The 62,907-nt window shown below is 53.4% G+C and overlaps 3 protein-coding genes across 4 annotated transcripts in view; 1 reads left to right on the top strand and 2 right to left on the bottom strand.

The window, feature by feature from the left end:
* The first annotated feature begins 2,196 nt into the window (after positions 1-2,196).
* EPHB4 (EPH receptor B4) lies at positions 2,197-18,596 on the top strand. The gene is made up of 17 exons (XM_036410088.2): positions 2,197-2,729; positions 5,430-5,500; positions 5,736-6,023; positions 6,685-7,081; positions 8,065-8,220; positions 8,387-8,719; positions 9,031-9,155; positions 9,520-9,685; positions 10,772-10,874; positions 11,065-11,129; positions 11,242-11,355; positions 11,457-11,704; positions 14,754-14,969; positions 15,256-15,405; positions 15,780-15,973; positions 16,179-16,334; positions 17,545-18,596. Exons 1-17 carry the CDS (start codon positions 2,678-2,680, stop codon positions 17,672-17,674), a joined length of 2,964 nt encoding a protein of 987 aa, XP_036265981.1. The 5' UTR covers positions 2,197-2,677; the 3' UTR covers positions 17,675-18,596.
* Positions 18,032-49,248, bottom strand: ZAN (zonadhesin). The gene is made up of 39 exons (XM_045571722.1): positions 49,172-49,248; positions 47,968-48,020; positions 47,336-47,482; positions 46,898-47,169; positions 46,627-46,714; positions 44,937-45,656; positions 43,492-43,676; positions 41,390-41,531; positions 41,111-41,227; positions 39,547-39,671; positions 39,147-39,292; positions 38,011-38,154; positions 37,073-37,177; positions 36,790-36,959; positions 35,891-36,093; positions 34,115-34,256; positions 33,585-33,832; positions 33,165-33,345; positions 32,770-32,884; positions 32,312-32,406; positions 31,822-31,998; positions 30,492-30,700; positions 30,118-30,259; positions 29,452-29,699; positions 29,174-29,338; positions 28,850-28,974; positions 28,200-28,510; positions 26,628-26,839; positions 25,962-26,103; positions 25,388-25,635; positions 24,786-24,915; positions 24,437-24,608; positions 24,012-24,182; positions 23,598-23,737; positions 22,981-23,180; positions 22,747-22,885; positions 22,162-22,302; positions 20,935-21,037; positions 18,032-18,053 (listed from the first exon to the last, which is right to left on the bottom strand). The coding sequence occupies exons 1-39, from the start codon at positions 49,246-49,248 to the stop codon at positions 18,032-18,034; spliced, it is 6,672 nt and encodes a 2,223-aa protein (XP_045427678.1).
* Positions 49,249-58,932: 9,684 nt separating this feature from the next.
* The window catches only part of EPO (erythropoietin), a 5,742-nt gene continuing 1,767 nt past the window's right edge, over positions 58,933-62,907 (bottom strand). Inside the window, exons 1-5 of one of the 2 annotated variants that reach the window (XM_036411283.2) lie at positions 61,222-61,386; positions 60,534-60,676; positions 60,259-60,345; positions 59,811-59,990; positions 58,933-59,647 (exon numbers count right to left, since the gene is read on the bottom strand). In XM_036411283.2, the coding sequence (XP_036267176.1) occupies positions 59,489-59,647; positions 59,811-59,990; positions 60,259-60,345; positions 60,534-60,676; positions 61,222-61,234 (582 nt within the window). In that variant the 5' untranslated portion in view covers positions 61,235-61,386 and the 3' untranslated portion in view covers positions 58,933-59,488. Of the gene's footprint in view, positions 59,648-59,810; positions 59,991-60,258; positions 60,346-60,533; positions 60,677-61,221; positions 61,387-62,907 lie in introns of those variants that run through there. The other variant, XM_045571139.1, reaches the window with a different exon arrangement.

Below are 62,907 nucleotides of genomic sequence, written 5' to 3'. Positions count from 1 at the left end.
CATCTCCAGAAAAAGGGGAAGTAATAGGATCTCTGCCAGATTATAAGATCTTTGTGACCAGAAACCATGTTTCACAAATCTTGCAAATCGCCTGTCACATAGTAGATGCTCCATAAGTTTCATTTTATTCATTCTTTTATTGGTGTATAATCTAAGAACTGGATTACGTGCTGGGGCTTGGGAGCTGAGGACCCAACGATATGGGATCTACTGGGTATTTTCTTTTTAAAAATATATATTTTATTGATTTTGTACAGAGAGGAAGGGAGAGAGATAGAGAGTTAGAAACATTGATGAGAGAGTCATCAATCAGCTGCCTCTTGCACACCCTCTACTGATGCCCGCAACCAAGGTACATGCCCTTGACAGGAATCAAACCCGGGACCTTTCAGTCCCCAAGCCGATGCTCTATCCATTGAGCCAAACCGGTTTCGGCTACTGAGTATTTTCTTACTTTAGATGCTCTCTTCTCTCTAGTTGAGGGGGGGAGGGGTCTGGTACTCAGGGGTCAGAAATACAGGGTTCAGGTCTACAGTGAGGGTGAGCTATTACACGATTTCACATCCCCCCCCCCCCTCTGTCTTATCAGCTCTTCACCCTCCCTCATTTCTCTGTGTATCTTGGTCCCTACGATTTAAGCCACACACACCTCCACCCCATCATGATGAATCTGAATCATCCATAATGGTGTACCACCCCCACCTCCACCTCCATCACCAAATGAGAAAAACCAAGCAGAGCCCAGGAGGAGACATAACTTTTAGAGGAGAGAATCTGAGTGCAGAGAAAAAGCAGGGAAAAGCCATGGAAGGGGCGAGTGTAACCTGGAGGAGGAGCCAGCTTAGATCAGGGAGGGAGGAGGGTGGTATTCCCAGTCCCCGCCTGGGCTGCCTGACTCCAGCCAAGCCGGCTGTTTCCTGCCCTTTGTGACCCTCCCACTCCGGAGCAGGACCCAGGCTGGGCAACGAGGAAGGGCAAGGGTGTGGGGAGCACCACTTGTGGCAGGAAGATAAGTGAGCTGGGACAAGAGGTCACTGGAGGCCCGGCTGTCCTCTGGGGTGTAAAGAGGCACTTGGCAGGCCCCCAGGCATCCGTGGCTCCTCCTTCCCTCTCTCGGCTCCGCAGCTCCTCCAGACCCTGTCCCCCTTAAACATTTTCTGAGTGTAAGCCCTTCCCTTCTAGTTCTTCCACTGGAAGACTTCTGCAGCACCCCCACCCACCCCTTGACTCACACTAGATGCCCTGATGCAGAAGGGGGTTGGTGGGAAGTTCACTGCTTTCCTAGACCCTCCCCTCTAACTGATGGTATGGGGGCAGGGTGATGGCAATGAGAGGAAGAGCCCTCCCAGCCATCCCGAGGCCCCCAGGAGCCAGACAGGAAACAGCTTCAGGAAAGACAGCCGCAGCCGCGGCCCCAGCCCCAAGGGTCAGGGCTGCGGGTGGCGCGGAGCCGTCCCAAACTCGACAGTGAGAGTGAGGACGGTGAGCTGGGAATCCATCAGGACCCCTTACCCGCTCAGACCCACCTACCTTTTATCTACCCTGGCTTCCTAGGCTTTTCTGTGTTCCTCCCCATCTCAACCTAGTTGCCTCACTTCCTCCCCGCACTTGTCAGTGCTAGGCTGAGTGCATAGTAAGTCCCCAGTTTGTTGAATGATTGTGTGAACGTCCACTCCAGGGTTATCTTAGATGAGATCTAAGCTGAGATCACAGCCTCCAGGCTCCCAGGGCCACCCTCCATCCTCAAAAGCTTCCCTCGAACACAGTCCCTGGCGCCAACTAGGGGGCAGCGGGCTAATCCAGAAGAATCCAAAGTCCGCAAGAAAAGAATGCGCACCTGGGGGCGGGGGGCCCTCTCCGGGCCGCAGGGTGTGCTGCTCCGCTCCCGGGTCCGCCGGGTTGGGGCCTGTCCTCGGGGTCCCTGGGCCCCCAATCGGACGCGCGAGCTCAGGGTTGGAGCGCACCCAGCCCAGCGCACTGCGGGGCGGTCCCGGCTCCGCGCCCTCCGCCCCTCCCCCTTCTCCAAACTTTCTCCCAACTTTCCGAGCCGCCGCGCTGCGCCCCGCTCCGCTCCCCTCATGAATTATTCAGCAGCGCGCCATCCAATCAGCGCGCCCCGGCCCCCCAGGCCGAGCCCGGGCTGGGGGCGGCTCCCCAGCTCCCGCGCGCCCCTCCCTCCTGCCTCCGCCAGTCCCGGCCCCGGCCCCGGCCCCGGCAGCCCAGCCCGCGGTCCTGCCCCGTCCGCAGCCTCCCTCCCTCCCTCCCTCCCGCTCCGCTGCCACCCGCCCCGCCGGCGCGCCGCGCAGTCGGCCCCGCAGCGCGAGCAGAGCCACTCCAGGGAGGGGGCTAGGGAGCGCGAGACAGGCCCACCCCCAGCCGGGTGGGGCGGAACCCCGAGGCCCCGGAGGGACCCCGACTCCAGCCACGTCTCTTCTCCGCTCCCGCCCGGCGCGTCCCCTGCGAGGACGCCCCCCGCCAGCCCGCGCGGTGGGGACGCGGGGCCGCACCTGGGCGCCGCCGCCCGGTGCCCGGCGCGCCCGCATGGGCCTGCGCTGAGGCCCCGGCCGAGAGTCCCGCGCGGGGAGTCGGCCTCTACCCGCTCCGAGGGAGGGCTCAGAACTGGGGGGGCTAGCGCCCCCCACACTCAGATCGGATCCGACCGGAGTGAGGCGGCGCCATGGAGCTCCGGGCTCTGCTCTGCTGGGCTTCCCTCGCTGCCGCTTTGGAAGGTGAGTTTCCTTAGCGGCATCCCGCCGCTCCCGGGGCCCCCAAAGTTGGGCCTCGGAGTGGAGGGGCCGACCTCTCCCTACCCCTTCCCGGCACCTCAACCCCAACACTTCGGACCAATGGTACTAGCCCGGGCGGGGGGCGGGGAGGAGGCGGCCCAGCGGGGAGTGGAGTTTTCTTTTGTTTGGAAAAGAGATGGAGTCGGGCTCCGTCCTGGGACGTCCCCCCTGCCCGGGCTCCCCGAACTCTCACTTCTGACTTCAGGCGCCTTGGGCGGCCTTTCCTTTTCTCCCTACGCCAACCTTCAAAACTCTCTTCAAAGTTTCTGATCCACTTCTCGCCTCGGCAAAAAAAAAAAAAAAAAAAAAAAAAAAAAAAAAAAAAAAAAAAAAAAAAAAAAAAGGAAGGTTTCAGGAGAAACAACTGCAGACAAGGCAGAATTCTGTGCTAGGCCAGAGACCGCCCCCACCCCTCATTCCTTGGCATTTACACCTTGAGCCTACAATTTCACACGCCTCTGTCGGGATGGCCACCTTCTGCACTCACTGAACAAATCTCCCAAAGCCACGACCCCAGCCACAGAGAGGCCCCCTGCCTGGTTCCCCCGGCTTGCACCCCCCAGTCCTTTAAATTCTCTCTAGCCCCCAGCCCTGCCCAAGTCCTAGACAAGCTGGCTTCCCTCCAACCCTGCAGGCCAGCAGAAACTGCCCTGTGCAGCCCCTCTCGTCCTGACTCTGCCTGATGACCACCTACCTCCTCGTCTCTCTGAATTCCTCATTTTTCTATATTCTCCCCCAAACTTTCCTCATCCATGAGCCTCTCCCCTTCCTTCACCTCCTAGAGGGGAACCAAGAGCCCTATAAACCCTCCTAATCTCCTTTCAATGAGCTGCACACCCCCCCCCCCCCTTTTTCACTGGAATCAAAGGGGTGTTTGGGGAGGGGGTTTTAGGGAGGCTGCTGAGGAGGAGGAATCAAAGGCAGTTGGAAACCCCTCTCCCTCAGGCTGGGCAGTGCTGCTCGGAGCTGGGGATCAAAGGCTGGGAATGGGGAGAGGGAAGCCTGGCCCGGGCCTCTCAAAGAAAGAAGGGGCAAGCCTGGGAGAGAAAGGAAAGCAGAGAGGAGAGGAAACCCGCCCGGGTGAAGTGGAGGGAGAGGAAAAGAAAAATGCAGAGAGGAAAAGGGAGTCACTTCTGATTGCTGTTGTGAAGTGCTTGCGAGGCCCTAGGCCCACGCTGAGGGCTTTATGTTTTCATGGTTCCCTCAGCCTTGAGGGTGGGAGGGGTTGTTCTCCCATTTTACAGAAGACGAGCCTGAGGCTTAGAGTTCACTGATGTATCCTAGCCTAGGCTGGGTGGAAAGTGGGAGCCGGAAGAGGAGAGAGATGGCTAGAGAAATGGCTAGAGAAATGGAGATGGACAGAGAGCTGGGGAGAGGTGAGAGGCAAAAGAACTAACAGATCCAAAGAGAGCTCCAGGGGGAGGCCAAACCAGAGAAAGTGAGCCACTCAGAGCACAGGGACAGCCCTGAAACAGGCAGCGTGTAAATTGGAGACAGGAAAACACTATCCAGGCTGGAACAATGGAGGGTGGAGACGGCAGCCTCTATCCACCCCTTTCCCAGAACTCTGGCATCCTGTCCCCTGCATGCTGGACTGTCTCTCTCCCTCGGGGGGCCTGGGCCTCACCTGGCTGGCCAGTCCCACCTCACCGCTTGCCTGGGTGGTATCACTTGGTCACCCTGGAAGAGGTTGCCTCACCCACTTGCCCTCCCTTCTCTCCAGCAACCCCCGAGTTGGGAAGTGGGGACCTGGTCCCAGGTGTGCTGCTGGCTGCCCTAGGGGCCGTCTGTCCACCTTGCCTTGGCCTCCGAGGGGATTCCCCTACCTTCCCTCCACCCTCAGCTGCCAGGGCCTGTGCAGTTTCCCCTAATCCACAGCTTCCGCCAGAGGCCCACCCCTCTCTGGAGTCCCTCCCCCAGGCTGAGCTGAGCCAGGTGTGTTCACCACCCCGCAGACACACACACCCCTACAGTCTCCTCCCCTTTTCCTCCCCATAACCAAATCCAGATGTGAGGCCTCTGCAGGCTGGGGCCAGGGCGGGAACCCAAGCATCCCAGCCTCCAGCACTTCCTCCTCTGACACCAGTGAGCTGAAGGGAGGGGAGGGAGTCGGGGTTCTGGCTGGGCCTCTGAGCCCCACCTTCCTGGATCTGAGTGTTGGGTCTCAAAAGGGGTGGGAACATGGAAGAGGTGTAGAGCTGGGGGCAGGGAGGCAGCACCTTGGGGACTGAGGCATTGACCCTGGAGGCCCCGGCCCTGGAAGGGTGTCCCCATGCCAGCAGCCCTTTGCTCACCACGAGGTCAAGGCCAGGGCGGGCTCTAGTTTGATCCTTTTTGACCCGTTTGCTCTTCTCCCTCTTCCAGTGGTTGCACTTTCCCCTATCTTCCAGGGAACTGCCATACTAGGTCTGGGAGTCCTAAGAGGGCAGCCAACCTACCAGCTGTTAGGTGTGGGCTAAACCTTCAGAAAAAGAGGCAAGAAATGGGAGGGCAAGGCTCACTCCCCTCCTCGTCTCTTGTCTCAGCCTGCCTGACTCCTCCAGCTTGGAGCTGCTAGGAGGACCCCCACTATCTCCGTTCCCAGGCATCTGGTCTCCCCTGGGTGTCCCCTAAGCCCTGACTGGCTCTGTCTGTCTGTCTTAGAGACTCTACTGAACACAAAACTGGAAACGGCCGATCTGAAGTGGGTGACGTTTCCTCAGGTGGACGGGCAGGTAAGAGCTGGGCCCAGGAGCTGGGGTTCAGAAGGGAAACGGAAGGACGAGCAGCACCGGTGCTGGCCTGCCCCCCAGGCCACTGCCCCCCAGGCCACAGCAGCAGGAACTAGTGTCCTCTGCACTCTTGCTCTCAAAGGTCCCCTTCCCTCGCCATTCCCGCTCGATGACGAACACCCTCCCCCTGACCTTTTAGCCATTCAGCAGCCCCTCTGCTGACCCCTTCTGCCCACAGTGGGAGGAGCTGAGCGGCCTGGATGAGGAGCAGCACAGCGTCAGGACCTATGAGGTGTGCGATGTGCAGCGCGCCCCGGGCCTGGCCTACTGGCTGCGCACAGGCTGGGTCCCCCGGCGAGGCGCTGTCCACGTGTACGCCACGCTGCGCTTCACCATGCTCGAGTGCCTGTCCCTGCCCCGCGCGGGGCGCTCCTGCAAGGAGACCTTTACAGTCTTCTACTTCGAGAGTGACGCCAACACGGCCACCGCCCACACGCCAGCCTGGATGGAGAACCCTTACATCAAGGTACCCGCTCGGGGCACGGCCAGGGGCCGGGGTGGGGCAGGCCTGTGGTCTAGGGGCGGTGGAAGTGAACTTCCAAGGCCCTTGGGTGGGGTCCTGGGAGCAGGAGCCTCAGGTCTGGAAGGGAAGAAGGTGTTCTGCTCCGTGGAGCCGCAGCATGCAGCTGGGCTGCCGGCCTGGCCGCCAGAGGAGGTTCTCTCTCTCCATTCCCAGGCACCTGGTCTCTACTCTACGGTACTTAGGCCACCCTGCACTCCCCCTTTATTTCCCTACCCCTCACCCTGGAATGGCTTCTCTCTGCCTCTTCTTCCCACCTACGATGTCTTCTGAGTCCCAGCTCCTTTGGGTACCTTTGCTGAGGTGCCCCGCTGTGGGGTCCCACCTGTCATAGCCCTCCTCATACTGTACAACCACATACCCATGTTTCCTTCATTTCCGTTTCCTCCGCGCTGAGTTCAGGACCCGGCATAGGGTAGACTCATGTTGCGTGGTGACAAGTTTTTGTAGGGGAGTGAGTGAGTGAACAGAAAGGGGGAGAGCCGGACAGAGTGTGGACACATCCTAGGAGCTCAGCAAGTGTCTGCGGAAGGATAAGCTAGGAAGAGGAAGACGGTCCTTGGGAGTGGAGCACAGCAGCAGTTGAGTCTCTTCTCGGACCCGGCAGGTAGACACGGTGGCTGCTGAGCATCTGACCCGGAAGCGTCCTGGGGCCGAGGCAACTGGCAAAGTGAACGTCAAGACGCTGCGTCTGGGCCCGCTCACCAAAGCCGGCTTCTACCTGGCTTTCCAGGACCAGGGCGCCTGCATGGCCCTGCTGTCCCTGCACCTGTTCTACAAGAAGTGTGCCCAGCTGACTGTCAACCTCACCCGCTTCCCAGAGACAGTGCCCCGGGAGCTTGTGGTGCCAGTGGCAGGAAGCTGTGTGGCTGATGCCGTCCCCGCCTCTGGCCCCAGTCCCAGCCTCTACTGCCGGGAGGATGGCCAGTGGGCTGAGCAGCCGGTCACGGGCTGCAGCTGTGCCCCGGGGTTCGAGGCCACCGAGGGGAATACCCGGTGCCGAGGTGAGGGCTGGCATGTCCCTGAGAGGGTGTTGCCAATCCTTGTGGGGAAGGTCCTGCACCCTGGTCTTGGGCCACTTTTTGAATTTTCACTTGGAACATTCTTTGCTCTCCTAGCCACTCAGTTTCTGGAGGGCCTCTCTCCCTCCCCTGCCCATTCCCAGCATAGCTCTGAGCCTTCCTCACGTCCACATTCCTCCTGTGTCCACTCTGTTCTGGACCAGGGAGGATGTCCAGGGATGCAGGACCTTCCTGGGCTCAGAGGACCAAGGTGTCATGGTCTCTGCCCTTGTCCATTATGGTTCCTGGCTATTTTCACAACCCATCTTGACAGATGGTGCAAGAATGTCAAATGCTGTGTGTGCTCCTCACCACTTCAGTACGACAGTGGCTGTTAGATCGGCTACTCTATCTTGCTAAGAAAGAAGCATACACATTGCTGTGTCACAAACTTTTCTTCATATTATGATCATTGTATTTCCACTTGATTTACTTTGTAATCCGGCGTGTTTTGGCAGTGTGCATTTAAAATTGTTGTTCTGAGCCTTGGTCTCTGGGTTGTGGGTATCAGGGTTAATCCCTGGTCTGCAGGTTTCCCTCTCTTAGATGTGAGATTTCCGAGCTCCTGCCCTGTTTTCCCTCTTTGCACTTCATGCAGACTTAAAAGCAGCTGCGTGTTTTTTTGTTGTCACTAATCCTCACCTGAGGATATTTTTCCTTTTTTTTTTTTTTTTGAGTGTATGGAAGAGAGGGAGGCAGGAGGAGGGTGAGGAGAAAAACATTGATGTGAGAGAGAGACATCCACTGGTTGCCTCCCACATGTGCCCCTACCAGGGCCAGGGAATGTATAGGCACGTGCTCTTGATGGGGAATCGAACCTGAGACCCTTTGGTCCCTGGGCCAATGTTCTAAACACTTAGCAACACTAGCCAGGGTAAACTGCATGCTTTTTAATGCATGGTTATTGAATGCTTGCTTTCTTTCAGCCTGTGCCCAGGGCACCTTCAAGCCTCTGCCTGGGGAGGGGTCCTGCCAGCCATGCCCAGCCAACAGCCATTCCAACACCATTGGCTCGTCCACCTGCCAGTGCCGCGTAGGGTACTTTCGGGCCAGCACAGACCCTCAGGGTGCACCCTGTACCAGTAAGTGGCCAGTGATCCCTGGGGAGGACCCCCATTCCAGCCTCCACCTTCCCAGGCCTTCCCCTTCTTGACCCTGGCTTGCTGGTGCCCAGCTAAATCGGCGTCTGTCCCACTAGCCACCCCTTCCATTTGCTCAGCCTCTGACTGACTTCCTGGTTTGCTGCAGCCCCTCCTTCGGCTCCAAGAAGCGTGGTTTCCCGCCTAAATGGCTCCTCCCTGCGCCTGGAGTGGAGTGCCCCCCTAGAGTCAGGTGGCCGGGAGGACCTCACCTACGCGCTCCGCTGCCGCGAGTGCCGCCCCGGGGGGTCCTGCACGCCCTGTGGAGGAGACCTGACCTTCGACCCTGGCCCCCGGGATCTGGTGGAGCCCTGGGTCACCATTCGAGGGCTGCGGCCTGACTTCACCTACACCTTTGAGGTCACTGCCTTGAACGGGGTGTCTTCCATAGCCACCGTACCCGTGCCGTTTGAGGCTGTGAATGTCACCACTGACCGTGAGGGTGAGCCTGGGGCCCGGGGGCAGCCTGTGGTCAGATGGGAGAGATGGTGGTGGGTAGAAGCAGCCAGCGAGGTCTGAAGTGGGGAAAGGCAGAGGCTATGGAGTGGGATCAGGAAGTATGGAGCGTCATGGCTCTGGGCGCAAGAGGCAGAAAGAGAGTGAAAAAAAGAGAGTGAGAATTGAGGATAGAAGTCGGAAGGGATTCTTGGGACATCTGGAGGATCAGGACAGGTGTAGCCAGCAGAAGCATCGGGAAAGGTAAGGGACCAACATGCTGAGTGGAAGAGCCCCAACATGCCTTGTCTCTCACAGTGCCACCCCCAGTGTCCGACATCCGGGTGACTCGGTCCTCACCCAGCAGCTTGAGCCTGGCCTGGGCTGCCCCCCGGGCACCCAGCGGAGCGGTGCTGGACTATGAGGTCAAGTACCACGAGAAGGTGAGACCAGGCATCAACCCTGGGGGTGGGGGTGGGAGGGCAGTGTGACGTGCTCTAGGCATGGAGCGCTGGATTGCAGACACTTGGATTCCAGCTCCGTGATCCCTTGGGCCAGCCCCTGGGCCTTTCTGAGCTCAGCGTCCCCATCCGTAATAGAGTTGCCTTGTCACGTGACTATTAAATGAGACAGTGAATGCAAACGCTCAGCACAGTGCACATAAGTCAGCACAGAGGCCTGGCCTGCCGTTACGTTACGTTACAAGACCAGGATGCTCATTGTGGGGGTGCAGGGCAGGGGGAGGTCGGAAGAGCAGCGGAAACTGAGGGCCTGTGCTTATGGCCAACCCCTCCTCCTCCTGGGCAGGGTGCAGAGGGCCCCAGCAGCGTCCGGTTCCTGAAGACATCAGACAACCGGGCGGAGCTGCATGGCTTGAAGCGGGGAGCCAGCTACCTGATCCAGGTGCGGGCCCGCTCCGAGGCTGGCTATGGACCCTTCGGCCAGGAGCACCATAGCCAGACCCAGCTGGATGGTAAGCCTGGGACCAGGCATGGGAGGGGGTGCTGTTCCTGAAGGGCCCCCAAAGCCACATTCCCATGCTCTTTCTCTGAACTGAGGTGTTTGGCCTGGTGAAGAGAGCAGAGGGTCAGAAACCCAAACCAACAGTGGAGTGTGAAGAGCTGTTAGCAGCCTTCCCACCACTGTGTGACCATTAGCAAAAACTTAATCCCTGAGTTTCAGCTCTCTCATCCCCCAAAAATGGAAATGTGAGGCCTCTCTCACAGGGCTCCTCTCTCACAGGGCTCCAGGGAATAAATAAGATGACAGCTGTTAGTTATAATATGCTGGCCCAGGGTTTTAATTTTTTAAACAGTTTTATTGAGAGATGATTCACAAACCAGACACGTCACCCATCTAGGGTATAATTCGTTGACTTTTAGTAGGCCCACAGAGTTGTGCAACCGTCACAATTTTAGAACATTTCGGCACCCCAAAAAAAGACCCTATTCTCCTTTCATCTCCCCCTCTCCCCCCCAGGCCTTGGCAAATACGAATCTACTTTCTGATTTGCCTGTTCTGGGCATTTCATACAAATGGAATCATACAATATATGTTTTTTTGTGACTGGTTTCCTTCGCTTATAATGTTTTCAAGATTTCATCCATATTTTAGCATGTATCAGGGATTCATTTCCTTTATGGCTGAGAAATATTGCACTGCGTGGCTGTGGCACATTTTATTTATTCCTTCACCCATCGATGGACATTTGGGTTATTTCCACTTTGGGGGTATAAACCCTTTCGTTTTTATTTAGCCTTTGGAACCTTTCATTCACATGGAACTTTCTTTGGTCCACCGGTATTTATAACAGAACAAGATCAAACCCACCCCTGGCAGTAACGAGGCTGAAAGCCCCCTCCCTTGCCCTGAGGGGCTCTGAAGGGCCCGATTCACAGCCCATGAGCAGCAGTTGGAAATCCCACTGTTTCCCCCATCCTGCCTCTCCTTCACCCTCCCCGTCCCGCCACGCTGTTCTCAGCGGAGCCACAGCTCATTCAGTTGGTGCAGGGCCCTCGGTGGTCATCGGGTCTGCCTGATCACGTTTTTTCTCCCCCAGAGAAGGAGAGCTGGCGGGAGCAGCTGGCCCTGATCGCAGGCACTGCGGTGGTGGGTGTGGTGCTGGTTCTGGTGGTTATTGTCATCGCAGTCCTTTGCCTCAGGTGAGCGCCCTGGGCGCCAGAGAGGCCCCTGTGAAACCTGCCCTCTTGCTCCGGGGCAAGCCTCCTTGGATGCCCCCAGAGCCCATCTCCACTTGGAATCTTTTTCGATCCCCCTCCTCTCTTCCCATCCTGTCCCTCTGGAAGCATAGATACGTGACTCAGTTTACTTTTTCGTTCCCGTTGGCTCTAGGAAGCAGAGCAGTGGGAGAGAAGCTGAATACTCAGATAAACACGGGCAGTACCTCATCGGCCACGGTAAGTAGGCCTACCCTGAAGGAAACAGGGCTGGGGCAAGGCTGTGAGCCAAGAACGAGGGCATCTGAGTGCAAGAAGTTTCTTGGCTGACGGGCCCCGCACGATTCCCCAGGTACTAAGGTCTACATCGATCCCTTCACGTACGAAGACCCTAATGAAGCTGTGAGGGAATTTGCCAAGGAGATCGATGTCTCCTATGTCAAGATTGAGGAGGTGATTGGTGCAGGTGAGAGGCAAGAGGACTGGACGCTCAGGGGGGAAATGGGGTGGGGAGGGAAGGCAGGGCCAGACCAGGAGGAGAGCTGACTCTTGGCGTCCTTCCTGAAGGGGAGTTTGGGGAGGTGTGCCGGGGGCGACTGAAGGCCCCAGGGAAGAAGGAGAGCTGCGTGGCCATCAAGACCCTGAAGGGTGGCTACACAGAGCGGCAGCGGCGGGAGTTCCTGAGCGAGGCCTCCATCATGGGCCAGTTCGAGCACCCCAACATCATCCGTCTGGAGGGCGTGGTTACCAACAGCATGCCAGTCATGATTCTTACTGAGTTTATGGAGAACGGCGCCCTGGACTCCTTCCTGCGGGTGAGTTCCCTGCCTCCAGCCTCCCAAGTCCACCTACGCTCCCCCAAAGCAGCCACGGGGCTCAGAACCAGGACAGCTGGTGGGTTCCACATCACTCCCCCTTCACCCTTCCTTCTCCTTTAGGAAGGGTTGAGTTCCTTAGGCCTCAGGTGGAACTGGCCTCTCTGTGGAGCCTCTGGCCCTGGGCTATTAAGGGGTCATCATCCTTTTTTATTTATTTATTATTATTAAATATATTTATTTATTTTTTACAGAGAGGAAGGGAGAAGGATAGAGAGTTAGAAACATTGATGAGAGAGAAACATTGATCAGCTGCCTCCTACACACCCTCTCCTGGGGATGTGCCCACAACCAAGATACCTACCCTTGACCGGCATTGAATCTGAGACCCTTCACTCCATAAGCCGACGCCCTATCCACTGAGCCAAACCAGTTAGGGCTCATCCATCCTTTTGACAAATATTCTCTGAGCACTTCCTTGTGCTCCAGCTACTGTCCTAGGCCCGGGAATAAAGCCATGAATAGCTCTGCTCTTGGGGAAGTGTAACGGGGAAGACTGAAAATTAATGAGTAAACCAGCTTTTATAAAAAGTAATCAAGTAGTTTCAGATGTGAAAACAATTAAGAACATGGAAAAGTGGCTTGAGATGAGGGGGAAGAGTTATTTTTGTCACTTTAACAGATTTTACTGAATTTTATTATTTTGTTAATTTTATGTTGCTTGAAAAAAGAAATCAAAACGTTTTCCTACATAGCAAAATAACATTACATCTAGCCCTGGCTGGTGTGGCTCAGTTGGTGGAAGAGTCATCCTGTACACAGAAAGGTGGCAGGTTGGATTCCTGGTCAGGGCACATGGCCAGGTTGTGGGTTCAATCCCTGGCAGGGTCTCGTAAGGGAGGCAACCGATTAATGTTTCTCACATCAATACTCCCTCTCCTCTCCCTTCCTCTCTCTAAAATCAATAAAACTACCCTCAATGAGAATTTAGAAAAGTAATAACACTACATTTAAACAAATTACAATTTCCTGGTGACTTCTAAAACACAGTCGATATCCACATTTCCCCAGTTGTTTCCAAAATGTCCCTTATTATTGGCTTATTCAAACTAGCATGCAGTTCAGGAGCAAGCATTATACCTGACGGTTCTCATTTTTGAGCCTGGCATGCTGAAGAACTGGGCTACTTGTCCCCTTGAATGTCTCACCTTGTAGATTTATCAGGTTCTTCCCTGTGGGGTCATTTAGCTTGTTTATCCATATTTCCCGTAAGAGAAGCTACGTCTAATATTTTGAATGTTCAAAATTAAACATTGGTGGCCAGCCTATATTGGGGGTGCTGTGAATGTCACATGACACCCCATCAGGATACACGGGCCACCTGGCTCCCCCATGAGTGATGATGAGGTTGACCTGGAGTGGTGTGATCATGGCTTGACTCTCCCTGTGGACACAGGAGTCTATTTCATTGGTGCCTGAGAGAGATCCTGTTGCAGGGAGGGGAAGAGGGTCTGTTTTAGAAGAGATGACATTTGGGTCAATGGGAAAGAGCCAGCCTTGAGAAGATGGGGAAGAATCGTGTTGGGGGCAGAGAGCAGAGACCAGAGTGGTCAACAAGAAGCAGCAAGGCAGGCGAGGCTGAACCTGGGGAGCAGAGGAACCTTGGTGGGCCTTAATGCAGGTGGTGGCCCTGCCACATGGACCTCTTGGCCTTGGTCAGGAATTTGGATTTGATTAGTTCAAGGGCCAGTCTCCGGAGGAGTTTCCGTAGGAGATCCCTTTGGTGGGTGCTGGGGAACAAGAGTGGAAGGAAGCCAAGAACCAGTGAGGAGACTTGTCATTCAGGCCGTGAGGGTTGGCTCGGGGCGCAGAGAAGAAGTTGGATTTGGGGTATGTTTTGGAAGCAGGGCCAGCAGAACTTGCTGATGGGTTGGCTATAAGTAGCTGGAGAGGGGAGAAAAGGGAAGAAATTGTGGAAGCACCGAGGTCTATGCTCTAAGCATCTGGCAAGTGGTATTTCCACGAACAGATCCAAGGCTGGGGGTGTGTTCAGGATTGGAGGATGGATTCAGAATTCTGTTTTGGACTCTGGTGTCCCTGGCCCTGCAGGGCTGCCGAGGGACCCCTGCATGTTAGCTGAACCCAGAAGATGAGATTAGTTAACCATTTCTGATCGCTTGGTTACCTGGTGAGAGCAAACTAGAGGTCAAGGACAGTGTTTAGACCTTGACCTTGGTTTTGATGCTGTGGGTGCTGATGGTGCCTCCTCGATTCCTCCCTCTCTCTCTCTCTCTCTCTCTCTCTCTCTCTCTCTCTCTTCTTTTAAATATATTTTATTGATTTTCTTACAGAGAGTAAGGGAGAGAGATAGAGAGCTAGAAACGTCGATGAGAGAGAAACATCGACCAGCTGCCTCTTGCACACCTGCCACCGGGGATGCGCCCGCAACCAAGGTACATGCCCTTGACCGGAATCGAACCTGGGACCTTTCAGTCCGCAGACCGACGCTCTACCACTGAGCCAAACCGGTTTCGACTCGATTCCTCTCTTGATACTACACACAGTCTAAGAAGGCTGAGCTAGATTTTGCCTCACAAGAGTGTTTGGCAGCTCACAGCACACTCTTGTCAGAGCTCTGTTACTCTTCAGTTTGCAGGACACAGCTCTCTCCACTGAGCCAAACCGGGTAGGGCAGAATTCTGTTGCTCTTAAATAAAAAGAATTTGTTGAGTATGTCTTGGGTATAAAGCACTGTACGAGATTAAAAGGAGAAAACATTTAAATCTCTCCTTACAGCCTAATTAAGAGAATGAATGTATATATTTGAAACGGGAACATTTTATAAGCGTTGTGTTATGACAGTGTAGTAAGAGCTCAGAGAACTTGGGATAAGGAGAGAAATAGGGCTTACCTGGGAAGTCTGCAGGCCTGTTCTGCAGGGGAACACGATGTGGATCTGAAGTGGCAAATATGGTTTAGAATGTGGAAGGAAGGGGGAACGGAGAGTGAACTACGCTAACCATGCCCCTCTCTCCTGCTTGGTCTCCAGTTGAACGATGGACAATTCACTGTCATCCAGCTGGTGGGCATGTTACGGGGCATTGCCTCAGGCATGCGGTACCTTGCTGAGATGAGCTACGTTCACCGTGACCTGGCTGCCCGAAACATCCTGGTCAACAGCAACCTTGTCTGCAAGGTTTCAGACTTTGGCCTTTCCCGATTCCTGGAGGAGAACTCTTCTGACCCCACCTACACGAGCTCTCTGGTGAGGCCGAGGGACTGACCTAGGAATTGGGCTCTTAGGGCCAGGTGGGCAGGAGCAGGTGGGAGACTGGGGGGTTGACAGCTCTGATCTAGGGACAGGATGAAGGAGCAGACCACAGAAGTGGGGGGATCCGCTTAGGGAATCTGACTTCTGGTTGTGTATTAATAGAAAGAGAATTGCATTGGGAGCTGGGTCCCAGGAAGAAAGGAGATCTGGGCTAGGGGAAAAGCAAAGACGGACAGAGTAGTTGGGTCCCTCCTCTCATCTTTGCCTTCTTCATCTTTAGGGAGGAAAGATTCCCATCCGATGGACAGCCCCTGAGGCCATTGCCTTCCGGAAGTTCACATCTGCCAGCGATGCCTGGAGTTACGGGATTGTGATGTGGGAGGTCATGTCTTTTGGGGAGCGGCCATACTGGGATATGAGCAATCAGGATGTAAGTGTCCCAGGACCCTACTATGTTTTCTTGAATGTTCCCACCAGGGATATGGGTGGGGACGGGGTTCCCAGAGAGCTCATCCCTGCTGGGTCCTTGAGATGATGAGAGTATCACAAAGAAGAGTTGATCTTTGTGGCCAAGAGCATGTTTGGTCACAGGACACAGGATGGAGGGCACAGTTGGGATTACACATCTGAACCACAGCCCGAGTGGCTAGGGCTTTGAGTCAGAGCCGGCCTCAACCCCCCTAGTTTTGCCATTCTGGAGCGCTGTCGCACCCATCCAAGCATCTGCTAAGTCACCATTTCCTTAAGGTCCTTGGCATCCTCATCCTCCCAGGACATCCTCACCCAGTTCTCCTGTCATTCTAGGTGATCAATGCCATTGAACAGGACTACCGGCTACCCCCTCCCCCAGACTGCCCCACCTCCCTGCACCAGCTCATGCTGGACTGTTGGCAGAAGGACCGGAACGCACGGCCCCGCTTCCCCCAGGTGGTCAGTGCCCTCGACAAGATGATTCGGAACCCTGCCAGCCTCAAAATCGTGGCCAGGGAGAATGGCGGGTGAGGACTCCTAAGAATGGGCCCCCCTTGCTGCACTCTGCCACGCCCTTCCTCCCTCCTTCCCCTCCCAAAATCTCCAAAAAAAGTGTGTTCCTTTGTGGGTATGTAGGATTGTCCCTGGCTGCCTCTCCAAGGCTGGGCTCACTGTTGTCGACATCCTGACACAGCCCTGGTCCTCAGAGCATCCCTCCATCCTGCCTTCCAGGGCCTCACACCCACTGCTGGATCAGCGGCAGCCTCACTACTCGGCTTTTGGCTCTGTGGGTGAGTGGCTCCGGGCCATCAAAATGGGAAGATACGAAGAGAGTTTTGCAGCTGCTGGGTTTGGCTCCTTCGAGCTGGTCAGCCAGATTTCCGCTGAGTAAGTCATGGCTGAAACTGGAGACTGGCGGGGGGGGGGGGGGGGGGGGGTGGTAGAGCCAAGCCCGAGGGGCACCTGGGGACCAGAATCCAGCGCACTGGTTCATCAGGGGCCTTTGGGGTCAACTCCTGGTGCCAGCTTTTCTAGGAAGGCAATAACAGCTGCTGGGGCTGAAAGCCCAGGGAATCTTCCAGGCCAGCTGTGACCGCCTCACCCTCTTGCACCATTTCAGCCCTCCGTCCTTTCTCCCTGCCTGGCAATCTGTATCTTTGTGCATCTCTCTGCATTCCAGACCCTGCTCTCACATTAACAACGTGTCAACTTTGGATGTTTTCCCACCCATAAAAGGAGAAGATTGGACTAGGTTTTGGAGAACCTTTCCAGCTTTAATGTTAAATAGTTTTATTTCAACGCTTCCCAAATACTTTCCCCCCCCTAGTTTGGCTCTCTCTGATACTTCTCCTTTCTGCCCTCCTATTTCTTTCCCAAGGACTCTTCTGGCCCCAAATCTGAAAAACAGAATAGGAGACATAGAAATCTGGAACCAGAGGGTCCAGGAGGCCCTCTCCCTGGCGGGACAGGTCGCAGGCCGGTCTGCCTCACCAGGACTGGGCCCTCTCCTCTCCTCACAAACTTGTTTCAACCTCTCCTTGACACAGGTTCTAGCTCTCCGTTTCCCGCCTCTTCTTTTTTCCCTTATCTCAGTCTCCAGGCCTCAGGATGGAGTGGGGAGGCGGTTTGTTTTCCCCCTTCCCTCCCCTTCCTTTCCACCCAGCCCTTCCTCTCCGGCCTTTCCCTCCTGCCGGCTCCTTTCTCCTCTTAAAGCAATCTGTGCATCCCCTTCCCCCATTTTGTGGGCCTTTCTTTCCTTTTCTGATTCTCTGCCTTAATCCTCGCTGGAGCTTCCATCCAGGCAGACCCCGCCCCGCAACCTCCCATCTTTAGACCCCGCCCCCCTCGGCCAGGGGCCTGCTGGATACTTAAGTCTGGTACCCTGCTGGGGCCGGGCTGGACGGCAGCCTAGCTCCTAAATCCTGCAAAACACGTGTGACCCTTCCCCTCCTTCCCTCCTCCACCCCACCCCCACCCAGGCTCCCGATGGCCTTCCTGATTGGCTGGCAATCCGGGGGCGGTGACCAGGTTTCTGGAGCTAAGCTAGGAGAGTGGTCCCAGCAGCCTTATGGCCTCACCTAACTCTCTCCTTCCTCAGGGACCTGCTCCGAATAGGAGTCACCCTGGCGGGACACCAGAAGAAAATCCTGGCCAGTGTCCAGCACATGAAGTCCCAGGCCAAACCTGGAGCCCCAGGGGCGTCGGGAGCACCAGCCTCCCAGTACTGACTTGCACCTCTTCACTGGCCCCGCGGCTCTGGAGCAGCAGGAATTCCCGTGCTGGGGACACCGCTCCCCTTCTTTTGGGGGCAGAGTCAGGTGGGGACCCAAGAGGCCCCCATCCCTGCACCCCATTGGATTGCACTTTGAACCTATGGGGGTGGGGAGCTGGCAAAGGGGAGAGTCAGCATTTGGGGACTCTGCCGTAAGGGAGTGTAGAAATAATGTTCCCCGAGGGTGGGTGTGCCCCCAGGTGGGTGTGGCCAGAGGGGAAGGAAGTGCCCAACACCTGCCAACTCCCCGGGGTGGCCGTGTGCAATCCCCTCAGCTTCCCTTTGATCCCCAGTCAGGGCCCCGGGCCCCTCCTCACCGGGAAGGGCCGCAGACCCTGTAGACCAAAGAGAAGAGGGTGGTAAGCCTGTAAGCTCGGGAGTGGAGCACCATAGTGGGAAGCGGGAAGGGCGTCGTGCCCAGTGACAAAACCATTGGACCCGGATGTCCCAACCTTGCTGCTGTCTCCCCCGAACTCAGTTTTCCCTTGTAAATGCCCCTCCCCCAGCTGCTGCCTTCATATTGAAGGTTTTTGAGTTTTAATTTTTGTTTTTGCTCTTATTTTTTTCTTCTCTCTCTCTTTTTTTTTTTTTTTACTGTCCATGTCATAACTTTTTGTGTCGGAAGGGACCTGTTTCGTCATCCCCTCCTTTGCCCACGTTGAAACAGGAACCCATTGTTGTGTGTCTTTTCAGAACAGTGCCTTGGTCAGGCCACAGCCCCTAGACCCCTGCCCCACCAAGTATCCCCAAATTGTGTCCATGAGGGGGTGTGGGGGGCAAGGCGGCCGTAGAAACCAGAGACAGACACTGGTGCTTGGAGGGGTTCTTAAATTATATTTAAAAAATTTTTTTGTATAAATAAAAGAAAATGGGAAGTTCCCAGCCCCAGGGTGTGTTTGAGGTGGTGGGGTGGGGGCAGTGGGAGATGAGTCATTGGCAGCTGCTTCTAACCGCTCTGCATGGCTCTGCCAAGAGCCCGGGGCACCTCCGGGGTGGGGCTGCCCCCCTCCCCTCCCTTGCCCTGGTTCCCTAGCCCTGGAAGGGTGCTTGTTTGAGGCCAAGAGGAGGCCTTGAGCTCCTGGTTCTGCTCTATAGCCCCCTGAAGTGGGGGGAGAACCCACTGGGATGGGGGTCCAGGCAGCTGGAGACAGATGTAGACCAGATGTTGACCACGGGCGGGTTTGAAGGCACAGGGGGAGTGTCTGTGTCGGCTGTGGGGGAGGTGCAGCGAGCTGGGGTGGAGGATGCAGGCCCCCACGTGTGTACACATAACACAGATGCTGGGCTGGATCAGGAGGACAATTCCCCCTTTCAAGATGCTGCCCAGGCAGGTCCTTTCAACCTCTTGGGAAGGAGAGGGGGAAGGTATTTGGGTGTCTTCCCCCACTTCTCCCTCCCGAACAGAAGGATGAAGATGGGGTCAATCCCCATTGCTTTTCTCTGCCATCTTCTGTTTGTTTCTTCCCGGTCTGCCCGCCCGCAGGGACACCTGCAGGGGCAGGCCTGGACTGGGGCAGCTTTGTTTAACGGGAGCAGCTGTTCTTTCTACATCTCAGCTGCTCCCCCTGTTGTGGTGTTGGGGTCAGTGCAGGCAGGATCCTTAATCATAGCTCTGCCTCTCCCAGCCCAGGGAGCCTCAGGCAGTGATCCCCTCTCAGTCGTCTGGAATCCTCTGTCTCCTCATCTGATGAGATCCTGCCCACATTATACCTCCAAGAGACCGAGGGAGGGACTCAGTCTTGCCAAGGACAAGGGGTGTGGATCCCGGAGGAGGAGGTCTATCTGGAGAAGGCTGGCTCAGGCCACCCGCTTCCCCTGACAACTGGACCCTTGGCTGAGAAGGTGACCTGAGCTGGCAGGCGAGGAACAGATGGGGGAGCAGGCACAGATGAAGAACAGGTAAAGGGTTAAAGACGTGGTGGTCTGTGCAGGTATCTTCAGGAAGCCTGGGGCACCCAGATCAAAGCATGGCCAGCCCAGTTCCAGAGTCCCTGAGCCTGCCTACCGCACCCTGCCGTGGGAGCTGCCTCCTTCGGCAAAGCTTCAGGGTGGTCTGGCCACGGGCACTCCTTCCTCCCAAGCCCTACCCCCAAGCACGTTAGGTCTTGCTTCCTAAAAGGTAAGTGGCTGCAGGGTCAGTGATCTAGAGGATAAGCACTGAGTGAGGCATCTCTCTAGAACCCACTGTCCTGCCTGCATTGGTACCCAAGCCACTGACCCTTGGGGTCCTACATCCTGATTCCCCCCCACCCCCCCAGTTGGGAGCCTTTCTTTCCTTTGAGCCCAAGGAGGCTGTCCCACCCCCCTCTGCCAAACAAGGAACTGCCTGGTGCCAGGCACAAGGCAGGGGTCGGCGTCAAAAGGTTTTCCCTTTGACCTCAGGCTGAAGTGTGGGGGTGTTGTCTCTCCTACTAAGATAGAACGTGGTTAAGACTCCTCAGCAAGAGGCCCCAGGTCCCACTCTGTTGCCACAGTAACCCTTAGATCCTTTTGGGAAATGGGTGTGTGCATAAGGTGGGGACCTCCTCAGAGGATCCTAGGCCTGTTCACCCCTTTAAAATAAAACACTCCCCGTTCTTAGCCTCTGCCCACAAGTCATCGCATCGTTAGGAATGTCAAACTCCTCAGGTCCACTTCACTACCCCCGGTGGGAAGCTCAGGGGCCAAGTCCTCTGAGCACGAGGATTCCTAGGGGGAAACAGGACGAAGGCAATCTTTTCTCCTGTGTCCCAGACGCCAGAGGGCTGACTGCCCACCCAGATGTGGCTTTGCTTAAGGAACAGACCTCACCTCCTCAGACATCCCCTCTCTGGACATTCTCTAGATGGCAGCCTGATGTCTTTACATACCCCTCCCTCCTATTCCTCCCCCTACGAGGATCCAGCTCACAGACCCTTCCACCACGATTATATGGAAATCCACATCTCAAAACAAATAATTTTATTTTCTCTCTTCCTTACTCAGGACAACTCAAACTAAGTGACTTTGCAGGCAGGTTCTGGAACAAAACCTGGGGGGAAGGGAGAAAGCCTGTGTCAGAGGCTGCCTTCGCTCCCGGCTCTGGGCAGTGGGGTTGGTTCTCACCTGTGCCTGCCAGCCTGTCTCTGTGCCGGCTCCGCGTTTTCTCCCTAGGGGATGGTGGGGAAAAGAGAGGGTCAGTGCCCACTCCCCATGTCCACTCACCCCCCCCCCCAGCTGCCCTCTCCCCGAACTCACCTCCTCCTCTTGCTCTTGGAAACACATTTTCTGACCACCACCAGCACTATGACCACCACGAGCACCAGCATGCCCAACAGGATGACCACAAAGCTGGACACTTCTGGAATGGGGTAGGAAGGGGTGGAGGAGGAGACGCGTGCTTTTGGTCTTTGGTTGTCGTCCTGAAGGTCCTGCATCCCCTAAGTCCCTGGCTGTGACTGGTAACTCTCCAGGGGGCTGTTGCCCCAGGGGCTCCGAGTCCTTAGTGGCACTCCCTCCCCCAAGAACTCTCCGTTTCTGGGCACATAGCTCCCGTGAGCCTTTTAGGGGGGTGTCATCCAGTTAGTCCCTGGAGTCCAGGGCAGCCTCTCCACCAGCACTTCTCAGAGAAGAAACCTAGAATGACTTCAGTCGCCTGGGAACTTGTTAAAACGCAGACTTCTGGGCCCACTCCAGATCTACCAAATCCGAGTCTCTGGGGATGAGTCTCGGAATAAATGTGTTAAATAAGCCAACCCTCCCAGCCCTGCCCCCTTCCCAATCTTAAGTAAGACAAAGTTGGAGAGTCACTGGCCCAGAGGCTCAAGGGAATTGTAGTTTTGGAGGGGGAAAGACAACAAAAGGTCTTGGAAAGGCCTGGAGTGATACAAGAGGGGAAGGAACAGTGGGGGTGAGGCATATAGACCTCAGAAGAGAGCTGGGATCAGGGAGGTTCCACAGTGACTCAGATTCTTGGAGAACCTGTCTTGTTAATCTCTAGGGATCATATTATAATAATATTATATTTTCTAAAATATAGATTATATTAATACTATATTACCTATCTGTTATATGTCTGTAATACCTATTAGATGTGAACATTATACACTGAGTGGCCAGATAATTTGATCTCTGAACACATAATAATCTGGCCATTCATTGTGTGTGTGTGTGTGTATTTATTTTATTTATTTATTTTTTAGAGGCCCAGTTCATGAATTCATGCATGGGTGGGGTCCAGCCAACCTGGCCAGAGGTAGGGGACATGGGCCACTGGCTGGTCTGCCTGCTTGAGGATGGAACTCCTGGTTGAGGGGACAATTTTCATATTAGCCTTTTATTATATATAATATATATACTGAGTGGCCAGATTAGTATGGGTTCAGAGATCATAGTAATCTGTCCACTCAGTGAACACATGGAATAGTGGCAGCTGCTGGTGGGGCAGGGACTCTGAGGATACAGGGCCAGAGAATAAATTCTTACCTGGCTTTTCGGGGAGTGGCATGTCCCAAAGCTCCGTGCAGAGGTCTCCTCCGTAACCAAGTGCACACTCACAGGTGAAGTGGGCGCCCTGCTCCTGGCAGTGCCCATCGTTCTGACAGGGGTTCCGCAGACATGGGCTTTCTACAAGGACGAAAGGGGTGCTGGGAGTGGTTCTGGGAGGACACCCCAGCCCAGGAGAGGGAATAAAGCAGCAGCTTCCACTCCTGTCTCTGCACTCACTAGCCCTGGCTCTAGGGAAATTGTTCACCTCACAAGTCCTTGTTTTTTTAACCTGTGAAACGGGAAGACTATGCTTCTACCAAGTGCTGAGTAAGGACTAAAGGAGATCATGGAAGGCTGATGCTAAGCGCTTGGCCGACAGCAGCTGCTCAGGACGCATCAAGTCCTTAACCTCTGCCCCTCTTGACAAAGGACGGGGCTAAGTGAGAAGAAGCGGAACTAAATGGCACAAACTTCCTGGCATTGATGGGGAGGAGTCCCAGCCATAGGACAGGGAGACAGTCTCAATCCAGGGAGGTCTGAGCTATGGAGGCAGCTGGAAGCCACGGGGTGATCCAGGCTCACCTCGGAAGCAGCCACGAGTGAGGTTCCCCAGGGTGCAGATTTCCCCGACGCTGCAGCCGAGGCGCTCACACAGCAGGTGCTCTGGGCTGACACAGGTGCAGCGCTGAGAGCAATCCTCAGTCACAAAGCTGTCACCCCGCTGGGGAGGGAAGAAGAGTTGGGAGGAGAAGGTCCTAGTTTCCTGTCTCCACACCTCCACCCCCACTCCCCCAAGGCCTCCCACACACCCCTGACCTGGTAGTAGATGCCATTGTTGGTGCAACCGCAGTGGGCCAGGGGGAGGCTCCGGGCACCACTGTAGATGTAGCCTGGGAGGCTGGCACAGCCTTCCACACAGGGGCCCTCACAGTCCCTGGGAGCCGCCAGGTTGGCACAAGAGGCAGGGCAGCGTGTCATACAGCTCTGATAGAGGGTATTGGCTGGGCACGCCAAGGCTGAAGGGACAGAGACACAATCAGAGAGTGGCCAGCTGGGGTCGGCCCAACAGGTGTGAGGAGCGTAGGACTGGAGGGGAAACGAGGTCTCCAACAACCGAGCATCGTTCCAACTCGGCCAAGAAGGTATAGGCAAGGACGCCAGAGCGTGGGCTGGCTCTGAGGGTCTCTGTGACATTAAAGCACATGAAGGAAATGGAGGAGAAAAGGTGGCCATTGGTGAGAAGGAGCAAGATCGGGGACGGTGGGGTTGGAGCCTCCCTGGGGGAGGCAGAGCGGGCTTAGGTTGGGAGGACGCCGGCTTGGTGAGCGTTGAGTGATGGGGCACCCAGAGGGGAAGCCCCAGGTAGGAGCAATGCGGTGGCACTGAGCTGAGCAGAAGCAGAAATGGCTGACGGGGTCGGGTCAGTGCCTCACCGCAGTGAGTGTGGTCCCGCCAGCTGGCCAGGGTGGCGCCTGCCTCCTGGCAGATGATGGCGTAGGCGCTGAGAACGTGGCAGCGCAGCTCCTCCTGCTCCTCAGGGTCCCGGGTGACGCACAGGTCAAACACACAGTGCCTAGGGGAGCCGTGGGGACAGCTGAAGGCCGTCAGAGGGGGAGGAGGCAACCACACCCAGCCCTGCAGAACAAGCCTGGGAGCCCCACCAGAAAGAGTGTATGCGTGTGTGCATGTGTGTGTGCAGTGCATGTGCATGTGTGTGTGTGTGTGTGTGTAGGGGGCGGGTCACAAGGTATGGAGGCCACAGAGAGGTGAGCCAAACAGCAGAAGTGAGAGACAGGCAGCAGGACCCAGAGAAAGGCCATTCCCGGTGTCCTGGGCTCCTGACTCACTGCTGGAAGGGCTCCGGGGCCACAGTCTGGTGGCAGGCGGCAAAGGGGCCCAGGGGGTCCGCCATCACCCCACAGGCCTGGGTGCTGTTGATGAGCTCCAGCTGCTCTGGGCTGCATTCTGACACACCGAAGCCTGCCTTCTCCTCTCCCTCCTCCTCCTCTCGGATGGACCTGGGGCAGAGACAGCCACGGGCCAGGGGAGGCTCACAGAAGCTCGTGGATTGAGAAAGAACTGAGGGGAGAGCATGGGCACAGGAGCCCCTCTACCCCCAGGATTAGGAGAATCAGGCCAGTGTGTCCGGGCACTCGCCTGCGGGTTTCCTCCGCTGCTGAGAATATGGGGTGGGCGGGGTGCGGACAGATACTGTGTTATTGCTCAGGCCCTGGAGCCTGGGCCTCCCTGCCCCAAGCCCCGGCCCTCTCACCTTGAGAAGCGGGGGAGGCCTCCCTTGGTCTTCACCTCCCAGCTGTTGCCAAAATTGATGAGGTTCTGAGTGAGGGCACCATTGGGCAGCATGAATTCATTGTTCTGGTTCTTGTCAAAGTTCCCGCACAGGCCACTCACCAGCCCCAGGTACGTGCTGGGCAGGGAGATCACTGCAGAAGGAAGGGGTATCCAAGACTCCCTACCTCTTTGCTTTCCCACCCTCCCGGGGCCTCCACTGGAGCTTGGGGCCCCACTCCCAGGCAGGGGTCCTCTCCCACCATGTCTAAGATGTGGTCCTCCCCCGGCCCTCCATCCCAGAAACATCCCATGTCCCCAGCCTCAGGTACCTGCATTGTCCTTCCCATCAAAGCTGACAGTCAACTCAAAATCAGTGATCAGATACAGCCGTTGGCTCCGAATGATGACCTGCAGCTGCTTGTTGGGGTTGTAGGGGGTGTCCATCTTCTGGTCATTGACCTGGAGGGAAGGCAGGAGTCAGGAAGCCCTGACTCAACCTGCGCCCCCGCAGCTATGGCCCTGCCTCGCTTGGCACAGCCCAGGGCCTCTCTGTGTCACTGCTCCATGGAAGGAGACACGCCAGTAGGCTTCGCTGTCTGTGTGGCAAAGGCCTCCCAGAGATCTGCCCCTCTGCAGCCCCGGCCCCTTTTCTTGCAAAAACATTAGCGGAGTGGATGGCTCGGTAGTTCCCCAGGCGGCTCCACCTTCTCGTTGCAGGCTCGCTCTCTCTCATTCCCATTCCCTTTCTCTCTCCAGCCTGTTGCTTAATCACATGCCTCCACCGCCTCTCCTCACGACATGAGTATGACACCACTAACTCCGAGTTCTAGAATCAGGCAGCCGCCGTCAGAAACTTCCCCGGGGAACGGAGTCCAGGCTTCACCGGCTCCAGGCGGCCTCCCCAGAACCCCCGGCCTGGCCCGCCTCTTACCACGAGCTGCAGTTCAGCCTGGAGCTGGACTGTGTAGCCGTAGACGATCACAATGACCTCCTGCAGGAAGATCTGGCCGAGGGGCATGTGCACTTTGTTGCGTCCCTCCACGGCCAGGGGCTCCACATTCCTGGGGAGCGTGTCCACGGTCTTGACCAGAATGTAGGTCATGCGGCCCAGGAAGTGGTAGCTAACGCCATCGAACGTGTGGTAATGGGGGTCTCCGAAGACCGAGCAACGTTCCAACTCTGCCAAGAAGGGCCATTTATGAGAAGGCACCCTGCCCAGATGTAATGGCCCCCAGAATCCTGCCCCGGTCTCTTGTCGCCCCCCGCCCCCTTAGCCCTGAGCCCCCTTGATACCTAAGCTGAAACTTTCCCCTCTCTCAGTCCCATTAAAAACCCAAGAGCATCTCCTCGTCCGGTTCCCTCTTTTTGCCCTTAAAAGAGTGAATCCCATTGAGGGTCATGACCCACAGGGAGCCACAGAGAACACAGGCCCGCCCCATGCCTGAGCTTGGCCTTGTCTCTGCAGAGCTTTGCAGCCCCTGTCGCCTCCCGCGTGCCTCCCTTACTGTGGAGGGCGCAGGTGCTGCTGCCGTTGGAGCTGGACTGGCAGTGAGAGCCAGAGGGGCAGACGAAGGGCTGGCACTGAATGGCTCCTGCTCTGCAGGTGCAGTTCTGGGTGCAGCCATTGGAGAGCCAGGTTTTCCCTGTCTGTGGAAACCATAGGAAGAGCAAGGGAATCAGGCGGGAAGGCCAGTTCTCCTTCCTCTCGCCCCTTCAGCCCAAACCCACAGTCTAAATAGCTTAATGCGCGCAGGCTAGAGGCATTTATGGAGCCATCCACACACTTATGTCTCTGTACCACCCCCTGGAGGCACTGTGCTTGGTGTTTTACATATGTTCTTCAGGAGTTAACTACTGGACCCGTCTTACAGATAAGGAAACTGAGGTAACACAGTTCCTTGAGTTAGGATTCAAACCAAGGCCATGCTCTCCAATACACTGTGCTGTATCCCAAGTTTTGGATTCCTCAGATCCAAACCACCACCACCACCTCCTTCTCCCCCCCTTCCCTCCCTTCCCCACAGCCCAGGCCTGGCTGGAGACTGCCCTGCCCTGTTGCCCCAGGTCGGGCCAGCCACACAGACACGGCACCCCAAGCTGATAGAGGTTGAGGAAGGAGAGAGTACCATCCTCAAGGTGTGCGGGTCCCACCCAACCTCCTTCCCACTCACGGGGAGGGAGCGGCCCTGGGCATCCCTGCAGCTGCACTGAGTCCTGGGCACACACTGCTGCTCGCTGAGCACGTAGCCAGGCAGGCAGATGCAGCCCTCCTCACAGGTGGAGGGAACTTTCGTCTCATCACACTGGCCTTCCATGTCCCAGCAGGAGCGCGAGCAGGAGGGAACGCAGGACGTGTAGGTGCTGTGGGAGGGGCATTCCAGAGCTGGGGGAAAGGAGGGGAAGGGTAAAGACTTAGTGACCGTGGGCTGTGTGCCAGGGCCCCAGGGAAGGAAGGAAGAAGAATGGTTCTCCCAGTTCAGCATGGGAGACAAAAGATTGGAAACAACTGGGAAGTCCATTACTAGGAAACTAGTTAAATAAAAGATGATGAGTGGGTTACGATAGAACAATGGAACAGTATTCAGCTGCAAAACCAAGTGGGACGTGGCTATCCGACACGGAAGAGAATATCTGATATAGTAGCATCGCCAAGTTAGATTGTCAAGTGAAAAAAATAAAGTGCAAAATACCGGGTCTCAAAGGTGAGAAAATAAGGAAAGCAAAGTTGTATGTTTGCATGTGCATAAAGACCTTTGGCAAATACTGAGGCACTGATAAGAGCAAGCTAGGCAGTCCACTCATGGGGTCATCGGGGAGGGAGACTTCACGACTCTTAATTCTTTTAAAGTTTTTGAGCCATATGAATGCATCACATACTAAAAACATTTTAATCATTGTTTTAAATTTCAAAAGTTTCAGAAATTAGATGGTTGCAGAACCTTGTGAACATTTAAAAAGCCAGTGGACTGTACACTTTAAAAGGAGTGGAGCCCGGCCAGTGTTACTCAGTACTTGAGCATGGACCTATGAACCAGGAGGTCATGGGTTCGATTCCCGGTCAGGGCACATGCCAGGATTGCAGGCTCAATCTCCTATGTCCAGCATGCAGAAGGCAGCCCATCAATGATTTTCTCTCATGATTGATGTTTCTCTCTCTCTCCCTCTCCCTTCCTCTCTAGAATCAATAAAAATATAGTTTAAGAAAAGGAGTGAATATTATGGTATGTGACTAATCTCTTTTTTGAAATTTTAAAGAAAAGAGCTCCAGAAGGATGCCTAGAAGTCTGCCAGGAGGGGAGAAGAACTTTCTAGGTGCAAGGAGCAGTGTGTATAAAGGCAGGGAGGGTGCGGGAAAGCAGGGCTGTGTGGGGAATGGGGTCACTGGGTGCAGGTGATGGCAGATGCTCAGGACAGGGGTGAGGGAGGAGGGGCGGGGGCCGTGTGCAGGGTCCCATCCATCTCAGGCAGGAGCTTGGACTGATGTTGCAGACAACAGCCACGCAGGGGAGTAACGCGATCACATATCCTTCGGAAAGACAGTGTTAGTGAAGCAGATGAGGAGCAGCCCCGCCTGTCCTGGTGGGAGGGGCCTGGACTAAGAGGCTATTGCCAACAGCGCTCCTCAGAGACAGTGAGGTCAGAAATGGGTCAGAAGTCACTGGAAAGGAGCACAGCGTTAAGGGATCCGCAGGCAGAAACAGGGTTTGGGAACGCTATTTGGGATAGCCATGGAGGGCACTCACGGCAGAAAGAGCTGTTTCTCCAGATTGGCGGCTTGAGCCCCCGGGCCTGGCAGGCGGCCCCGAAGGCTTGCAGAGAGTCGCAGAGGGCATGGGTTGGGCCTTCGAACTCACAGAGGTTGTGCATACAGTCCAGCAGAAAGGGCGTGAGGGCCACGTGGGCGGCACACCTGGTCCAAGCCGGAGTCTGAAAGGCCACTTTGCAGTTCTTCATGGCTCTCATTAGGCTAGACGGCTTGCAGTTTGCATTCTGAGTCTCCGGGTATCCTGCTCTGGTCTTCATCTGCTCACCTATTAGTTCGTCGCTTTTGCAACTGGGAAGGGGGAGGGATCATCACCGGGACAGCCACTGCCCCGCCTGTGAAGACTGCTTGGTGCTCCCAGATGACCCCGAAGACACCTCTTGCTTTCACTGGGAAGCGGGTTTGAGCTCTGGCCACCTTCCATGCAGCCTCGGTCCCCTCCCGTGTTTTGAAGCCAAGAAAGGAAAACTTTGCATGTTTCTCCAAATCGGTTCCCAGAACCCAGGAGCCGTTCCCAGGGAAATCGCACACGTACGGGAAGGCTCTGCGCTCTGCCCCCGGTGTGCCACGTTACCTAGAATCCCAACTCGTGTTCCTATGAAAAGGCAGAAAGATAGTGGGGACAATTACTTTGGGTTGGCCTCCTTATCTTGCCAACTGTGCACAAAATCAATGTCATTCTGCGCTAGTTCGTCATTGGGCATCATTAATTCATCCTCTTCCTCGTCGTTGAAGTTCCCGCAGATGCCACAGACCTGGGATGGGAGAGGGGAGTCTCACACGCGGGGTCAGGGCAGGGAAGCGCTTCTCATTTAGTGCCCCCTTTTCCACGCAAAAGAGAAAGGAGCGCTTGCCATCCCTCTCCTGTTCTGGGCAGGGCCATCTTGGGCCCAAGGCCCCCGCCCGTATGGGGGTGCGGACCTCCCTAGGACAAGGTCCAGGTGCTTTCCTCACCTTTCCGTAATAGGCTCTAGGGATTTCGATCTGTAAGGACCCTCTGCCATCAAACTTGACTTCCACCCCAATGAAATGTCTGAGCACGGTGTGGGTGCCACTGGCATAGATGTTGACACCCTTGACCCGGTTGTTGGAGGGAAGGGTGACCTGTTTGCCATTGATCTGCAGAGGAGAGTAGGGCATGCGAGGAAGAGGAGGAGGAGGAGGAGGAAGGACCAGAGAGCCCTCTCCCCAGAGCTTGCTTCCTTTGTCCCTGACGGTGTCGCCCGGCTCACCAGCACATGGTGGTCCTTTTGTAGGGTGATCAGGGAATCATAGACGCTAAAATTGAGCTGGCGGAGGTAGAAAGCAGGGGAGTGGCCTTCCCTCTCCTCGTTCTCGCCACTGATCTTGAAGAAGGGCAGGTCCGTGGTGAATTGACATGTTTTCATCAGGACGTAAGCACAGGTGCCCCTGATGGCATGATAACGGCCATCAAAGCTTACAAAGTAGGCCTTGTCTGCGATCCGGCACACTCCCATCCCTGCAGGAGAGAGAGGTGGCTGAGGAGTGCCCAGCCTCCATCAAGCCCAGGCATTCTCCTTCACAAGGGTGTGAAGGCAGGAGGCCTCCAAAGGGAAGGAAGACAAAATAAAAGAATCAAGAAACAAGAGCTAGGCTGGTGTAAGGCTGAGGGGTAGGACGGGTATTATTCTGCCTGGGAGAGACTTCTAATGTCCTGTCTAAGTCCACATCGGCTATGGGAGAACCATAAGGGACTGACTTCAAGGAGTCCTTCCCAGCGCGGTGGTCTCTTTCCCCACCAGAAGCTCTGTACAGCAGGGCCACACGCTGGAGTGCTCCAGATGGCAGTGAGGAGAGTATACGGGGAAACTGGGGAGAGCTTGTCTTGGGGGTTGGGGGTGGGGGGGTGTCCTCTGGCATGCTCAGCGGCCTCCTACCCGAACTCCGGCAGCGTATGAGCCCATGCAGGGCCCAGCACAGTTGTGCAGGCTTGCAGGAGGTGTCGAGGCAGGAGATGTTGTGGCTGGAGCAGAAGCACAGCCTGGAGCAGCTAGTGTCCGTGTACCAGCTCTCCCCAACCTGTGGGACGTGGGCACACAACAGATTCTTGGAAGCCAGAGGCAGACTGGCCCCCACACCCCGAGAACTCCCTGTGAGGCTGGCTACGCTCAGTGTTTACCTCCACGCAACCCTCTCTTAGCCTTTTGGCTCTGGGCGTACTCCTCAGCCCCCAGGACTGGCCGCCTTACTCCTTCCGCCCCCAAACTCGTAGAGCTGGGAGGGCAGGGCCCCCTTTCGCCTGGCCGCTCACCGCGTAGTAGGAGCCCCGGGAGTCGGTGCAGCCGCACTGGCTGAAGGGCACACAGGAGGCTCCGCTCAGGACGTGGCCTTTTTGGCACTCGCAGCCCTCGGCACAGGGCAGTGAAGCCGGGCAGTCCTGTGGGGTGTCTAGGGTGCGGCAGGTGGCTGGGCAAGGGTTGGCACAGTGGCTGTAGCTGCTGCTAGCAGGGCACTTCAGAGCTAAGAAGAAACCAGGGTTAGGAAGAGCTTGAGTGATTTCCACCTCCCTGCCCTTGGGGCATCAATAGTTCTTAGGAATGTGTATTAGACTAGTGGATAAATGAAATGGGCTCAATCCAAGTAATGGAATATGATTCAGCTTAAAAAAAAAAAAAAAAAAAAAAAGAGGATTCTGGCATAAACTACAACATGGATGAACCCTGAGTACATTACGTTACGTAAAACAAGCCAGTCACAAAAAGACAAATACACGAGGTCAAATTCATAGAGACAGAGAGGAAAATGCTGGGTGCCTGGGGTTAGGGGTGGTGGTGGGGTGGGAATGGGAAGTTGGTGCTTCATGTAAACAGAGTTTCAGTTTGGGAAGATGAAAAGAGTCCGGAGGTGAATGGAGTTGATGGTTGCGTAACAATGTGAATGTACTTAATGCTATAGAACTGGACACTTAAACATCTTTAAAATGGGAAATTTTACAGTGTGTATATTTTACATGCATTTTTTAATAAAATGAGTTCCTGGGAAAGACAGAAAAAAAGGAAACAGCTGGCCGAAACCGGTTTGGCTCAGTGGATAGTGTCGGCCTGCGGACTGAAAGGTCCCGGGTTGGATTCCAGTCAAGGGCATGTACCTTAGTTGCAGGCACATTCCCAGTAGGGTGTGTGCAAGAGGCAGCTGATGGATGTTTCTCTCTCATCGATGTTTCTAACTCTCTATCCCTCTCTCTTCCTCTCTGTAAAAAATCAATAAAATATATTTTTTAAAAAAGAAGAAAGAAAGAAAGAAAGAAAGAAAGAAAGAAAGAAAGGAAGAAAGAAAGAAGAAAGAAAGAAAGAAAAAGGAAACAGCTGGCCTCGGTAAGAGGGAACGATGCAGTAACCACATAAGGGTGGAACTTTTTGGTGAGGTGAGAACCAGGTGGAGGAGGCTCCTGGTGCAGCAGAGGGTGAGGGATGGGCTTGGGAGACTGGGAAGTGAGAACAGAGGAGGTCCCCTGTGAGTGCTGAGGACCAGGCTGTGAAGGGAAGACCAGAGGAATAGAACTTAGGGAAAGGAGGCGAGGTCACGGCTGGGGGCGGGGCGGACTCCTCGGGGCTGCCCGGAGGGACGGTCAGGTCACTTACGGCAGAAGGTGCTGTTCCGCCAGGCAGGCGGCTGGCCGGCCTCCGCACACTGGGAGGCATAGGCCTGCAGGGAGCGGCACAGGGTCAGGGCGTCGCCCTTGGTCCCACACTGGCCATGCACACAGCTGGCAAAGCTGAAGTCTGGGGCCACCACCTTGTGGCACTGGGAGAAGGGGCCTGGAGGACGAAACCGGAGGTGGGTGAGAGAAGAGCAGAAGCCTGGGAAGGGACCAGAACCAGGCAGCTGCTTGGGGCAGATTCAACATCCATTTTCATCAAAACCTCTGTTCACTGAGAACCTCCTTCCTGAGACATAAAAGCAGCTCATCCTCCAGGCTCCTGAGAAGGTGCACCCCGCCTCTGCACACTTCCTCCCGACTTTCTGTCTATTTCATGCCTCTCTTCCTGCCGCCCTGACCGTCCCCCTTCTCCTTCTCTGGCCGGGGAGGGGGTGGGGGTGCAAAAAGAGCCAGCAGGGGGTGAGGCTTACCCTGGGGGTCCATTAAGATATTACAGTTCTTACTCCAGGCGGCTGCCACTTTCTTCTCCTGGCATCTGGGGGGCTTGCCACCCGCAGAGAAGCAGCTAACCCAAAAAAAGGGGGGAAGGATAGGAACTTAGGGTTGGAGGAACCTTCCCACACATCGAAAAGTCTAGAGAAAAACAGGGACGTGAATAAGAACAGGACAAGAGAACGAAGCTGTGCCCTCAGGTTAGGAGAGTCAGAAGGTACAGAAGGAAGGAAGGCGCCTTCTCGGGACAGACTGCCCAAAGGTTCTCCAAAGAGGCAGTTCCGTAAGCGGAGGAGAGGTCAGCAGGCAGGGGCACCGAGGTCCCAACAACCTCCGATCACCTCCGGTGCCAGAGAGACTGGGGACACCGAGGACACCGGCAGGCTGCCTGCTGAGGCTCTTCCTCCGGCCCAACGCCCCTCTCCTCCCCGCTCACCCAGATTCAGAGAATTCATCTGACTTCCAGGCAACCCCCAGTTCGATGGAGCTGGCCGCAGGCTGTCTCCGCCCTGGTTTCAGATTGTCATCTGAGCTGTTGCCGTTGTAGTTTCCTGGAGGAGGGAGCGGTGAACAGAGGCCGCGGACGAATCCTGCAAGCGGCCCCAGCCCAGGGACCACCACTTTCCTCCCCCCGGGAGGGTCCTTCAGAAAAGGCTAACTTCTTCTTCCCCGTGACCCTCCCTCAGTGCCCACCCCCACGCCGAACGCCCTCCGCCCGCGCAGCAGCGGACAGGCCCCTGGGACACCTAATGAAGGGTGTGGCTGAGCAGCGACCGGGACAGGCTCCTTCCTGTGGTCCCCGCTCTGCCTGCAGGCGCCCACGGAACTCACCGCACAGCCCGCAGAGCCGGCTGGCGAAGGTGGAGGGCACGGTCACTTTGACCAGGTGGTTCCCGTCGTAGCGAACTTGAAGCCCCAGGTTCGTGTAGAGGAAAATGAAAAGGCCACTGTGCCTGATGCCTACCCGGCCTTGTGCAAGCCACACAGGCAGGGTCACCCGGCGACCGTTCAGCTGCAGGGGCGGGGAGGACGCGGCAAAGAAAGGCGTTTGGAACAAGAATAACAACAGGACCAGGACGGGAGCAGGAGGGGGGCAGAGGGTGTGTCTCAGGACCTGGGGCCGGACCTGCTGTGGGGAACCTAGGGGCTCTGGAAGCCAGACGGGCAGGTCTGCAGCCAAGGAGGGGCGGCGTGGAGGCTCTGAGCAGACTGGTCAGTGTGGAGCCCCGGGATGCAGGCGGGGGCACGTACCACGACCTTGTAGCCTTTGATCAGCGAGATTCTTTGTTTGAAGATCTGTATGTGGACGGCGGCCACGTGGGAGACCTCCGCGTTCCCGCCCCGGAACTCATTGGTGGCGCTCACGATGAAGTAGTTGTCGAAGGACCTCGGAAAGCAGAGCTGGGTGAGGATGTAGCTGCAGGTGCCCATGAAGTGGTGCAGGGCTCCGTCGAATGTCAGGTAGTGGGGATCCCCTGAGACAGTGCAGGTGGCAGACCCTGGGAAGGACGAGAGGGGGTCAGAGGTGCACTAACCCCGAGGTTCCATCCTGGTGAGTCCACGTTGCGGTGGCCCCCGTAACTCACTGGGTAGTCAGCTTGGCTTGGGACTACCCGGACCTCCCTCTCTGGGTCTCTGAAGACACTGCTTGGTTCTGGGCAACTGCCTTCCAGCCCCGGGATCCGCTCCAGCTCTCTGGGGAGCCTGCTTTAGGGCAAGGTCGTGCCCTTGCTTGAGGCTGCACAGGCAGCCCTCTTTTCACCTTCCGCAGGGCTGCTCACCTGTGGCGTGGCAGCCATAAATGCCGTCCTCCTGACTGCAGATCTCCTGAGCACCGCACTTCCAGAGCACACAGTGAATTTTGCTGTTGCCCTCACAGATACAGAGCTGTTTGCAGTCTGGTGCAAACCACTGCTGCCCTACCTGGGGGAAGGAAGGAAGGAAGGAAGGAAGGAAGGAAGGAAGGAAGGAAGGAAGGAAGGAAGGAAGGAAGGAAAGGAGAGGAAAGGAAAGGAAGGAAAGGAAAGAAAGGAAAGAAAGGAAAGGAGGGAGGAAGGGAGGGAGGGAGAAAGGAAGGAAAGAAGGAAGAAAAGGAGGAAGGGAGGGAGGGGGGAGGGGGGAGGAAGGAGGAAGGAAGGGAGGAAGGAAGGAAGGAAAGGGAGGAAGGAAGGAAGGAAGGAAAAGAGGTTATTCCCAGGTCTGACTATTCAGTGCTATTCAGTGCCCACTGCTAATAAGACCATTGGGCTACTCATTGGCTTGCCCAAAGTCCAGGAGTAGTTACAAAAGTCTGGCATTCACTCACGGATCCAATAATTCCATCATCTGCTTATTCCTTCACTATTTCAACAGATATTTATGTCCAAGCCTTATGAATTTAGTAATGAACTGGATGGATGATGTCCTTGCCATAAGGCAACTCATGACCCAGTAGGGGCAGTAAACAAATAAACAAATAAACGGATAGACCATGTGCTCCAGCACAATATGCACCCGAAGAAGACAAGCAGGGCATCCAGTGAGAGTTTCCTGCCTTCAAAACAGACAGAAATGTGCTGGCTATAAGACAGACCAGAGAGGTGCTTTCTGATTCTGCCTATCAAGAAGGCTTCAAGCTGAAACCGGTTTGGCTCAGTGGATAGAGCATGGACCTGCAGACTGAAAGGTCCCAGGTTCCATTCCGGTCAAGGGCATGTACTTTGGTTGCAGGCACATCCCCGGCAGGAGGTGTGCAGGAGATAGCTGGTCAATGTTTCTCTCTCATCGATGTTTCTAACTCTCTATCCCTCTCTCTTCCACTCTGTGAAAAATCAATAAAATATATTTTTTTTTTAAAAGAAGAAGAAGAATGCTCAGGGAGGAAGCAGTATTTCAACAGGGTCTCAAAGGAGGTGAAGAATTCCAACAGGCATAGGTGGCTGGAGGCAGAGCAGGGTGAAAGGAGCTGAAAAGAAGGTGAAATTGAGAGGAAGGCAAGACAGAGACAGAGGGCGTCCAGTGGGCCTGGACAGGGGATCACGGGGAGGAGATCCACGTGGGCCTCAGGCGGCAGACGGCTTTGACAGACATCAGTGTCATTTCCAGGACTTGGGGTGATTGAAGGGCCGGCAAAGAAGGAAGAGAGAAACGATATAGATGAGGATTTGACTCCAAATGCTGCCTCTGAGAAAAATGTGGAGCCAGGGGCCCAGGAGGGAGCTGAAGTCCTTCAGCAGAGAAAGGGGGCTTGGTCGGAGAGAAGAGCGTTTGGGAAAAGTGCGGGGAAGACACAGATGCAAGAAAATGACTCAGGGACCCGGAGGCAGGGAAGATGGGAGGGGAGAACAGCAGGGGTCTCAGGCTCTGCCAGGTAGTGTAAGCAGTAACTGATTCCATCCCAGTCTGCTTAAAAAGTACTAGAGGTAAACGAGGAAAAGGGGAAAAGAGAACTAAGCCAGAATTTTCGTAATCCCAGCCACGCAGGCCCCACCACACCCCCTTCTCTCTTGCTGTCACTTCAAATGCCTGAGGAGGTCTTTCTGGCTTCATGGCTGAGAGGCCCAGCCCCAGAGACTCACCATGATATAGCGGCCCATGAAGTCCAGGCACCCACACTGGGATCGGGGGATGCACTGGGAACCACTGAGGACGAAGCCAGGGTTGCACTCGCAGCCCTCCACGCATCGGTCCTGGCAGTACGTGACAGAGAAGTTGGAGTGGCAGGTCTCAGGGCACGGCTTGGCACAGATGGAGTACTTGCTGTTGGGTGGGCAATCCAGAGCTGGCAGAAGGAGAAGCACAGGTAAGAAGGGTATGCGGCCAGCCGAGGACCAGAGAAAGAAGGTCCGAATCTCATTCATAATCCAGACTCCAGAAGGCCCACAACTAGAGACTTCTGCCCATGTTGAGCAGAAGAGAGGAACTGGGAGCAGCATGACTGAGTAACTCAGTGTCTACCTTAAGCCTGGAGGAGAGTCCTGCAGGGAACGACCAAGGGTCAGGTCTGTGGGAGCACACTGATCCAAGAACCTCAAGAGTGTGCTGTGCAGACACACCCAACATCAATGGTCAAGGTGGAAGGAGAGCTAGGGGACCGCCATGTGGCCTTGAACAAGGGCATGGCCTTGCCCTAAAGCATCTCTCCAGAGAGCAGGGTCATAATCAGCAGGTGTGCAGCAGTCATGGCGCTGCCTCCCAGACGCAAGTCTGTATTTTATGTGTGCATCAGGCACACACCCCCAGGCATTGGTCTGCACAGCTCAGGCAGCTGGGAAGGCTTTCTGAGTTCATAAGTGACTGATTTTCTCAGTGAGTATTTCTGATTCTGCAGACGTCCCCATCCACACGTGGGAGTGAAGGGGTTAAACCAGGCGTTCCCAAGCCTGTGCTAACACTCAGATGCTGGCCCTCTGCTCCCATGTGTGTCTGAAGGAAGCACTCCCCCTCCCCTATCCCCCCGCTTCTCTGCACAACTCACGGCAGAACTGGGGTCCTCTCCAGGGCTTCACCGTGTAGCCAGCAGCCTGGCAGGCCTCGGTCAAGGCTGCCATATGGACACACAGCATCTGCTGCAGCCCCTGGTATTTACACATGTCAAACATGCAGTTGTTGAAGAAGTAAGAGGCCGAGAGGTGAGGCAGACATGTCCTGCAGAGAGAGGCCAGGTCAGAGGGACTGTGGGGGCAGAGAGGGCAGAGCTTCTTGTCTTGGAAGACCCCCAACCTCCGCCACCACCCCCCATCCTGCCTCCCCCTTCCTACTCAAAGGCTCCGCGGAAGACTGTGATCCGTCCACAGAGCTCTGGCCCCGATAGAGTGTTCTGCAAGGTTGAGTTGCAAGATGAGGGGTTTGCATTGCTCTGGCACCTAGAAGAGACACCCCCAAATGCCGCAAGAGCCAAAATCTGCCTCCGTTCAGTCCCTACCCCAGCAGTCTACCGTTCTCAGCAGCCCTGGTAGAGCACACTGGAACACCAAGCCCTGCAGAAGGTGGAAACCTGGGCTGGACAAGCAAGAGGGGGCCCGTTCGCACCTGTCTGAGGAGCATTGGTGGCAGGGCGAGCATGTTGGTAATGAGTCCATGGACTTGGCTGGGACAAAAGTGGGGGTGTGCAGAAGGAGAGGAGAGACGGGGTGATGCCGGCCCGAGTGCTTGGTTCTTAAAGGGGGCAAAGGGGCTGCCAACAGAGATGGAGGCGTCTTCACTCACTTCTTTTCCATATTGTCTCCTGCCAGCCAGCTGATGTCCAGGTCCTCGTGTACTGCTGGCCTGCCGTAAGGTAACTGATGGTTGTAGCTACGTGTGGTGCTGTCGCTGTTATGGCTGCCACAAAAACTGCAGAGTTTGCTAGAGTAGCTGCTGCAAGGGCGGGTGCAGGACAGAGAGGCACGGGAGCATTAATGGAAAGAAGGGGCCTTCAGCACGTGAGGGATCACAGCGGAGTGGGATGAGTGCGCGCGTTGTAACGAGTTCACGGACGTGGCTGGGACAGAAGTGGGGGTGCGGAGAAGGAGGAGGAGGAGGAGGGTGATTCCTGTCAGAACTGGGGTCCTCTCCAGGGCTTCACCGTGTAGCCAGCAGCCTGGCAGGCCTCAGTCAAGGCTGCCATATGGACACACAGCATCTCCAGGGTGCTTGGTTCTTAAAAGGGACCAAGGAGCAGGAGGGCGGTGACAGGGATGGAGACGTCCCCACTCACTCCTCCTCGGTGTCCTCTATTGTCTGCCAGCTTATGCCCAGTTCCTCCTCATCGTGTGCTGCCCTGCCATCAGGCATCTTGTTGTCGTTGCCACTGTTGCCATCGTAGTTGCCACAGAAACCGCAGAGTTTGCCATAGTAAGTGCTGGGGGTGGGGGGCAAGGTGAGGAGGAAGCGTTAATGGAAGGAAGGGGCCTTAGTTATCTCAGGGACCACAGCAAAGTGGGATGAGTGAGGCGGGCAGAGAAGAAAGAGGTGCAGACTCAGATCAAGGGTTCCATGCCAGTGCCAGACACACAAGGACCGCACAGCCCTCTCCCCCAAGCCACCTTTTCAGTCTCCTCTCCTCCCCTTCTTTTGCTCACATTTCATATTCCAGCCTAACAAACTCTTTCCCCCCCATTGATGAGAGAGAGATAGAGAGAGAGAGAGAGAGAGAGAGAAACCAATGTGAGAGAGAAACATCAATTGGTTGTCTCCTGCATGCACACACCTCAACTGGGGACCCAGAACCTGAGTATGTGCCGTGACGGAATCAAACCCACAACCCTTCGGTACATGAGACAATGCTCTAACTGAGCCACACAAGCCAGGTCCATAAAAAATCTTTTTTTTTTTTAAATATATTTTACTGATTTTTTACAGAGAGGAAGGGCGAGAGACAGAGAGCCAGAACCGTCTGATGAGAGAGAAACATCGACCAGCTGCCTCCTGCACACCCCCCAATGTACATGCCCTTGACCGGAATCGAACCTGGGACCTTTCAGTCCGCAGACCAACGCTCTACCACTGAGCCAAACCGGTTTCGGCCATAAAAAACCTTTTTCTGGTCCCAAGACATTCAAGTTTTTTCTCACATTTGCTGATCACTACTTCTACCAAGTCTTTCTTCCTCCCGTGAGCCTTCCTTGAAGACCCCAGTGACCTCTCTTCCGAAAGCTCCCACAGCCCCTTAGTGACTCCTCGTGCATTCCCAAAGCATTGCCGCCCTGAGACCATTTCCTCCTGTCTCCTCACCCACAGGGAGGCCTGCTTGGTGAGCCACACTGGGAATCAGCGCTTGGAATGAAAAGCGAAGAGGCCCGGAGGGCCCAGGGAGGAGGAGGAGCGGAGCAGGGGGAGTGGCCGCTGCCTCACCTGGGCACCCTCAGAAACAGCTGCTGGTCGCCATCCCAGCGTATCCGCAAACCAAACGCAGTATGCAGCTCCACAAACCGCCCGCTTAAATGCAGAAAGACACCTGTAGAAGGTATGGCCGGGAGATTGACTTGCTGACCCTCAACCTGGAAAGAGAGGCCGAGAAAATAGGCATTGAGACAGATCCGGGGGTCAGGAAGACACACACACACACACACACACACACACACACACACACACCGCAACACTCCCACGTCCACCCTCACAGCAATCCTAGCAACTTCTGCACCAGGAGTGCTCTGGAGCCTGTTCCCAAGGGGCTGGGAGCTGCAGGAATGGCCGGGACCAGGCCGCAGCAGCCCCCGGGCGGCCCCGCAGAGCTGAACACAAACGGACTCACCAGCGTGCGCCTGCTCCGGAGCAGGGTGATGGAGGTCTCAGGCAGCGTCACGTAGACTTTGTTCAGGCAAGACATGCCTTCCTGTGCGCCCTCCTCGTTCTTCCCTGCCACCCTGAAGAAGGGCTCTGGTTGGGAGAGGAGTGAAAAGCAAGCATTTCTGACACCCCCTGAGGGAGCGCCCCACCCCTGGCACCGTGGGGTAGACTGGTTTTGTAGCTGAAGAGGTAAGCCTGGGCCCACGTGTGAGCGGGACGTGACTGCCTGCCTCTTCCAGAACAGCCTGGAGGGGTGCTGCCAGTCCACCTCGATGGACAGGGATGTCCTCCAGAGGGAGAGCTTGTGCTGTTTCTCTTGTCCCTTCATGGCCACGGTGCCAGGCCAGCCTCTGAATAACAGCTGGCCAAGGAAGCCACTGGTACAGAGAAGGGTCTTGGCCAAACCAAGGCTCGGCGGGCCAGGAAGAAATGTGGGGGTGGCTGCAGGGCTACAATGGACAGTGTCTTCACACAAGTGGAGATAAATCTCCAAAAATAAGTAAATAAACCTTTAGCTTTTTCTATTTTACAATTAGCACATGCCGTTTTACTTAGTTATGAGAAGGAAAACGTGGGAGATGAATTCAAGAATGGCATTGTGTTATTAACCAATGTCACTCCGATGAATTCAACAAAAAGAAATTGCAAGAAGGAAAAAAAAAAGAAAAAAAGAATGGTGTTGCACATTTTATGGTTGGAGACTGAAGTATAAACACCATTGGTTTTGTCTGAGGGCAAAGCCTAATCTCTTTTCTCACTCTTTTCATAATAAAATTATATATAAATATAAAATTATATATATATAAAATTATATATATATATATATATATATATATATATATATATATATATCTTGAACGGTGATTGTTGAAAACTGTCATTCTACTTTATATTCCAACATTAGATTTTGAAATGTTAAAGATATCTTCGATTTGTTGTATAAGAGCTTTGATCAGATGCATGCAACTTCCAAATCTGAGGAAGATCCTTTTGATGTGAATGTACAGAATTTTTTTTTTTTTTTACCATTTATGTGCCTCTTGAACCTAATTTTTTTCTTTTCTTTTTTTTTTCTTCTCTTTCTTTTCCTTTTCTATATGTGGTGTGGCCGTGAGCACTAATTTTTTGTTTTGAAATAATTTCAGACCTACAGGAAAACTGCAAAAATAGTGCAAAGCATTCCAGGACAGCCTTCACCCAGATTTTGCAAATGTTAACATTTTACCCTATTTGCTTGATCATTTTCTCTCTCTCTCAATCTTTCCATCTCTCCTCTGCCTACTCTATCTATCTATCTATCTATCATCAATCATCTACCTATCAGTCCAATCTCCCACCCACCCTAGGTTAAAAAAAGAGAGAAGTGTCTTAAGGTGCATTTTCCCCAAGTAGTTCGGTCTTGAGAAAGTCCTGCTTCTGAAGTGGATTTGTCCACCCTTACTTTTCTTGCTCTTCCCATTTGCTCTAATGCCCACCTTTTCTGTCAGATACCCCCCTACCCCCACCCCAGACCATAGGGGCAACCCTACCTGTCGAGTTGCCACAGAATTGGGCCAAGATGTAGGTGCATTTTCCCATGAAGTTAAAGTGCCTCCCGTCAAAGGTCAGATAATGAGGGTCTCCATAGACCAAGCAGGTGGCAGAGCCTGTTGAGGGAAGAAAGGGGACCCTGGGAAACAGGTTCACCATGCCAGGTCCCACGGCCCCCTCACCCGCCTCCCACTGGCTTCTCCTGTCAAGGGAGGGGTTGGAACCACATCCTCCCTGAAAGGCTGGCAGGTGGGACAGAATAAGGGGGCAGGTCTCACCATAGGTATAACATCCATACTGGCCGTTCTTCTGCTGACACAACTTGTTTCCCTGGCATTGAAAGGCCTGGCACTGTACTCGGCTGCCAGGCAAGCAGTGACATCGTTCTGTGCAGTTGGAGTTGAGCCACTCTGCCCCAGGCTGGGAGGAAGGGACAGGCATTACAACACTCTCTGTCATCCCCTGCTAGAGCCCTCCTCCGTGGCACCTGCCCTCACCTTTTCCTCTCCCCACCCCCTACCAGGTACTCCTGCCCACCACGGCACCTTTGCAGATGTCGTTCACTCATCCTGGAATGCTCTCCCTCGTCCCTCTTTTAAAGCATTCTTACGCATCAGCAGGTTCAGTTCAAGGGACACTACTTTCCCAGGAAGACTCTCCAGGCCTCCCTGATTAGGGGTCTGCAACATAGCTCTGGGTGCCTTTCCTTCTCAGGACTTACCTCAATCGCACTTTTATATTTACTTTGGGGATTGTTTGATTATAATCCCCCAGTGAGGCACCTTGTCTATCTGCACTCACTACTTAAGCCCCAACACATAGCACAGTGCCTGGCAGAGAGCTCTCATTCAGTAAATACCTGTTGAATGAAGATCCAGTGTGTCCCAAAGAATCGGACAGTGTTAGGAGAGCAAGGACCACGCCTTATTCATGGTGACTGCCGTACCCAGTAGGGTTCAAAGTACTCAATAAACATTCACCGAGTGCATAAGTGAATATATAAATAAGTTAATATACGTCTTCCGGGGCAGGGAAGAGATGCTTGATACTGACAGCTGTCACAGATCTTCCCACCCAGGCTGCAGCTGAGGCTAATCCTAACACTGACACGGGGGCACCTGTGACTGGGAAAGGGAGGTGGGCTAGGGAGGAAGTAGCCCCTGAAGAGACAATTAGGAACTCTGACAACCAAAAGGAAGAGCACTAGGAGCTGAGAAGAGGCACAGGACGCTAATAAATAAATAGCTGAAATGCACTGTTAATTAGTAGGCTGCAAACAATAGGTTTAATAATAATAATAATTACTATTAACATGCACTAGGTAATTGGTCTGTGTCAGGATCTGAATTCATCTCACAACCATCTTACGAAGTAGAAAATCTTACTGTGCACATTTTATGGATATGGAAACAAATTCAAGGAGGTAAAGAACCTTGCCCAAGGTCATCCAGCAAAGTGCTGGAGCCAGGATTCAGGCTCAGATTGGCCCGAGTTTAGGGAAGCTCTGTTCAATGCAGTGGCCTTTAGCCACGTGGCCATTGAGCTCTTGACATATAGCAGGTCCAAATCCAGATATACTGTGAGTGTGAACTATACACTGGGCTTTGTAGACTATTAGTATGGAAAAAGGGAATGTGAACAATGTTAGAAATCAGAATATTTGGGATTGAGGTGCTATTGGGATTGGTTTGACCTGTTTCCTTTTATTTTTTTTCTAACGTGTTTATTAGGAAAGGCAAAATGATGTATGGCTTGAATGCTATCCCTTTTGGACAGTGCTGCCCAGAACCTGTTCCCCTTTAGAGCCTCTGTTTCTGACAAACGTTCCCCCAGGGTGGGCATCGACAAGGAGACATAAGAACAGTAACTCCTCTCTTTTGACTTCTTCTATCAGGATTTGCAAATTCCTTTGGAAGATTCTGGAATACATGCCAGAAGCTCTACTCAATATCCAGGGCTCCCTATATACTCAGGGACCCCAAACTTCCCTCGTGGTGGAAATAAGGGCCCTGCATCACCTGGTTGGTCTAGTGTCTAATGCATCAAGGCTGCCAGCATGGAACAGAGAAGTACAGAGAGATCCAGACTGTTAGGCACACTTAGCACAGAACCATGAGATAATGGAATCATCTGCACAGCTTAGCATCATGCCCGGTCAAAGTGGGTGCTTAACAAATATTTATTATATGAACAGAGATGTCAGTCAAAACTACAACCTGAGTGAATAACTCCATCATTGTGTTACCACTGCTTGAGAGCTGACCCCCTTGGACTGTTCCATGGATTCAAATTCACCTCACCAAAGAAGCACATGGCACCAGAACTCAGGTGTTGCACTAGCAATCTCCCTTGGAGGACCTGGACATCCCTTTGGTCTTACCTTATATTGATTATTATTGTAGAAGCAGTTACAGGAAGAGGCATCGATGCAATGGGAGTCACTAAGCAAAAAGCCGGGATTGCAGACACAGCCGGGCTTGCAGAAGAGCTCACAGTTGGGCTTGGGGTTCTGGCAGGATGCTGGGCAGGCGCAGATTTCATGGTGGGCATTTGGGGGGCAGCTTGCTAAAGGAGAAACCGTTTTTCATCAAGCCTACACTCTACAGCTTCCCTAGGGGAGACTTCCTGTCTCTCATCTACTCTCTTTCTTCTCAAAGAAAGAGAGAGAGAGAGAGAGAGAGAGAGAGAGAGAGAGAGAGAGAGAGAATGGAGCCCTACAACATGAACGAACCTTGAAAACATTGCACTCAGCCAGGCCAGCATGGCTTCAGTGGTTGAGCATCAACATATGAACCAGGAAGTCATGGTTCAATTCCCTGCCAGGACATATGTTTGGGCTGTGGGCTTGATCCCCAGTGTGGGGCATCCGGGAGACAGCCGATGAGTAATTCTCTCTCATCATTGATGTTTCTATTTCTCTCTCCCTCCCACTTTCTCTTTGAAAGCAATAAAAATATTTTTTTAAAAACACAAAAATTATGTTCAGTGAAAGAAACCAATCATATATGGTTCCATCTGTATGTAATGTCCAGAACAAGCAAATCCAAAGAGATAGAAAATAGGTTAGTGGTTGCCAGGGGTTGGGGTTAGGTGGACTAGGGAGTAACTACTAATGGATATAGGTTTGGGTTTTTTTGTGTGTTTTTTAAAAATATATTTTATTGATTTTTTACAGAGAGGAAGGGAGAGAAATAGAGAGATAGAAACGTCGATAAATGTCGATGAGAGAGAAACATCGACCAGCTGCCTCCCACACACCCCCCTCCAGGGATGTGCCCGCAACCAATGCACATGCCCTTGACCGAAATCGAACCTGGGACCCCTCAGTCCGCAGACAGACACTCTACCACTGAGCCAAACCGGTTTCGGCAGGTTTGGTTTTTTTTGAGGGTTATGAAAATATTCTGAAATTAGAAAGTGATAATATTTGCACAATCTTGTGAATATACTAAAACCACTGAATTGTATGAAGCATTGATTGGCTGCCTCCTGCACTTCCTCCATTGGAAAATGAGCCTGCAGCCGGGCATGTGCCCTTGACAGAATCAAACCTGGAACCCCTCAATCCTCAGGCCAACACTCTATCCACTGAATCAAACCATCCAGGATGACTTGTATACTAAAGAGGATGAATAGTAATAATAAGAATAAAGCCCTGCTCTCCCTCTCACTCAGTGTAGTCAGTCCTCCTTATGTTTTCGGAAGTCCCCATGTCTGATCCATCCTTCTCTAAGTCTGTAGGTTTCTACTCGAAGCGTCCCTTTCCCTAATGCTCTCTCCTATCATTGTCTCTTGCTTTTAGCTCTTTAGCCAACGACCACATACCTGGAGTAGATCTAGGGGTTGTAGTGGTGGCCAAGGTCATAGTAGATACGGCGGCACTAATATGATGAATAGGCAACATCAAGGGTGTAAGGCTGGTGGGTGCGTGTGTGATAAAAGCTGCGGGCCTTTCAGTGGGAACTGTGTGTTTTCCAGTGGGGACTGTGTGTTTTCCAGTGGGGACTGTGTGTTTTTCAGTGGGGACTGTGTGTTTTTCTGTGGGGACTGTGTGTTTTTCAGTGGGGACTGTGTGTTTTTCTGTGGGGACTGTGTGTTTTTCTGTGGGGACTGTGTGTTTTTCAGTGGGGACTGTGTGTTTTTCTGTGGGGACTGTGTGTTTTTCAGTGGGGACTGTGTGTTTTTCTGTGGGGACTGTGTGTTTTTCAGTAGGGAGTGTGTGTTTTTCTGTGGGGACTGTGTGTTTTTCAGTGGGGAGTGTGTGTTTTTCAGTGGGGACTGTGTGTTTTTCAGTGGGGACTGTGTGTTTTTCAGTGGGGAGTGTGTGTTTTTCAGTGGGGACTGTGTGTTTTTCAGTGGGGACTGTGTGTTTTTCAGTGGGGAGTGTGTGTTTTTCAGTGGGGACTGTGTGTTTTTCAGTGGAGAGTGTGGGTTTTTCAGTGGAGAGTGTGGGTTTTTCAGTGGGTTTTTCCGTGGAGAACAAGGTCTCAGAAGGGCCAGTAAAGGAAACTGGATATTTGGAAGAAAGCATTGTTGGCACAGATCCTACAAAGAAAAAGAAAAAAATCCCTGAAGTTTAGTCAAAATCATACCACTACCCTCTTTACTCACATCTAATTCGAATGGATGGGATCAAAAGGGTAGCATTCATATTCTTCCTTCTACTCCCAACCTCTCACTCACTTAACAAGCACTACTCCTAATATATGTCAGATATTGTGCCAGATACCGAAAACATAAAATGAATAGGACACTGGTCCTCCCTCTAGGGACCTATTCCTTAGGCAAGGTGTTCCGGACCCACCACAGGTGAATGAAAGGAGGGAAGATTCGCTTTTTCTAAGAGGAGGCAGCTCCAAAAAGCACACCCCATCTGGAGTCAGAATTGTGGGTCTCCATATGGGTCTTTGTGAGCCAGGAAAGGCTTTCAAGCCAGCTAGTTCCACTCGCCAGCGGCTGTTCCTGGCCCAGATTTCTTAAACTGCCCCGTCCTCGGTTTCCTCATCTGAAAACTGGGAACAACTGTACTCCCATGTTGTAAACTAGATGACGTGTGGAGAGCATCTTAGCACAGTGCCTGTGCTCAGTCTCTGGGAGCTCCCTGCCTCCAGCTTCTGGAATTCTCCTTCCTTTGAATTTGCTCCCCTCCCATCTCTAACGTCAGCTTAGAGAGTTAGTTGTGGATGGGTCTGGGGCAGCCTCCAGGGTGGCCCACCGTTCCAGTTTGGCCAGGACTCACACGTGCTCTGAGATGTAAGACTGCCAGTGCTCAGGCAGGGACAGCCCGGAGCAAACGGAATGGCGGGCCACCCAGGACAGCGATCACCACAGCTCTCCGTTAAAGAGAACCTCTCTCTAGGTGTGGTTGCTTCAGGAACCAAAGGTACAGGGTATGGAGGTAGCAAGAAGCAAGGAGACTCAGTTTTGCAAGAAACCAGGTCATGGTTCCTAAGCCATGCCTGCCACCCTCGCCAGATGGTGGGGGGGGAAGGAAGGAGGAGAGAAAGGGACTCACCCCTGCTGCAGGCGCCACGACGGATAGAGACAGAGTCCAGAGAGATATCCAGGGAAGTAGGGCTGCCCCTCACTCCTTCAAATATCAGCTGTGGGAGGGAGGGAGGATCACCCACTCCGTGAGCCCCTTTGCCTCAGGCTCCCAGTTTGCTGCCTGAGTTCAAGTGGCCCAGCCACCTCCACACCTCCTCATTGTCCCCGTTCCCTTCTGGGCCCCCCACACCTGATACCAAGATTCCCAGGGGGTCCCCAGGCTCTGCCCTGGGCCTTACCTGGATGGGCAGGACGTGCCCCGTGGGCACCGTGACAGTGGTGGGCATCCAGGAGGGGCTCTGGATGTTAACGTGTTTCCAAAGCAGGTCGGGGTGCTGGCTCTCTGTGCCCGTGAGCTGCAGCAGTTTGAGCTGGGCACCCCACGTCAGCCCGAACATGTAGTAGGCGAAGTGCACACACAGAGGGCCTTGCACCCAAATGGGGGAGCTGAGCAGGCGGGCCACCCTGCCCTGCTGGGCGGTGCGGAAGTCCAGGTGCAGGTAGTAGCCCTCTGGGGAGGAGAGGCCAGGACAGTGAGGCCCTGCCACCCCCTGGGCTGCTCCAAACCTTTCTTTCCCAGAGCCCAGGTGCCCACTCCCAGCTCCTTCCCTGGTCCCTGCCCCCGGATCTGCCCTTGCCTTCCTCCCGCTGCCTCCCTACACGTTAGACGGTCTCACCTCCATTGGGGTAACCCCCAGTGGGCCCGGTGCTGCCCATGATGGAGGGCCCTTTGACTCGAATCCAGTTCCCGTAATTTGTGGATACTTGAGTCCAGTCGCAGAAGGGTTTGGAGTTGTCCTCAAAATCACACTGGCTGATAATGGCTGGGAAGACAAGGCCACCATGAGGCCAAGAGAGGGGAGAGGGCTAGCTGCAGAGCCAAACTAAGGGGGTAGGTGTCAAGCAAGACTGCTAAGCTTAGAGAAGGCAGCCACTAAGATTAGGGCACAGAGCAGAGATTTGGGAAAGAGAAGCTGAGAAATAAGTCACCGTTTAGGAGAAACTCGGGGCAGGGGTGGGGTGGGTAGGGTGAGCAGGGCAGAATGTCTAGGTCTGGAGTCACAAATGGAGGTCCAGGGGGCTGGATTCGGGGAGCCAGACGGGCTTTGTCTGGGCGGCATACACTTTGTTGTTGTTTCTTGGAATGTGACTCTTTTAGGCAGAGCTTGTACTCTTCCCCCATTCCCTCCACCCTCTGTCACCTAAGGGCTGCCCCTCACACATTTATGTAACTGCCTGGCCTGGAGGGCACATGGGTGGCCACCCTGGAAGGGAGAGGAAGTCTGAGCAGTCCTGGGTTTCAACTCACAGTTGTCCCTAGAAGTTTGGGCAAATGACTTCTGGTCTGGAGGCTTCTCAGTCCTTGAGGTTGATTTGGGGGGGGGGGGGGGGGCGGTATAAGGGGAAAAAAAGTAATCTTTGTCAATATCAAGAATTATAAGCCTCAATAATTGTGAGTTCACCTAAGTTCTCATCTCTCTCCAAAAAGGTATCTTCCCTGGGAGGTCCTCTCTTCCCGGCCAGTGCCCTCCACCCCCTATGCCCTGGGTGTCAGGCCTGGTTGAATCTTGGGTGAGGAGGAACCACTTTATACCTGGGGAATCTCCTTCCTTCGGGTTGAGATCTTCTTGTCCTATAGCCCAGATTTCCCCACGAAGGAGGGGCTCTATGGGTCCTGTTTTGTTAGGCGTGGGGTGGGGGTGATATTGCCCCAGCTGCACGCGACTGAACGTAGGACTCACAGAGGGACCACCCTTCTCTCCTTCCACTTTCTACAGCGAAGCCCCTGCCGCTCCTCAGGTGGTGTGGGCCACATAGAATAGTCCCTGGCTTTAGCCGTTCAAGTTCCATTTGTTCAAATCCCCCCAAATGAGCTGCTCCAGGATGCTGAGCCATGCATTTCATGCTTCCTACTTGAAGTCTCTCCTGTGTGCTGGGTCTGCTCTAGGTTTTGTCTCTCTTCTCCTCTGCCATTCTCAGACCTGCCATCCCGGCCCTACACCTCCTCCCTCTTTCCTCATGTTTCGGTTCCATCCTGCTCCCACTGAGCTCTCGCACCCCTCAGGAGGCTGTGGGGGTCCCCTTATTTCTTCTTCTTCTTCTTTTTTTAAAAAATATATATATATATTTATATATTTATTTATTTATTTATTTATTTATTTATTTATTTTGTACAGAGAGGAAGGGAGAGAGAGATAGAGAGTTAGAAACATCAATGAGAGTCATCAATCAGCTGCCTCCTGCACACCCCCACTGGGGATGTGCCCGCAACCAAGGTACATGTCCCTGACTGGAATCGAACCCGGGACCCTCCAGTCCCCAAGCCGATGCTCTATCCATTGAGCCAAACCGGCTTCGGCTATTCCCCTTATTTCTGTTCATCCTCTTTCAATGCCATGGGTTCCCATCTTCCTCCTAGGGTGTGCCCTTCATATCTAGTCTGCTCGCCCCTCTGACTTTGCCCCTCAGTATTCCTAAGAGCCAACCCCAGTCGCCCCCCGAGCCCAGCTTACCGGACTGAGATGGGAATGTAGCCCTGGCCATAGGCAGCCCCCATCATTAGCACCAGAGTCCAGACTGTCGCAGCCATGTGGGACCTCAGCGTCAGCTCTCAGGAGATGAGAGGAAGGCAGAGTAAGGAGTCCCGGCTACTTTAAATGCTCCTGATCCTCCTTGTAGGGCATCCTCCCAAGGATGCCATGAAAAGTGAGCAATCAGAGAACTGGAGATAAAAACTATGATGGCTGGAATTTAAAATCCCAATAGAAGAGTTATAAATCAAAATTGAGAGAAATAAAATGAGAGCGAGAGAAAAGGAACACAAGAGAGAAAGAAAAGAGAGACTTGGAGGGTCAGTCTAGGATGTCTAGCATCCAACCAAACTAGTTCAAAAAAGACAAAAAGAAATTACTTCAGAAAAACTACATAAGATTGCCCAGAACCTAAACATGAGTCTCTTGATTTAAGAGCCTGGTATGATGAACGCAGAGAGACCCATGAAAGGCTAGTCGTAAAATGTCAGAATATTGGGGTGAAGGGAAATCCTGAACACTTTCAGACAGAAAAAAGCAGGTCACATACTAAGTATCAGGAATCAGCATGGCAACTGTGGATTCTAAGAGTCAGCAGAACATTGTCTGCAGAATTCCAACAGAAATAACTTCAAACCTGAAATTCTAAGCTGGCCACAGCTGCAAAAGCAATGGGAAGGTCAAGTAAGTGAAGGCTAAAGTCCTTATTGGCAAATAATTGAAAATTATATTTCACAGGAGAAATATAAGCAGCCAGTAAGTATTGGAAAGTATTCTCTACTTCACTAGCAATAAAGGAAATGCTGAACAAATTAAGTCTCCATATTGACAACAATTTAAAAGATTGAAAGGATCTTAGTGAGAATGTCAAATACCCTCAATACATGAAAAAGGATCAGTCAGAAATTAGACATACATTAACTGAAATAAAGAATAATTTACAGGGATTCAATAGTAGAGGATTCCAAGAATCAAATCAATTATTTGGAATATGAGGAAGAAAGAAAAAAAAAACAATCAGAAGAGCAAAAAGAAAAAAGAATTTAAAAAAATATGAAGATAGTATAAGGAGTCTCTGGGACAATTTTAAGTGTACCAACATTTCCATATGGGGCTGCCAGAAGGGAAAGAGAGAGAGCAAGATATTGAAAACCTATTTGAAGAAATAATGACAGAAAACTTCCCCTTGAAAGAAATAGATTTACACGAGGAACCCAAAGAGGCCCACACCAAGGACACATCAGAATTAAAATGCCAATGTTAACGACAAAGAGAGAATCTTAAAAGCAGCAAGAGAAAAGCACTTAGTTACCTACAAGGGAGCATTCTTACAGCTGTCAGCTGATTTCTCAACAGAAACTTTGCAGACCAAAAGGGAATGGCGAGAAATATTAAAAGTGATGAAAAGCAAGAACCTACATCAAGATTACTCTACCCAGCAAAGCTCTCATTTAGAATTGAGGGTCAGATAAAGAGCTTCACAGACAAGAAAAAGCAAAAAGAGTTCATTACCACCAAACTAGCATTACATGGAATGTTGAAAGGTATTAAGAAGAAGAGGAGAAGGAAGAGGAGGAGGGGAGGAGGAGAAAAAAGAAGGAGATAGGAACAATCAAATGGCAATAAACAGATATCTATCAACAACTGAATTAAAAATCAAAATAAATGAACAAGAAATCTAATGAAGAAAATAAAATTAGAGGTATGGGAACATGGAACAGTGTAATGAATCTCAAAGGGAAGGGGTGAGGTGTGGGTAGGAAGAAATTAACCAAAGATCTTATATGCATATATGCATTACCTATGGACACAGACAATAAAGTGGTGAAGGCCTGTGATGGTGCAAAAACTTAGTGGAGGAGGCTAAAGGAAGTAGGGTTAGGGGGACATTTGTAATACTCTCAACAATAAAGATTTTTTTAAAACCCTATAAATAAATAAATAAATAAATAAATAATTTATAACTTTGAGCCTTGGCCAGTGTGGCTCAGTTGGTTGAGCATCCTCCCATGCACTGAAAGGTCACCGGTTCAATTCTCAATTGGGGCACATGCAGGAGGCAAAAAATGTTTCTTTTTTTTTTAAATATTTTTATTGATTTTGTACAGAGAGGAAGGGAGAGAGATAGAGAGCTAGAAACATCGATGAGAGAGAGTCATCGATCAGCTGCTTCCTGCACACCTTCCACCGGGGATGTGCCTACAAACAAGGCACATGCCCTTGACCGGAATCGAACCCGGGACCCTTCAGTCCGCAGACCGACGCTCTATCCACTGAGCCAAACCGGTTTCGGCTTAATGTTTCTTTTCAACATTGATGTTTCTCTTTCTCTCCCTCTCCATCTCCCTCTCCCTTCGTCTCTCTCTCTCAAAATCAATAATTAAAATTTTTAAAAAAAGATTGATAGCATTGAGTGCTGGTCAGTATGCAAGTAGATACACTCAAATACATTGTTAAGACTGTATATTGGTGAAAACATCTTAAAAGTTAATTTGACAATGACCATTCAACTTCCAAATGTGCATATCTTTGACCCAGCATTACCTTTCTAATATTCTTCCCACAAAAATACATGCTTATTTGCATAAAGATGTACATACCTTAAATATGTTCATTGCAACATTGTTTACAATAGGAAAATAATTGAGATTACCCAAATGTTTACCTGTAAATCATATTCAAGGAATATTATGCAAGTATTAAAAAAAACAGTGTTTCTCAAAAAAAAAATAGTTATCATATGCTTTATCAATTCCACTTCTAGGTATATAGAATTGAGAAAATTGAAAAGAATCGAAAGCAAGGCCTGGAACAGATATTTGTACACCCATGTCCATAACAGCATTATTCACAGTAGCCAAAAGGTGGAAGCAACCCAACTGTCCATAGTCAAATGAGTGGATAAACAAAATGTAACATGTGCATACAGCAGAATATTGTTCAGCCTTAAAGTGGACGAAAACTCTTACACGTGCTACAACATTGAGGTGAAATAAGTCCGTCACAAAAGGACAGATACTATATGATTCTATCCATACGAGGTACCTCGTACAGGCAAAGTTATAGACAGAATTAGAATGGCGTTGCCGGGGGCTGGGAGGAATGGAGAGTGAGCAGTCAGTGTTTGATCTGCATGAAGTTTCAGTTTTACAAGATGAAAGTTCTGGAGATGGGTGGTGGTAAGGGATTGCGCAAACAATGTGACTGTGTACTCAGTGCCTCTGAACTGCACGCTTAACAATGGACAAGATGATCAATGTTATGTGCATTTTGCTACAATCTTAAGAAATATTTTTAAAGTGCTACTTGATAATATGATACTATTGCAGTTTGTTACTGACTTAAAAATTAAAAAAAAAAAAATGGCAGTAGATCCATAGAGTCCAATGGGGGGAAGAGCACTTACACATATATTAAAAGAGGTGAGACACAGAACAATTTTTATAGTGTGACCCCATTTATGCAAAGTCCCAGAACAAAGGTGTTCACTAAGGTGTCTATAACAAGCCAAATCTATACACAGGAACACCTGGCAGCTTTGAGGAGCCACCTAAAGTTGGGTTCATCCAAATGGGGGGTTCCACCCCAGCCGGAGCAACTATGCTTCTGTCAGTTTCATAGATGGCAATTCTACATAAGATTGCAGTAGAAAGGGCAGCTCTTCGGCTTTTGAAAATCCTGTGGATCCTCAGCAAACACACACAGCTGCAGCCAGACCAGAGAGCTGGCCCGCAGAGAGCTGAGCTATGAGGCCCAGATCCCTCTAGCACACCACTCCCATGTGTTCCTAGAAACCCCCCGTGTCATTCCCTTTTCCTTGGCAGCCCCTCACCCCCCACTTCTAACTCTATGCCCGGGGCACCTGACAAGTGACAGTGACGCCTGGGCAGGCCGCTCTCCGGACTCTCAGGAAGGGGCGGGTACAGCAGTGCACCAGGCTCACAAGAGGCAACCCCCCCCCCCCCGCCCCTTTTCCAGTCTTGGGGATGCCTCTGCCCACATGAGCACCAGCAGGGCCCATGCAGGGGTTAGACCGGGGTGGGGGGGGGACCCTCCACCCCTTCACATCGAAGCCGGGCATACAAAGGGCGCCCATCCCGAACCCTGGTCTCCCCTTCCTCTAGATCAGTAGTTCTCAACCTTCCAAATGCCACGACTCTTTAATACAGTTCCACATGTTGTGATGACCCTCAACCATAAAATTATTTTCGTTACTACTTCATAACTGTCATTTTGCTACTGTTAATGAATCATAATGTAAATATCTGTGTTTTCCTATGGTCTTAGGCTCTGCAGCAGCGGTTCTCAACCTGTGGGTAGCAACATGGGAAAACTGTATTAAACGGTCGTGGCATTAGGAAGGTTGAGAACTACTGCCTAGACCCATGGTCGGCAAACTGCGGCTCTTTGGCCCCTTGAGTCTGGCTCTTCCACAAAATACCACGGCCTGGGCAAGTCTATTTTGAAGAAGTGGCGCTAGAAGTTTAAGTTGTAAAAATGTGGCTCTCAAAAGAAATTTCAATCGTTGTACTGTTGATATTTGGCTCTGTTGACCAATGAGTTTGCCGACCACTGGCCTAGACCAAGTTAGCAGAGCAATCGATAGAGGCACAAAGCCAGGAAATGGTTAACCCAGGGAAGAGCCGCAGAAGCCAATTGATTGCAGCCCCTCCTGGTTGGGCAATAGGCCTCTGAGGGCTGCCTTTCCTGACCTCCCTTTGGCGCCACAGCTTCCTTTGGACAGTTCCAGCCTCCACCCTGCCTGGGGGTGGGGGCTGGGAGCTCAGGCAGGACAGGAAAGTATGGTCAGTGGTGATGGGAGGAACCGGCAGGCTCAGCATTTTGGGGCGACAGAAACAGGCAAGGCCCCAGAGGGTGTGTCCCTGACAAGACTGGCAGCTACAGGAATGGATGTGAGAGGCTCTGGGATGTAGGAAAAGCCTGGAAACTAGTTCAGAGAACTGGAGAATTGGTCCTGGCATTTCTGTGTGCCCTCGAGAACTTGGATCACCCTCTCTGGGCCTTAGTTTCCTCATCAGCAAGACTGAGAGAAGAGACTATCACAGTTTCCTTCCTTCCTCCCTCCTTCCCTCCTTCCCTCTTTCTTTCTTTCTTTCTTTCTTTCTTTCTTTCTTTCATTCTTTCTTTCTTTCCTTCTGTTGTTAATACTCACCCGAGGATATTTTTCCATTGACTGTTAGAGAGAGTGGAAGGGAAGGAGAGAGAGACACATTGAGTGGTTGCCTCCCACACACACCACCCCAGGTAGGGCACTGAGCCTGCAAATGAGGTATGTGCCCTTGACTGGAATTGAACCCAGGACCCTTCCGTCCTCAGGCCAGGGCTCTATTCACTGAGCCAAACCAGCTAGGGAATTTTTTTTTTAAGTATTTTTAAAAATGATTTTAGAAAGACAGAGGGGAGAAGGGTATATAGAGAGAAACATTGATTAGCTGCCTCCTGCATGCCCCTTCCCCCCCTATCCCAACCAGGGAACAAGCCCACAACCCGGACATGTACCCTGACCGGGAATCGAACCAATGATCTCTTGGTTCATGGTTCAATGTTCAATCACTGAGCAACACCAGTTCGGCCAAAGTTTCCCTAAATCAAAAATTGTGTGTGTCACATAATTTTTCAAATAATCACTTTTTTAAATAAAAAAAAGGAGGGGGTTATAGACATCTGGGCATGACTCACATAAGTTGGGAAACCATACTACTGTCTGTTGCCAATAATTCATGATGTCAATTTTAGGATGAAATTTTAGATGAATTGGTCTTGGCTAACTGGAAATGATAGCTATCTTTCAGTTTAGAGTCCTATGTCGAAGAGGCCCCATTCAGCTAACTCAGCTCCAGCAATCGTCATGCCTGCTTTGGTGAGACTTGCACACTGAGTAGTTTTAAAAAACCCTAGGCAGCTGAAACCGGTTTGGCTCAGTGGTAGAGCGTTGGTTTGCGGACTGAAAGGTCCCAAGTTCGATTCCGGTCAGGGGCATGTGCCTTGGTTGCAGGCACATCCCCAGTGGGGGGTGTGCAGGAGGCAGCTGGTCAATGTTTCTCTCTCATTGACATTTCTAGCTCTCTATCTCTCTCCCTTCCTCTCTGTGAAAAATCAATAAAATATACTTAAAAAAAAAAAAAAAAAAAAAAAAGCCTAGGCAGCTGAGTGAGCCAGAGGCAGGCAGGTGCATTTGGCCACCTGAGGTTCAGCTCAGGCCCCGGGAGAGGATTCAGGCCAGTTTTACCCAAGACCAGAGGCTGCTGTCAAAGTGGGAGCTGGGGCTGCAGGAGGAAGCTGAGTTGTCCCCTAGTGCTGGAGACTGGGCACTGGGGAGACTGGGAGGCATTTCTGGCTATCTAGGGAGGAAGTGGGGAGGAGTTGGAGTGAGAGATGGATGCGCCTAATGCTCCTTCCTCCCTCCCACCCACTCCCTCTCCTCTCTCCTCTGCCTCGGTGATGTGTGCTTCCTGTAGAAGAGGGGCCAGAGTCAGAGAAACTGGCTTGTGATCCGGACACTTCCTCTCAGGATCATCCACTCTCTGGACCTCGGTTTCCTCTTCCGCAAAGTGAGGGTCCTATACTGTCTCTGTCTTCCCCGTGGAGTTAGGAGAACAAATGAGAGATGCCCGGGAAAACACGGCACTGTACAAACAGAGGCATCTCCATTAAACACTTATGTAACCTGCTGACTCAGACCGGGCTGCTCCGGCTCCTGCCCCACCAGGAAGTCAGAAGAGCTGGTTCCATCACTGACCTGGCACAACTGAGTTTTGGTTTCCCATCTGACAAGTCGGGGTGGTACCTATTGTCTTCCTAGATCATGAAGCTGTGCTTTAAATCCCAGCAGATCATGCAGAAGCCAGAGTTTAATGTATTGTTCATCATAATCATCCTCACAGCACAGAAGAAAGTTCATACTCTTGACCTGCACTGGAAATTCACACTATCGACGCTGACAATGCCCTTTATGCATAGCTGTGTCTCTGGCAGGAACTCTGGCCCTCCCCAGGTTCTTAACATCCTGGGCCTCTGAGGACTCCACATCTCAGCACTCAATCACACACCAGCTGACTATGCTAAGTTAATGGGCTCCTGTCCTTTTGCTCCTGGAAACTGCCAACTCTTGGAATACATTGGGCTATGAGCAGTACAGACTGTCATTCACTAGCACTTAGTGCAAAAGATAGCGCATAGATGGCACTCCACAAATGTGCAATAAATGAATTATGGAATGGGAGTTGTTTTTTAAACCCTCACCCAATAATATTTCCCCCATTTGTTGTTTGTTTTATTGACAGAGCAGAAGAGAAGGGAGGAGAGAGGGAGGGAGAGAGGAAGGAAGGGAGAGAGGGAAGAAGAGAGGGAGGAAGAGAAGGAGGGAGGGAGAAGAGAGGGACATCCACGTGAGAGACACACATGGATTGGGAGATTCAACCTGCAACTGATTCTCTTGACTGGGATTTGAACCTGTGCCCTTGACTGGGAATTGAATCCACGACCCTTTGGTCTGTGGGCCGATGTGCCAACCTCTAACCAAGCATGTCAAACTTGCGGCCAGCGGGTGCATGCCTCGTTAGGCATGTGGCCCGCTGGCCACAAGTTTGACATGCTTGCTGTAAGCCAAACTGGCCAGGGTAAATGAATTATGTTTTAATGTTCTTAACATTGCTTTCCCATTATACCTGGCCCAGGTCATCTAGTTCCGGTACCACTAACTACTTTTTTTTGTTTAATTGAAAGTAGTAAGAAGTCTGAAGAGAAGTAGAGGGTCAGCGGCCCTGAATTCTTGGGACAAAAGAGCCAGGATATGAATAGGCAGCAAGTCAGACCGAAAAGGAGTGGACAAAGCTTTGGGGTTATGAGTCCTAAATCTCAAGTTCATTTATTAGCTGTGTTCCTTGGGCTTCAGAACAAATCTCTTAGCTCCAATTCCATCATCAAGAGAGAAAGATTATTCCCTTACTGATTCGCAGCAGGGGGTCAAGAACGGGATGCCATATGTGGAAACCAAAATGTAAATTTTAATTGAAATGTGTGAGGTCAGAACCAAGGATGCTATTGCCAGCAGATTTCTCTAGCATTTCCTAATAGGACCTGAAGAGGGCACTGTGGGCCAGGAGTTGGGAAAGCCAGGGTGAAAATTAGCCTTAGGTCCACCCCTTTGCTGCATCTTCCCACCATAGCTTCCCCCTGCCCCCTACACATGGTTGGCAAACACCCTACAACTTCCCCAATCTGCCCATAGTTTTTTCCTGTTGAAAATTGCAAACATCCTCTCCTTTTTGCCTGTTTTTGGGAGCACAGGCTGATTTCTCTGTTTTGCTATAAAAGCAGAGACTCATTGCCAGGACTGGAGTCCAGATAGTTTGTCACATCTTTTGCTGCCTGCACAGGTCTGTCTTGGGCACTGCTTTCCCCCCTGGGAGCATTATTTCTGGGAAGGGATTTGAAATTGGTCGTCAGAGTAAAGGTTTAGAGAAGTAGGGATCAAGAATGGAGGTTGAATTCATGTATTCCGTGTCCCCAACTCCAGAGGAGCAGGGAGCAGGTAGGGATTATGTGGAAGGAAGAAGCCGAAGAGGGAAGGGTGACTGCGGGGGTGTGTGTGTGTGTGTGTGTGTGTGTGTGTGTGTGTGTGGAGATTCCTGTTGCCTTGGTCTTGGGCAAGTTACTTCTTTTTCTGTGCAATGGGAATGACAGCAGTAACTTCCTCAGGGGGCTGCTGTGTAAGGAATAAATGAGGCCACAGAAGTGAGCTACCTAGCCAAAACCGGTTTGGCTCAGTGGATAGAGCGTCGGCCTGCGGACTGAGGGATTGGATTCCGGTCAAGGGCATGTACATTGGTTGCGGGCACATCCCCAGAAGGAAGTGTGCAAGAGGCGACTGATTGATGATTCTCTCATCAATGTTTCTATCTCTCTATCCCTCTCTCTTCCTCTCTGTAAAAACTCAATAAAATATATATAGAAAAAAAAAAAAAGAGCCAAAACCAGTTTGGCTCAGTGGTAGAGCGTCGGTCTGTGGACTGGAGGGTCCCAGGTTCGATTCCTGTCAGGGGCATGTATTTTGGTTGCGGGCACATCCCCGGTAGGGGGTGTGCAGGAGGCAGCTGGTTGATGTTTCTCTCTCATCGACGTTTCTAGCTCTCTATCCCTCTCTCCTCTCTGTAAAAAAATCAATAAAATATATTTTAAGAAGAAGAAGAAGAAGAAGAAGGAGGAGGAGGAGGAGAAGTGAGCTACCTAGAGGAGCAACAGGCCCTGAGGAGGGCTCAGCGAGCACTTTTTCTCTGGGAAAGCGGCTTCTGCACTGTTGTCTACTGAGCCTCCTGCAAGTCTGGGGGCAGAATATTCATGATGACCATCCCCAGGCAAGGAAAGAGGTCAGCTGGATATAAAGGGGGTTGGTGCACTGAGGTGGCAAAGACTGACGCCTGGAATGTGGCATTAGCCGAAGGGGTCACAGAGAAGAAGGGGCGGGAAGAATACGCGTTGGTAGCTGCCTACAGAGGAGTAGCCTTGAATGGAACCACCTTATTGACCAGTGTGGGCAGAGCTTGTGGCCTTACGCCCAGTGGGTCAAGAGGTCAGACAGGCCATGCGAGGCAGCACGTAGGGCCCGACTCCCTCCACCTCTGGTTTCCCAGGCCCGCTGCCTGCTGCCATGATGGGGGTGGGGGGTGGGAGGGCAGAGCCAGGGAAGTGGTGGGCTCCCAGGAAAACAGACACGCCAAGAGTCATGTTATGGTTTAATTTCTTGCAGGTGAGATTGAAAAACACACAAAACACACAAAAACATACAAAGCCAGGGGCCAGCCCCCATCCCATCCTCGTGGCTCCCACCACCTTCATTATCCGGGGGGATCTTGCTGTCAGGGAGTCCCCCATGGAGACCTAGAGAATCCATGACTTGCCACCTACATTCTCCAGTCCATCCTATCCCCGCGTGGTAGGTGCAAAGAGAGGCGTCTGCCCTCCAGCTTGTCCTGGCATCACAGTTCTGCAGGGCATGGAGGTGAGCTTGGTGCCACTCCAGCATGAGTTTAAGCTGATCTCTGAATTTTTTCTGCTTCTGGGCCTTAGACGGGCCCTGTGACATCCTTAGATCCGAGTTGAACTCTGGACAGTTCCTCTGGCCCCTAAGATGTCCCCGCTGGTCCTGGAGTGTCCTGGGACAGGCTGGTGCTGAGCTGATAGCCCCTTGATGGGGGTCGGGAGTGGTGGTGTGGGAGACGTGGCACGGGCAGTAGTGGTGAGCAAAGTGGTGGATATGCCCAGGGCAGGAGCACCTGATCACCTGTCCCCTCTCCTGCAGGCCTCCCCTGCGTACAGCTTCAGTTTTCCCCGCAGGAAGTTGGAGTAGATTCGGAAAAACTTGCACAAAGTATCAACAGTGAATGTTCGGAGTGGAACAGCAGTGGCCGCTGCATCTGGAAGGGAGATGGCTTCCTTCTGTCAAGGAGAGGACACAAGATTACTGCAGTGCCAGGGACCCGGGAGGGAGGTTGGATCCAGAAGAGGACAGGAGGGGGTGTGGGGAAAGTATCCTTGGCAGGGCCCTTCTCCCACTTTACAGAAAAGGCGGAGTGTGAGGGAGGGTCTATTTCCCCCGCACCTGGCTTCCCAGCGCCCGGAGCAGGGAGGTGAGGCTGCGCAGGCCGCTGATGGCTTTGTCCACATGTAGCTGCAGGGTCTCAGAGGTCTGGGAGGAGTTGGCCAGCAGGGCCTGGCCCCGCAGGATGGCTTCTGAGAGCAGAGCCAGGCCCTGCCAGACTTCCAGGGCCTGCTGCTCCACCTGCAAGGAGCAGACAGTTGGAGTCAACTGGGCCCAAGCCACGCCTCATTCCTCCCCCTCAGCCACCCTGAGCACAAAGCTGAGCAAACAAGCAGAAGGCGGGCAAAAGAGTCTGTGGAATGAATGAATGAATGAATGAATGATCAGATTAACCTATTCCATTCCGTCCTCATCTTTGCTACTCCATTTCCTCTCTGTATCATCCTCCCTCCTGCCCTATCAAGTTTCCAAAATGAGACTCCCCAAGAGGAAGGGAAAAAGAACTCACCTCCATCCTCTTCCAGGCGTAGAAGTTAACCTTGGTGTCTGGGACGGTGATATTCTCAGCGAAGCTGCAGCCTTCAGCACAGCCCATCTGAAAGCACAGCGCCAGGGCGTCAATGCCGCAGGGGCCCACAGGCCATAGCCCCTCCGGCTGTGCCCCTCACCCAGCTTCCAGGAGTGCATAGCCCCGTGCGGGGAAGGCGCTCAGGTCCCTGGCTTTGGGAGGAGGCCCCCGAGCCCCTCAAGAACGCTGTGGACTGTCCTGGGAAGGGGTCTCACCGTGACGTTTTCAGCCTCCCGGGCCTCCAGGATGTACCGCTCCAGGACGCGGCTGTCACAGATGAGGTGCGGAGGGGCGCCCCGGACGGGGAGGCCCAGAGGAAGCAGCAGCAGGGACAGCAGGAGCAGCAAGGCAGGGCATTCTAGGAGAGAGAGCCGGGCTTGGTGTGAGGCGGGGAGGGGAGGAGAGGGGTTCGCTTGGAGGGGCAGGTTCACACACCCCGCTCCTGGCCGGGGCTGGCTCTCCCAACACCGGTCTGCCCAGCGCTGCGATTCCGCCTCCGGCGCCTTCATTCAATCCCGCCGCCCGGCGCGCCCCACCCCCCGCCGCCGGCGCGCTCCGCTCCTCGGGGCCAAACTTCACTCGGGCGGAGGCAGAGGCTTCCCCTCCCGCGGGACCCGCCGGCCGCCCCAGGACGCAGGTATCCGCTTCCTCCCCACCCGCCAGGAGCCGCTCCTCTCTCCCTCGGACCCCCACACCTCGTCCCCGGCTCCGGGTCCCATTCTGCCTTTCCCGGGGTCTCCCCACCGGGGTCCCCCCGAGCCCGGGCGACACGTGGAGGCTGCCCCACCCCCTTCGCCCTTCCGGGGTCCCTCGGCCGGTGGTGTGGGTCCTTGGACCCGGCCACCTCGGGGCCGGCAGTCCCCGCGGCAAATCCCTTCGCAAACAGGGGCCGGCGGCACTCACCGCGCGCCCCCATCTCCGCGCCCCGCCGGGCCGCTCAGCGAGCAGGGGCCCGCCCGGCGCCCGCGCCCCGCGCCCTCATCCCGGGAAGCTCGTGGGGCCGGGCCGCCCCGCAGGCCGGAGGAGGGGGCTCCCTGTCCCGGGGCTGCCGGGCCGGGGGGTCGGGCTGAGCAGGCGCAGGGCCGGTGTGTGTCCGTCCGTCGGTCCGTCCGAGGCGCCGCGCGGGGAGGCGAGCAGCGGCGGCGGCGCGGGAACTGCGGCAGCGGCGGGGGTCGGGGCTGTTATCTGCATGTGTGCGTGCGTGTGAGGGGGCGGCGGAGGCTGTGTGCGTGAGGGGTCGCCCGCGGCGGGGGCCATGAGGTCAGAGCCGGGGGCAGGACGCCTGGGTCGCGGGTTCGCCGGGGCGGGAGCGGCGCGGCGGGCGCAGGGTCCCCTCCGGCCCGCCCGACCCCGCTCTGTGCGCCCCGGGATGGGCGGGACGCCGGCGCCCGGAGGAGGGCCGCTCCGGGAAAGGCTGGGGGAACCCCCCACGCCTCCCAGGGGGGCACTCGGGGCTCGGAGCTGGAAGAAGTGCCCAGGTTTCTGCGAAGGCGCTGAGTCTGGAAGCTGCTGGCAGGCACAAGTCAGTTGCCTTTCTTCTCGCAGCACTTGCTCCAGAACCAGTGTGGCTCACTTTGAGAAATCGGATGGTGTATGGAGCAAGAAATGCGAGGGTCTTCTCCCCCTCCTCCCTTTCCAGGACCCTGAAAGCCCAGGAATTGAACTTTTAGGGCACAAATCACACGGTCTGGTCTGCAGGACATGCGCGCACTTCCACATCGCTTCTTTGTCCGGGGACACAGGTCAGCCTGTGTGGCAGAACTCTTAGGGACTCTGAAATAAAGCTGGCCCCGGAGTGAGGGCAGTTAGGATTTGCTTTGTGAACTGTAGGAAGCCCCGAAGCAGGAGAGCAACCTTCCTAATGCCAGACGGAGGCTGGCTGCCTCTCAAACCTTAGAAAATGGCCTCAGCCCCGGAGTCTGCGTCCTCACCTGTCACATGGGTCTGAGGGAAGTACCAGGCCCACCTCCGGCAGGTTTCCTAAGACAGCAAAGCCCTACAGGTAGTTAGAGAAGTTCCTTCACTCCCTACCTGGTCTCAGGATATTAGAGACATTTTATTCATGTGTTCCGTGCCTTCTTTAGGCAAGACACGACTACACACACTTTGCAAGACAAAAAGGGGTGTGGAGACCTAGGTCCCAGACATCTGGATGGGGTTAGTAGCTTCCCACAGAGACAAGCTGTGTGCACAGGCAGTGTGTGTGTGAGGACTGGAGTGCACAGAGCTGAGCTGTGAGAGTTTGGAGAAGGGCGAGCTCCTGTAGGGGAAGTCAGGGAAGCTCTCATGGAGGATTGGACAGGAGCTCAGCCTTGAAGGGCAGGCAGGATTTCACCAGGAGAAGATGTCAGGTGGGTGTGGGAGGCCAGTTACGCAAAGGGACAGGAGGGTCGAGTGCAGAGCCCAGGAAAAGGAGAGGAGGAGATCAGACCAGAGTGCTGGTGAGGGAGGGAGGGGCCAGGTTCCTTGAATGCCACTCTAAGGAATTTGGCTTTTGTTGGGAAATGTTCATTCATTTATTCAAGAAATTCTGTTTCCCCGGCTGGTGTGGCTCAGTGGTTGAACATCAACCTGTGCACCCGGAGGTCG

This window comes from Pipistrellus kuhlii, unplaced genomic scaffold, assembly GCF_014108245.1.
Source record: "Pipistrellus kuhlii isolate mPipKuh1 unplaced genomic scaffold, mPipKuh1.p scaffold_m20_p_4, whole genome shotgun sequence".
Lineage (NCBI taxonomy): Eukaryota > Metazoa > Chordata > Mammalia > Chiroptera > Vespertilionidae > Pipistrellus > Pipistrellus kuhlii.
This window is presented reverse-complemented; position numbering and strand designations above follow the sequence as displayed.

Coding starts and splice junctions, on each gene's coding strand:
- EPHB4 (XM_036410088.2), top strand. CDS start 2,678: ATGGAGCTCCGGGCTCTGCTCTGCTGGGCTTCCCTCGCTGCCGCTTTG. Junction 9,156..9,519: donor AGGTCAAGTACCACGAGAAG/GTGAGACCAGGC, acceptor CCTCCTGGGCAG/GGTGCAGAGGGCCCCAGCAG. Junction 10,875..11,064: donor ATCGCAGTCCTTTGCCTCAG/GTGAGCGCCCTG, acceptor CGTTGGCTCTAG/GAAGCAGAGCAGTGGGAGAG.
- ZAN (XM_045571722.1), bottom strand. CDS start 49,248: ATGGCTGCGACAGTCTGGACTCTGGTGCTAATGATGGGGGCTGCCTAT. Junction 32,885..33,164: donor CCGGCTCTGCGGGCTGTGCG/GTGAGTTCCGTG, acceptor TCCCTCCTCCAG/GAAACTACAACGGCAACAGC. Junction 24,609..24,785: donor TGATGGGAAGGACAATGCAG/GTACCTGAGGCT, acceptor TTCCTTCTGCAG/TGATCTCCCTGCCCAGCACG.